Source organism: Mixophyes fleayi, chromosome 1 (genome assembly GCF_038048845.1).
Source record: "Mixophyes fleayi isolate aMixFle1 chromosome 1, aMixFle1.hap1, whole genome shotgun sequence".
Taxonomy (NCBI): Eukaryota; Metazoa; Chordata; class Amphibia; order Anura; family Limnodynastidae; genus Mixophyes; species Mixophyes fleayi.
The window spans coordinates 341,481,776-341,553,864 of NC_134402.1; the positions used below are offsets into that span (position 1 = coordinate 341,481,776).

General features: G+C 38.5%; 1 protein-coding gene across 1 annotated transcript; it reads left to right on the forward strand.

Moving 5' to 3' along the window:
- The first annotated feature begins 20,681 nt into the window (after positions 1-20,681).
- On the forward strand, positions 20,682-42,133 carry TBX1 (T-box transcription factor 1). The gene is made up of 7 exons (XM_075216519.1): positions 20,682-21,740; positions 25,820-25,921; positions 27,301-27,472; positions 27,991-28,146; positions 32,843-32,910; positions 33,748-33,845; positions 40,385-42,133. Exons 1-7 carry the CDS (start codon positions 21,325-21,327, stop codon positions 40,768-40,770), a joined length of 1,398 nt encoding a protein of 465 aa, XP_075072620.1. The 5' UTR covers positions 20,682-21,324; the 3' UTR covers positions 40,771-42,133.
- The last annotated feature ends 29,956 nt before the right edge of the window (positions 42,134-72,089 follow it).

Below are 72,089 nucleotides of genomic sequence, written 5' to 3' on the forward strand. Positions count from 1 at the left end.
CAACAAAGTGCCCTCTATTGATAAATCCTTCCCCAATCCCAATCCCAAATGCAAGCGCTTGTTAACCACCGTATGGCAAAAACAATCGTGTTTGACATGCTGTTTCAATTGTGTTCAGTAAAATACCAGTGTATAAAAGAACTAAGTGCATCTAAACAGCTGTAAAATGCAGCAGAAAAAGACACATTCTGCGTAGTATGCTGTGTAGAGTCGGACACATCTCAGGTAATCGCCATTATTATCAGTTTGTATCTTACACCAGGGCTAGACCACCCACAATAGACACCTTTCCTGACAGGCATGTCGGCGTTCAGCTCTACATTCAGGGCGTGATTAAGGATTCAGGCAACGCTAGGCTACTATGATTGGATTGCCCTCTGGCCTATCACGCCAGGATAATACTCGTCTTTAATTTAGAATCCGTCTCTCTTCACACCCCTCCCTCCAGTGTTTAGGTTAATCTATTTTCTAAACTTTGTTTCACATAGCTTTTTAAAAGGGTCATGATAAACTTTGTCTCATTTTGTATTCATTAAAATCTGTATAGCAGAACGGAGGTGTGAGCGACCGCTACTGAGAGTGAAAATGTGGAGAGGGAGGGGCTGTCACTCCTACACCAATCGCCATCCTTGTCTCTGCTACTCGCTTATACTCAAGAGCCCGCCCAAGGATGACTCAACACCTATAGTCTTTACCATGGGAATACGTCAAGATTAAAACCTCACATTTATCTTTCATGTTTTCTTTTTACTTTGGAGAACAACTACTCTCTTATATTTTAAAATTTATTTCGGCTTGTACCTCACCTGTCACAATTTTGCAGGCCTAAAAATTTTGTGCACCCTTCCCAAAAGCCTAACGCCATCAGCTGCAGCCTAGCCAGCTTATTATTGGATTATTAAATAATCATACCCTGTCTACAATGCTCACATTTAAGTGAACACACCCTTACTCTAGATGACCTGTGCGCGTCTCCCCCAATGCGCCTCTATAAGCATATGGAATTGTATATGCAGATGCGACTGACTCTACATACAGACACAAGCATGTCTTTTTTATACGCATGCACAATAGTCAAATTCGAATTTTGCACTGAACAAATGGGCTTGCATCCAACCAGGGCTGGCGGAACATGGTAAGCATGAACTGAGCAGGGATCAGAATACGCACAGCGGTATGGGGGCTGAAGAATGCACAGTGAAGCGCCAAGGGGGCAGAGGGCCACTGGAGATACCTGCTCCGGCCCTGCATACAACTCTAAATAAGGCCCTAAATGTACAATAAGACTATACTGAACTCCTTTAACACAGATGCTTTCACATCTGCACTCAACTAATCCCCTGTAAGCACAAGGGTAGTTCAGATGGATGTTGTTCTCTTTTTAAAAGCTCCATAAACTTTTCCCCCCTCAAGCTATGCCCAAGAATTTGAAAAAGGAGGCAGCCTGTACTTGGTGACTTTTATAAATGCTCTCACCATTCATTTGATTGTAGGGGCATTTGGGAGCGTATTTGAAGTGTCATATCACTTTATTTACACTAAAAACCAAACCTTCCGCCTGGACCCAGCCTGACACTGCCCTGTATGTTTACGCTCACAAAGTATATACATGTTTATGCTTTGACCGTGCTCCTATACCACCAGGATTTATAAATAATGAAGCACAATCAAAGGAGCACCTTTGATTAAAAGGTTGTAAAGAAAATATGGTGACACTAAATAAATTTATACATATTTAGCTATTAATTTTTACTTTCTGGTGATCATTGAATATATATATATATATATATATATATAAATAGATATATATGTGTGTGTGTGTGTGTGTATATATATATATATATATATATATATATATATATATATATATATATATATATATGGTGATTCAAAAGTCGCAGTACACCCTTTTATTTCAAAAACTCTACAGGAATTGGGCCGATTGGCCGATTTCAAGATGGCGCCCATGTTTGGTACATACCATAAAAGATAGACCACGTCACCTATACCTTACTGGAGTATTCAGGTTTCCCAATTTCCTGTAGAGTTTTTGAAATAAAAGGGTGTACTGCGACTTTTTTATACTTTTTATACTTTTTTATATATATGTGTGTGTGTATATATATATATATATACCTTTGTCTATGCTTGAATATATGTGTTCAAAGAGTCCAATATATGTATATTTAATACCTCTATATTTTATGCTTCTGTTTACTTCAATGAGGTGGCTACATGCTGTTAACATCAGAAATGTGTTTTTGTCTTAAATACATTATTAATCACGGCGTATATATTTCACATTGCATTAGCGGCCGCTGTAGCCACACTACAGTAAATCTATCATTACTAGGTTCCATATTAAATACAGCGATTAAAAGAGGGAAAGCCACCCTGGAACAGTATGTACTAAATCTGCTAGTAAATTACAGTCATAATCATACAGTAATATCCCCATCGTTATAATGAATCATTGCTCTCTTCATCGTCATCTTCCAGGGCTATCTGGTTACCTTATTTTCCACTGAACCTTGATAGACAACTTTCATCATTAACTCTTTAATAGTTTTGGGAATTCCCTTCCTAATACATTGCCAGGCTTCTCAGACTGCCAAGGGAACAGACGACTTCACAGAACAGAGAGCTTGCAATCTAATAGGATGTGCTCTGTCCTACAAGTCCCCGTTGTGAGGATACGGATCTATAAGAGCACATGAACCTCAGTCAGTGTGGGTCCTTGAACCTTGACAGCTTGGAGAACATTATTGCTTCTTAATCGAGAAAGCTTCAAAAAGCGGCGGGATGTTATCTCTGCCTGTGTTTAAACTGAGCCACTGCTGGGGCCAGGGGTGAGGAGGTTAATGTAATTCTTCCAATTTCTAGAGAGGTGTTTGCTAGATGTAGATTCATTGTGACACTTCGGGTAGTCACAGATCTCAGGCGCACAGCGATTACAGGTCTCTGATCTAATTAGCATTATATGTATTAGCGTTATATACAAGAGATAATTTGTTACATTGTTAAATTGGCAGCTCTGATTATTGAACATTAATATCAGCCATGCAACAGAATGAAACTCCATCTTGTATCAAGGTATTAACAATTAAAATCCTTTGTATCTTCAGGTGCCCTAGAACTACAAATCCCAGCAGGCCCTATATCAGCCTCTGTCAGGACATCCTTAATTTCGTGCCGACACTAGTTGTCTACATTGACTGTGGATCCTCTATTTCCAAGAACTTGCAAATATTAAAAATGTATTATTGTAAGGTCGAGCTGTCTAGCATTATACAATACATTATACAATACAACGAGTTGTTTATTTAGTCTGTGATGCTGTTACATAGAAGTAACTGTGCTTATGCTTTCCATCACGTTCCACAGCCAAATCTCACAAAAAGCACAATATATGACTAAAATAAATGACTGTTTTGTGTTTATGGTGACATTTTTTCTGCCAATCCCACAAAATAAACAATGTATATATTCTGCCAATCTATAGGATATACATAAGAAAAATTCCTCAGATCTGGCTATATTTACTTTTCCCGGATTAATTATTGCCGACAAGGTGTCACCCTATCAGATGTGGATGTGATAAGCCATGAAGTCATATATATGTACACAGCACCGGCTGTAGAGGATACGTTCCTACTGTTCATACCGTGTTCTACTATTCCCCGTGTACTGTTGTGGTACTACAACAACCAGCATGTCCTGTCAGCCTCTGGGGCTCAGCCTTTGCAAACTACAGGTCAAATTTACACACAACAGTTTGAGATAAATAGATTGTAAGATGACTAGCGGGGTCCTCTCACCTCTTTGTCTGTTTTACCCAGTATTGTTTTATTTCTGTCTTTGTCCCCAGTTGCGCTACGGAATATGATGGCGATATATAAATACATGTTGATGATGTTGATTAGATAATCTCCCACAAACTTAATAGAGCAGCAGCAGCGAAAGTGTTAAGAGAAAGCTACAAATGGATTTATTTTTGTCTGGATAATGTAACAATTCAAATAATAATTAAACCCTCTAATTATTCATAGTCAGGTCTCAGGGCCTCAGCTGGGTGAATTTATCACTATGTTTAATGCTTGTCTGTGTATCAGAAATGATTGATTCCAGCGAAACACAATACTGTTATGTGTATTCTGCCTGCAAGCAGAAATGTCATTTATAAAATGTATATGTATATAAGGAGGGGGAGACTATAGATCAAGCAATGTCTAATAACGATCTGCCTAATAAAATGTGTTACCTGCTGGTGTATTTATTGTGTGTAAGCCTGGTGCTGAATGACTTATGTATTCGTCCTGCAATTCGCCATGCAGTATCTATATTGGGTGCATATCGCCTTAAGGCAGATGTATCTGTGTCCTATGTATGACACCTATATGCACAATCTCTAGCTTGGGTTATACAGCAAGAAGACAGAGTACACGTCTCTGATAGATAAGGGGCCTGTGTGCTGTATAACAAGCCCACCTATACAGCGAGCAGGGTCCTGAGTGCAGGGCATGTGCGTGTGTTTGGAGAGCAGATTTACCCTCTCCCAGCTCCCACAGGATCAGCTTTCAGTGTTCCTCGTTTCTTTTGGCTCCTGGTGCTGTCTGGCCATGGAGACAGGGCCTGAATGCTGAGCCATGAATTGACTTGTGTGTATTAGGTTCTTGCTGCAAGGCTGTAACATACTCATACACCGGGTACACGGGGAATAACATGAAATGTATTTTTATGGATGACATAACCAATTATTGTAGACTGGAGAGTGGGTGTTAAAATTACCGATATAATATGATAGAACATTTCTGATAAAGGCATTAGACAGGTAAATAGATAATCAATGGCAATGGGTGGTTTATAGTAAATTAGAAGATAGACAGACAGACAGGGTATATGGAGCGCAGCTTTCCAAAGTGAGCTGAGAGGTAATTGCAATATTTATTGTTGTGCCTTCTGGACCCAGCACAAGAGGAGATACACCAAACATATACACTGCGGGGTCTTGTTTTACTATTAAAAGAGCACAATCGGTGTTGTATTTCCAGCTCGATAAAGTGCTGTGTTTCCTAGTGAAATCTGTGTAAGGAAAATACAATTTGTTAAAATTAGAGGACATTTGTCTCTATGAACATTCTATAGTTAAATTAAATAAAACCATAGCAAATAGATAATTAGGTGGAAAAACATATAAATCGGCGAATATAATTATAATAACATAAACTCCTTACAGGAATGTATTATAAATATGATTAGATAGATAGATAGATAGATAGATAGATAGATAGATAGATAGATAAGGGATACATAGATAGATAGATAGATAGATAGATAGATAGATAGGTATGGGATAAACAGATAAATATATAAGATAGATATATAAGATAGATAGATAGATAGATAGATAGATAGATAGATAAGGGATACATAGATAGATAGATAGATAGATAGATAGATAGATAGATAGATATTAGATAGATAGATAGATAGATAGATAGATAGATAGATATGGGATAGATAGATATATAGATAGATAGATAGATAGATAGATAGATAGATAGATAGATAGATAGATAGATATTAGATAGATTAGATAGATAGACAGATAGATAGATAGATAGATAGATAGATAGATAGATAGATAGATTACATCACTCATGCCTACAAACAAGAAAAATACACAAACTTCGTTAAGGTAAAAGGCTGCAGACATAGGAACTAGCTCCCAGTTAGAGCTTCCCCTTAGATGATGAGAGACATAGGCCTTGGATGCAGCAGATATACCTAGCAGGCTATATAGAAAGGAGTTGATGATAGAGAGGCTGAAGTGTGACACTTACCTCTGCAAATTAGGTCTGTACATTTATATAACCTGATGGTATTAAGTTCTGGCACCGGACGTCTTGTTTTTCCTTCACATATACAGCATATAAAATAGTGAGCTTTTGTTGCTACAGATGTCTATGTCTTGTAAGTTGACGTACTGGCAACTGCACACCACGTATTGTCTACTAAAATAAAACGGCGGAAGAGTTCTAGAACGAAGTTTAACGTTTTCGTGCATAGCAAACTACTCATTGGGACGAAGGCCGTTTAGGTCATGAAGAACAACGTTTAGGATTCATGCAAACACAGAAGTTGATGCTATATAACCGTCACTCCTGGAATGTGCCACATCTCTGAGTCCTGACACTCATACCATATATTTACTGACCATAATCTGTGCACTATATTTCACAACTTGTAATTTAGTTAATTATTTTGCGTGCAACTCTTGTGCGTGTTACTTAATGATGTTTCAAAACAGAATAAGCATCATGCATCTTTCCAGGAAAAGGGCAAATTCCCAATTATTATTTTATACAACGGTATGCTCTAATGATATTCTTCTGGTAATTTAAATTGTATTTTTAGTACTTAAGTATCACCATAATTAAATTGACAACGCTATTTTAATAACAGGGACCTAAACGATAACTCACATATTAGTTTGCAGACAGTAGAAAACTACTTGTTAATCAACTATTTAGCCATATATATATATATATATATATATATATATATATATATATATATATATACATGTGTGCGTGTGTGTGTGTGTTATAAAAATAATTTGTATGATATAAAAATATGTCTTGGAAGTCCAAGCCACGCCAAAGTTTTCCATTGTATGTTCTTCTCAATAAATATTTCATTTATAATGGCTGATATATAAAGATGGCTGTCTATGGTGCTGGGTGCTCTGCTTACATGTAAGCCCCCCTATCCCTAATTGTGTCGCCTCTATCTCAATATACTCCGTTTATTAGCTCATGTAATCAATATAAATTCGCTAGGCTGCAGGATTTTAATTTTAGTGTACACCGACCAAACCATATGGACTAGATTTAACACAGGAAAATAAACGCTTACTTTGTAATATAGATGGCCACGGTCATTTCCACATATGCATATACACAAAGTTATGAATATATATATGAATATATAATTGACATTATAATGTCCAGAATTTATGTCAGTTTTGGGGTTGTTGATTTGTATTTGCTTTTTGCAACAATGGTTTTCATTGCATTTTTTTCACAAATTAAGAGGAACAGAACAATGGAGAGTGAGGGAGGAAACAACGTGGAAAAGGAAGGGGTATAAGGGGTGGATGGACACATGTCTAAGTCATACAAGATATCATAAAACACAGCATTCTAACTGATGTCAGTTTTATATATGATAAAAGTGTATTTTTTCATCAGGCTAAATATGTATAAACAATAAATAAATGTCAGCTCTTGGAATGATTTCTTTAGAAATTTACACAAAGAACTTTATGATGTAAGGTTTGCAGGATACTATAATTGTGTGGACAGGTAAGGGTCATAGCCAATGGGCTCTAATAATAATGGTTGTATAGCCCATTCATTATAAATATATAGAGGCAGGAAAGCTGGGATTTGTATTTCCACAATGACTGGGAGACACATGTCCAGGCGTTTTCTATTGGATCATGGCATTTGGTAAATATGTATTACATTTAACGTTTTGCTATATGACTTCTGTATATATTATACAGAGATGGTCATATGGGCAGCAATCTAGCAGCTCCCAGAATTAATGTCCAATGTACTTGACATACCTTCCGCTCTTGTGTTACTGTTTCTATTATTATAATATGTCAATATTTGCCCCGTGTTGCCGTAAGGAATGCCCTTCCCTGTCCCTATGGAGTTTCCCTTTCTAAATCATATTTGTGTTTTTCTTTTTTTTCTTTCTTCTGTAAGGGAAAACGCTAATTTCTGTTCTGATAGTTAATAAAGGTTTCTTAGAGCACACGATGGTTTTCTTTCTGAAAGCTGAGAAATATGCAAACAGCCAGAACTCAGCCTTTCAAGTTCCTTTCATTAGCTGAAGGAATTCAGCCCTGTGTATTGTGTTGGCTCCTCCAATTAATGAGTTATTGATGGAGAAAGCATTAACTGGAAAAGGAGGCCTTTTCCCCTGCTTTTAGAAATATGCAAATAGTGGTCTGATGAGAGGAGTTCCGAAAATATACACTGTTATGGGACACGTGATGAGTGAAATTTAGCTTTAATGTGTCATCAAAACACCTTTTTTACAGCACAAACGCCACACAAACCCAGCAGAATATTCATGTTCACACGATCCCCCTGGAGAAGAGTTAAATCCACCTATGACGCAAAATACATATTATATTATTTTATTATAGCCATCAAGCATCTAACACTGCATTTCACGTTATTTATTGTTATAGTGGCCGTTCACATTTACAATGACATGCCGCCTACCTTACAAACCAATACAGACAGGATTATAACGGTACCATCATCGACATAATTTGACAGTATTAACGAATATGAATGTATTTATTCTGGTGTTCTATAGATTTATTTAATGTTTCCATTAATTGGACCGTTGTCTGTGACTTACAGGGCTGTCCTGGATGCCACTAAATGCCACACAAGTGGCATATTTAGCATTCTCCTCCCACCAAGAACCAGGTGTGAGCTGTGTTTTCAACACAATATAGATAACAAGGGTATATGGAGCGCAGCCTTCCCAAGTGAGCTGAGAGGTATGTGCAATATTTATTGTTGTGCCTTCTGGACCCAGCACAAGAATATACCAAACATATACACTGCGAGTTTTTGTTTTACAATTAAAATAGCACAACGGGTGTTGTATTTCCAGATAGATAAAGTGATGTGCTTCCTAGTGTAATCCCTGAGGTAAACATAATTTATTAAAAAAACGGTTTTATAAATCGTCTATAGGTAAAGTACATACAACCAAGAGATAGAGATAAATGAGGTAGAAAAACATATAATACAACAAACACAAACATAATAACACATACCTTTAAATTTAGATATTATGAGATTATGATAGAGATATTATATAGATGGATATGAGAAAGATAGATAGATATATATGGGATGGACAGATATATATATATATATATATATATATATATATATATATATATATATATATATATATATATATATAGATAAATAGATAGATAGATAGATATGGGATAGACAGATAGATAGATAGATAGATAGATAGATAGATAGATAGATAGATAGCTAAATAGATATTGCCAATAGATAAATACGTTTTGGTGGCTGTACTGGTTAATTTTGTGCTCATTTGCTACCAGCAGAGATCATTTTATAATCCAGAAGTTGTTTGTCTTGTTCATGCGAAACATAACTTTCAATGAGTCGGTGTCTGCCAGGAACCTGTTATCTGGTTGGAATAATCAGGGATCTCCCGGGAAATCCTCCATTGATCACACTACAGCACAGCCGTACAACAGCAGAGGATGGGTACTTGTGATGAGCTAAATCAGAAAACATCCATAATAACGACAACATAATCTTCATTGGACCTGCTATGTAGTGGCACCTTCATTCACATTAAAAAGACAATGATTGTTCATATATTGGGCTTTACAATATATTTTTGAGTTCTAAATGCGACTTCTAAAAGTAGAATGCTGTTTTTACTTCATCTAGCAACACGAAATGCAAGTTATCCTTTTCTATAGAAGGTTTTCATTTGTCTATATTGTATTTTTTACACGTATCATCTTAAACCTGCTTAATCGTTCTAAAAAACAAGTCACCATAATTTTTCACATGGCATTATATTATTTTAAATTTTTGTTAGAAGCAAATCGTGTTAGTCACCTAAATTTAATGAATAAAACTACTATGGGTATAGTATTTCAATAGTATTTTAAAACCTAAGTTATTAATTACTTTACCATAGATATGTGCGAGATCAGTTTTTAAATAAACATGTTTTTTATCCCATCACTGAAACAAATTTATTCAAATATAGCTAATAAAATTATAGTATAAAGATAATGTAGGTAATCATGTTTTTACTACTATCCGACTACAAAATTTGGCATATTAGGTATTAGACAAATTAGTAATTTTGTAAAATATGTACTTTGTCGTGAGATTGACTAGAATTTAGAGATTGTAAAAGTTTGTTCTAAAATAAAAATAAAGTGATCAGCACCTAGACAAGAGATGTGTAATGTTTATCCCAATTACATTATATTGGATGAGATAAATTCGACTTTCTAAATGTACTCAACTGTCCTGGGTCTGACATATAATTCAAACCAATTTTAGTGTGTAAATTGGTCAATTAGTTTTCACTACAGCCATGCAAGGTCAAAATCTCCGTATGACCTTCTGTAATGTAATTTAATAAATGTTGACTGTGGTAATATCTAGAACAATCTAAATCCTGTAAATGGCTCATACAGTAAATCTAACATTATTCATATACGTCTTTGGACAAACTACATGTGAGGCATCTGGTGTATATAAAATAGATGCACTTTTATTGCTTCTAAACCAAGCTGTGTCTATTAAACAGTGTTGTAGCTAAAATGTTGTTATATAAATGGTTCAGTGATACTTTACAGATAATGCTGTAGATACATGTAAATTGCTATTACGATTCATGTATCTAGATAATGATCTATATGTACGGTTCAAATGATCCGCAGTCTGACTCCATAAAGATAACGGGTCAATTCAAGTGAGGCGTGTACAGACAAACACATGTTTCTGTACGCACAATACAGGCGGACTAGACACAGCTTCTCTAACTGAGGTGTCACTGGCTCTACAAAGTATTCGCAATATTTACAGAAAAATCATATCTCCGGCCACTAATGTATATACAAGAGGCAATCCAGCGAACTCTGCGAGAGCCATGACGAATATTCTATATACGAAATAGGAGAAAATATATATTTTATGTAGCGATGTAATACCACATATTGTACCACACTCTCTCTAGTGTCAGCCTTAATACACATCTCTCATTCCTATTGTGTCACAGCACTGCTTTAAATGTTAGATATAATTATAATTCTTATACTCAGTACAGCACCATGGAAGATATTCGCGCTTCATTAAATAATAATAAGCACCTCATTATTACTAATTGCAGAGTAATAGTGTTACATGTTTGTAAAATGTACTCATGAAAGATATGTATACCTTCTTGTATTCATTATTGTGCACACTTAAACTACCTATATATCTTATACCTATCTATCTCAAATGTATCTGTTTACCTGGCTATCTCTCTCATATCTATCTATCTATCTATCTATCTATCTATCTATCTATCTATCTATCTATCTATCCATCTATCCATCTATCTATCTATCTATCACCATCCGCATTCGCCTCCCAGATTAAAGACAACCTCAAATTATTAGGCATACACACAGGTACATGCTGGCGTTTTATTATACCTGGTACTATGCCATATAGAGCGTTTAGTGCAATACATGTATTGGCCCAGCAGTGTTAAAATATATAACCAAAAATAAATATATATATATATATATATATATATATATATATATATATATATATATATGTGTGTGTGTGTATGTGTGTGTGTGTGTGTGTGTGTGTGTGTATACATTAATGGACACATATATTTTATAGCAACAGTATCTATATATCCATTGCTCATTACAATATATATATATATATATATATATATATATATATCACTCGATGTACGTGCTATTATGGGTCATTGAAGACTTCCCACCAAGTGTGTCTGTCCAGTGACAGATTTATCATATGCAATGCAGAAGTGAGGGAAAGGGAATAACAGGCTATTGAAACATATCTATCCCCTGTGGTATATAACGAGAAGGAAAAGGTAAGAAAAGCGTTAACATAAAGTGATGCAGGGTTGTTAACTACTTCATTGCGGAAACGTGAGGGCGATTAATGTCTGTGTATCTCTATATTTAGATATAGTTTCACGCAGCTATTGCTCACATCATTTCGCTAAAAAGATTATTATTGCGCTCAGGACACGTCCATTTGATGACAATTGTTACCCAGACAGCTTGCAAGGTGAATATGGAGGCAATGTGTTATAACTGTAGTTCTGCTTTCTCACAAGTGTCTGATGAACCCTCATTATACTAACGACTGGAAAGTGGGACCAAGTGATCTGCAGCACATTATGGAGGAGTATTGAGATCAGGGTATTCACCTGCATCCAGACAGAAGAGGCGCTAGAGCGGTGATAAACAAGCCCAATTCTGTACCTAAGGTTGCAATTCAGTACTCAGGGATATTACTATCCGCTGTTTCCATCCTTGGAGGAGGTGTTCCTATATTATCCAATATAAACCTCCATTAATTAACCTGCCATCTCAGGCACTGTAAAGGACACTACATATATCAGAATAATCTATGTTATAAAGACAGATCAGAGGCTGAGGACGTGCAAGTAGATGACGATTGCTCTGGATTCACTTGTTCTGCTCAACTGTTTAATCAATTCATAGAGGAAGAAAAAAAGAACTTAAATTCCAGCCTTGGTGGTTGGTCAATGAAGTCTGTCTTAAGAAATCCTGCGTTGGATTTATAGGGCAAGGGAAAAAGGAGCCAGGACTGCATGCTGTGATGGGAGCAGTATAAATATATCCGTGGCTACTGGTGTCTGATCCAACCGCCAAGGTCTGCTGTTAGGACAAGTGAATGTTTTCACCCTGGGACTTATCATGTAAGTAGATGACTCCTTCCAGGACAAGGGCTTCTATGAAGGGGGTACAGACTTGAGTTGGGGGAAGACTTGTTGCGGGAATTAATGAATACAGTTTTGAGTAGTATCACTCATATGGTAGTGACATTATTTATTATGGATCTGTTCAGCTCCAAAAGTATAATTAGACAAATCCCGATTTTGATTAGAAAAAACTCTATCATCTTTCAGGAAAGGACAGACATAGACAACATAACCAAACAAACACATAAATAAAGAACATATCATAAAATATATTGCAAGAATTCTAATACTGAAATCCTCACCTATGTAACAGATAGCAACCTTGCTGCAACCTCCATGTTAACCCAGTACATTTACATCTTTTATATATACTTATTATTTCATGTTCACAGCTAATTTCATTAGTTTAACAATCCATATGTTCTGCTATGGATGGTATTAGCACCATCTACAAAACAGTCCTCAGTGTCTTTGTAGTTTATAGAAAGACATACAGACAGAAACAACTTATTATTATCACTGGAAGTGTAGCCGATATAACTGTATTTACAGCTGGGGAGATCATCTCTGTTGCATATATGTTGTATCTCGTTTGTAAGCTGTGCTTATTGGAATAATAATAATAATAATAATAATAATAATAATAATAATAGTAATAATAATAATAATAATAATAATAATAATAATAATAATAATAATAATAATATAACTGTAAAAAATAACACTGTAAAACGAATGCCATGGCATATGGAGTAAACCTTTTTTTTTAATAACTGAAAGAAAATTAAAATTGATAATCACCTTATAGTAAACAGCACGTTTAATCCTTCTGAATAAAAGTAATGCAGATAGAAATAAGCCTGAAATACGGCTGTGTAGGAGTTAACTCTATCTGGGGTTTTCCCCCAGTGAAGAGCAAGTGGCAGTGAAGAGTCTGCAGAGGGAGGATGAATTGCATTGGGCACATTCCTACAGAGCTCTCTGAGGTAAAACAGCCTGATCTGCTTCTGTCTGCCGCTCTCCCCGGCTCCATGACCTTGTCATTTGCCCTGTACGTTTTTGGGAGATGTGTCTCCAACATTAGACATCTCTTGTTTGCTGAGGCGATGTAATCATAATATTTTAAGGTATTTTCCAGCTACGCCGTCACGATCTCTTGTTTCATGCAATGTAATAAGTGTCAGCAAATATGTTAATATGTCTGTTTTCCATCCACGGAAGAAAATAAGGAATACATTGAGAAAAGTGGATGGTTGTAGCAAATAGGTCATTTGATATGTTGATATGAGGATTAAGTGATGGTTAAACAACAATATCTTAACTGGGACTGTTCAGGAAATTTGCTTAGTGCTCAGGATCTCATTACTGCAGAATAATAAACAAACGGATGGATGTCTCCTGTAGAGTGTGCAGGGACTGTATAGTGAACTGCTAGGCTAACCATGCACAGGGCTGGTCTCTGTTGTTTATGTTCCTTATAATGTACAGACTCGTATTCCTGTGCACTGTACACATTGCATGTCCCAATACCTTGTACATGGACATCTATGTACTATAATAAACCTATTATATCCTTGTACAAACATGGGTCTCCCACTGCCACTATGCACGTTGCAATAAAAAGTGGTAACAAAAAAACAAAGGTTTGCTTGAGCTGATGCTTGATAGAATTGTATCATTCGATCTGACTTGAATTTCCTGACATAGTTGTTCATTTCAGTAGAAAAGCAACAGGAAAAAATAACAAAAGACACAAAGGTGGGTGTTGACGTTTCTAAGAGTGATAAATTAAGTGCCCTTTAACCCCTTTAAAGCCACGGGGATGGGCCCCTGTCTGTTGTGAAAACGCTTGTACATGATGGCATAGGATAGGAGGAACAGGGGTCTTTTCCTGAATCTACAAGCAGAGCATCCTTATAACAGTGGTCACAGTCAGGGAGGTGTCCTGTCTGTATCTGGGGAACGCCTCGGAGTTCATTTCTTCCATATCATGTATTCTGGGAACAGGTAGAGACAGGAAGAGTATACACTGACAATATTTATCTCAACATCCTTAGTAGTATGTGGGAGACCAGAAATAAAATATTATTATTATTATTATTATTATTATTATTATTAATAATAATAATAATAATAATAATAATAATAATTAATAATAATACATAATCTCATTAATGATTTGTAAGGTGTGTAAGCATTTCCTTTTTGTGTAGTGATGGTTTCCTTACTAGTCTTATGCATCTATGTATAACGATCTGGTATTTCTTCAGATACATTGTATCACCACTTACTATACTTAGCGCGGGCTGTGTGAATGGAATATACAGAATAGGCTGATTTAATTGAAAGCTATGATTGTACAAAGGATTCACTGCTTTGGTGCTTTTATTCACTGGATCCCAGGCCTGAGCCTGCGCATAACATTGAGAAAGTTTCAAGGGCTATAACTGAAGTCAGCAGAAAGTCAGGTAATATTGACTTACCTCCGTCTACCTGTCAGACACTTGCGGAAAATCAACTGTCACAACACAGTACAAAGTAACTGACAAGACCTGTTTACCAGCTAGAACCAAAAATGCACATTCTTGCCCCAGACACTCTACAGACATAGAAACTGTCTGTATCTCACGGTGCGGGCTCAGAATTATCACTCTTCAAAGATCATATCCAATAATATTCACACGTATTGTGTTCTGCAAATTGTACACAATAAGACTGAGTATCATACATAGTCCAATGCAAAGGTATTTACTGAGTATTATACATAGTGCAGGACATACTTTACTTAAAAAATACTGTTTGCTATACAATCACGATGTACTCTGTAAAACAGAGTACACCGTGAAGAGTGATAATTCTGAGCCCGCACCGTGAGATACAGACAGTTTCTATGTCTATTTATATACAATCACGATGTACTCTGTAAAACAGAGTACATCGTGATTGTATATATATAGCGCAGAACAGTGAATTATTATACAAGCTTCATCGTTTTCATCGTGCTACTGATGAGAACGATAGTACTCAAGAATATTTTAGATACTGCTAAACTCTACAGTACTCTCCATTATTAATCAGTCTGCAGAACAATAATAATCTTAGTAAATAATATGCTTACCGCAGAACACTTTAGTTCTACTGAGGAGCTCAATAGTACTCCTGAATATTATACATACTGCACAAACGGCAGTACTCCTGAATATTATACATACTGCACAAACGGCAGTACTCCTGAATACTACACATAATGCACAAACGGCAGTACTCCTGAATATTATACATACTGCACAAACGGCAGTATTCCTGAATATTATACATACTGCACAAACGGCAGTACTCCTGAATATTATACATGCTGCACAAACGGCAGTACTCCTGAATATTATAAATACTGCACAAACGGCAGTACTTCTGAATATTATACATATATTTGAACAATATAGTTTTCTGGAATATTAAAAATAATTGCAGCTAACGACAGCACTCCTGAATGTTGTACATCGTGCTATTATACATGCTACAGAACACTTTAATGCTCCTATATTATATATTTTGCAGAACGGCATATTACAACTATTACTGCTAAATATTATACATTCTACAGAGCCTACAGCACCTCAGTCCTAATTATACACACAGCAGAACTTATAGTACTCCTATATATTTTGCCCATTGCAGAATATATAATATTATGCATAAAGCACCCCTGAATATTATACTCTGCAGAATATAGAGCACCCCTCAAACTGTCAAACACCTAGCAACATAGTAGTAATGCTCAACTTTATTCACTATGCAAAGCAGTACTTCTGCTTAGTTTATACTTAAGAAACCTATAGTAACCCTGGATGTTGTATATAGTACAGCACATATATGATATATAACTATCTTTTTATCCCTATCTTTACGGTGTTAAGTGATTATACAATATGAAACTAGATGCAAGTGATAAGTTAGAGGAAAGCTGTGGCTGGTGACTCTGATCTGATCAAGTGATTTATTGGTTCCAGCAGTAATTGTAAATCTGTGAGGAAAGTGGTCCACGGGTAAGAAGTGTATCTCCAGTGTATTACTAAACATAGCAACATGACTCTTCTGTGCATTCCTGATAGGGGGATGCAAGCACGAGCTGGAATAGAACTCTCTGATTTCTACCTTAGCCACCAAGTAAATGCCCACAGGGGTTTAGCTACAAATGCAAATTATACCCTGCTTAAATTGACGTGCCTAAAATATGGCCTATGTAAGTTATTAAAAGAAAACCAGTTCAACACCATGACATGTACGATATTATATTTACATTAATTTATTGCATTATTGCAATAAAAAATGTCCTTACTCGTTCTATTCCACGACTCAAATTAAAATAATTACAGTTTCAGAGCATTTTATTTTCACGGTTCACAACAAATTATTTTTCAAATTCACAGCTTAATTGTATAGTGTAAGTTTATTGTGTGATCTTCATATCCTCAGCGCATTATTTGACGTAATCTTGTGTAATAATACCGAATATTACAATATTTTGAGAACTTCACCAAGATCCGTTCAATTATTTGCATAACGCACGCGCGCAAATAAATAAATAAATATATATATATATATACAAACACACACACACACACACACACACACACACACACACACACACACACAGTGCCTTTATAAGCTGTGAAATTTCTAATTCTATTACAAAATGTATTATTTTGGCCAAAGTGGAGGGTAGCGTGTTATATCTTTTAATGTGTTAATGTGGAAAGTGAATTTACTCAGTGATCCATTCGATTCCCTGATCCCCATTTTTCTTATTCGATAATGTGGAGAGAAGTCCAACCCCTAGTTCTCTTTATTTAGCTCTACCCAGGTTACTCCACCAACTACACAGGATGTACTTTTGTAATTGTATGTTATTAAAGACTTCAAATTAAGAAATATTTGCTTTTGCATTAATTCATTAGTAGACAGACTGGCCAGAAATGATTATTTTCTGAATGAATAGCCTATTTCTCTTTAATCAGAAATGTTAGCCTAATAATGCCCACCTCACAGACAACTGAAAAACACATATCAGAGTGCAACTTCAACTTAATTGTTCGGAGTAGCCTGGGCTAAAGATACTATTAATATAGTATTTATTTTACCTGCAATTGTCTTATACACTGCATGTGTGAAAGCAGAGAATATGTGTCTCCAAATGTGGCATTTCCCCAGAACAGTCAGGAGAGCATCATTTGTGTAAGAGAGCCCGTGAAAGGCCCATTACAGCAGGTAATGTGAGGAGGATGCAGCAGAGTTTTAATCCCCTGTTAATAAGATCTGCAAGTATTTCAGAGCGGATTCTGCACAAAGGCCTCTTTTCCCACAGTAATATCTGGACATTTCAACCACAGCCCCATTGTGTATTCCAATCAAATCTATCTACAAAGCATCCTGCTCTGAGTGAGGAGATTACACCTGATATTTTACAGTCCCTATACTTCATATCAGTACCATTAGCGTACAGTGTACATGGACGCACGTATATTATGTATACCATATGTGCACCATACATATGTATGTATATATATATATATATATATATATATATATATATATATATATATATACTTTATATATACTATATATATATATTATATATATATATATATATAGCAGATGGTGATGTGTGGAGTCGTGCAACATCCTTGCTGTGACGTTCAGTGTATTTTCCAGTTCGCACTTGGGCTTGTGATTGACGGGACTCTATTTAAATCACCCATTAGAACGTGCAGTCACATCAAGCTGCTCCGGGAGGCGGGGAGCTCCCTGTACTCACACTGTGCGGCAGGATAAACCGTGACATCACCCAGCTACTGACTTCAGGAGGGAGACTGGGGACAGATAAGGGCTGCTGGTGAGGGAGAAACAAATCACACTGATACATCAGTAAAAGAGGGGGCTCCATAGTATCCATAGAGCTGCGCTGTTTTCATTTAGCGTTCAAAAAGCAGACAATGGAATATTCTAATCTACAGGACAACAACATTCGATAAAGTTCATCTGAAATTGTTAGCTTGCTGTAGCTTTTGAATGGGGAATTTCTTTGTCGTTGGCCGGTAATTTTTTTGGTCTTGAATGGTGTGACAGAGAGACAATCTGTAAGGTGCTGTTGTTTGTGTTCCCATATGGAAGAGAGCAGCCCTCTCTCCCCAAAAGCCAATGCTTTCAGTATCGCCTGTCTGATTTCAGCCTCAGAACAAGTGGACACAGAGGAGCAAAGCGCTGCCCTGGAGAAGCTCTGCAGGTTCGAGTCCCACCCCATGAGAATGCACTTCAGTGCTGTTACCAGGGATATGGAGGGTAAGTGTCCTCATCAACACCCTACTGTGTCCCTGTCACTAATCAACCCAACATGTATCTTTCATCATCACAATATCTCCTTGGCATCGTTCAAAAAAGTATTCTTAGTCACTTCCCAGTGTCCCCTCTGTCTCTGCCAACACCACAAACATTTCCCGAAGAGCTTGCAACAGTTCCCTCACAGTCCTGCAGCAATGTGCAACACCGGTCCTCCTGCCCTTATAATAAACTCATTTAAATGCCTTAAATCACTCATGTCCTTATGTTACCCTTGCTGGACCCCTGCTAAGGCTGTGACAATGTACGGGAGAGCAGACCACACTACAGAGACACACACACCACAGAGCGGTGCTAATTTGTTACAATCAATCTAATAAACGCCCAAACAAAATCCACAGCATCCGCTGAAGTCAAGTGTATTGCATCTGAGTTCAGCAATTAATCATATCATGTAATGTCACGTCTACTAGACTTAAATAAATTAATAAAAGTATCTTCAATATTTTGGATAATGTAACTGACAAATATTTGGATATGCTCGGTGCATTGTAGAAAGCGTAAATAAATCCCTACCGAAAACAAAATAAAGACTCTAGAATAATAACAAGAAACATGTATACATAACAACTATACATACCTGCTCATTCTACGCACAGAATATGTGTAGCAAAGCGTGTGCTGAAGCACTTTACACGGATATGCCCTAGCATGTTTGTGAAATAATCTGAAACAAGTTCATACTTTCAGCATTTTTATTTCACATTCAGAAGTTATGTTCATATAAAATGCGCCTTGTTTTCCTTATGTCCGTTATAATGTGTATATGTATATATATAATGTGTATATGTATATATATATATATATATATATATATATAAAACAAAACAGTCCACGCAGTGAGCTTCGTTAAATGATAAATACTACAATAATTCCAGACGTCGCATTTGGATTACAGTGTACCATGCATTGATATCAAGTCACTCGATTAATTTACCTAGCAGAATAAATGTACTTTACTATTATTACTGTATTATTACTATATATATATATTTTGAAGATTATAAAATAACGTATTGGTCCGTTAGTCTTATGAGTACGACAGTACTCATACAAATCAAGACCCACTGGAGTGATAATCACATTATTATTATTATTATTATTATTATTTGTATTTTATTATTATTAATTATTAGTACTACTACTACTAGTAGTAACAGAAGCAGTAATATTAATTATAATAATATTCGAGCTACAATGAAAATCCATACATAAGACGACGATGGCAGGCGTCAAACCATAGATTACCAGAGCCAATCGTGCATCCCAATAACTAAATAATGAATAACCCTAGTAGTGGTTGTATAGGTTGGGATATAAACTATACCACTCCAGTTGGCTTCTTTTTCCAAACTGCTTATCATAGTCATTATCAGCAACATGCCACCTATATGTATAACATACCCAGGAAGGAACAGGCTCCATTAATTGTAAGTTCAGTGACATGTCCATAAAGCAATCCCTGTTCTACACGCAAGATAAAGGGAAGGCATACAGCCAGGACTATGGCACCTCATTGGTGCTTGTTGTTTGCTTTTAGTTAAAGAAAAATGCCCTGTTTGTTTTGTTGTGGATGGAGGTCCACACAAGTGTGTATGTCTATTGTTTAAACAATAGGAAGGGGAGGGCTATAGTGAGAGAGGAGGGGGTGTACCGAGGGTGACGCCTTATATAACTGCAGTGAAAAGTGGGTGTCATGAAGAGGAAGCTCTGTTAAGAAGAGGCACTTCTGTGTCAATCATCCCATCAGGGTCCCATAGGCGAGGAAAAGGCGCATTACCTGCAAGTTTCACCGTTTGCTTATCTAAATAGAAATAGGAACCGGTTCTCTAGCAATAGGGGAGGCCCTGCCTTCCTGAGCAAGGAAGGAGATAAGACACACGACTCTAGCTTTGGGCTGTTGCACAGAGCTGCAGCACAGCTCACAAGAGGGAGCTGCTATATCTTGGGCCACAGACCCCAGATCCAGAGGCATTTAAGCAGGGACAGAAAGGATATTTACTGGCAAACAGTTGGCTGTGCGTACAAACCACCCTATCTAGGAATGCTGCCCACATACTTTTTATTCCAGACAGCTCAAAGACTTTAGCTGCTCGCAGATCAGGCGAGATCCTCTCTGTGTAACTTACTGGGCTGAGCAAACACCAGGAAGGGGAGCAGCCGTGAGCTCGGAGCACAGAACAACAATTTTATTCTCCCAAATTCCTGCAGCAAGAAGTGTTAGACGGGACTCAGGTAGCTGCACCACTGCTTGGATACCCCCGAGAGGAATAGTGCACTAACCCACTTCTGTGTTCACCTTTGTTTTACTCTATTTGTTCTTTTTATTTCTTTGGAATGATTTCAGCAATTTCCAGTCCATGGCTCACCCAGCTGTCCCATTTTTGCGATGTTGCAGCTTTCACAGCCAACAGTTTAAGTAGCCTAAATGCATCGGGGGGCTACCACCTCTCCCCTTCACCGGGCGACCCCTACAGTCAGCACGAACCCCACTATGAACCCTGTTCTGCGGCACAGCACACATACAGTTTCGGCCCTGGCTCCAGCCATGCCTGCCCGGAGCCCGAGAGTGGAGCCTCGTCTTCTAGCTGCTCCTCTTCTTCCACTCCAGGGAGCAACAGCAGTAACAGCAGCAAAGCTCCGGTGAAGAAGAACCCAAAGGTGGCCAACATCACTGTACAGCTGGAGATGAAGGCGCTGTGGGATGAGTTCAACCAACTGGGCACAGAGATGATTGTTACCAAGGCTGGGAGGTAAGACGAGTCCTCGGTGCTTTAAGTAGTTATTATAAAGCGCCATCTTTCTTTTATGTCCTTGTATCACTGGTCCAGTGTCTGCCACCGATCCTCTCCTGCAATCTGTTGTGTCTGGTGACATCGTGATCCAACCCAGGCGCGATGTTGCCAGAGCTCAGGCCTGAGACGAGCGGGGGAAGACTGGGAGCTGGCACTGGAAAATGTGACTATTATAGAAAGATGATTTCACAGTGGGAATATTTGGTGCTGTAATTACAATACAAGTAGCGAAGGGAAGCCTGAATAATTTACAGCAATCTGTTTTCACAACATTTTCTAACAGCACATACACCACCTGCTAGACTGGCTTTAGTGAATTTCCTAAGAGCAACAGAGTAAGAGACACGCACATACAAATAAAGAGATATTATAGTATTATCGCCATTAGAAGAAGATTTATAAAAGTGAAAAGTTGATCCGACGATGTATATTTACTAACACCAATGCTTTCATTTCATTAATTCCTTTCCAAATCTTTGCCACCACCCACCACACCAGGATAAAGACCCCGAGGATTATTAGAAAAATGTGGAGATTTCTGCATTGAGAAAGCCTAGGCTGTAGAGTGCTGACTGCACAAGTGAGAGAGGACAGGCTAATCTGGAGTTAAAACATTATAAGAATTCCCACGTCAGGAAAGCTTTCAGCACAATGAGGAAGATCAAGACATGTTGTGGATTTCTTCCCTAAATGATTAATTCCTTCTTTTGTAATGTTTAAATTCCTGCTGGGTGTCCATTATATTTACTGCATCGCAAAGTGTCTCTAATCTTATTGGATTCTCAAGCAATTACAAGTAATGTATACAAGTATATATTATGTATAATATATACATATGTGGTACTTATATATACATTTATATATCTAGGCCACTCCAGATAATCATACACTTATTGCATGCTCCCTGTAATATCACTACATTTCCTAAATACTAATTACAAACACTAGAGAACAACAATTTTATATATATATATATATATATATATATATATATATATATATATATATTTATTTATTTATTTAGTATAGAAGTATTATTACACTTCTATACTAAATATATATACTATTGTATATTTCCACATTGGCTTAATTTTTGTTCATAGAAATAAACACTGGTGTTCAAGTATCCGACCTAAATGTTTTTCTGAATAGAGAGGATTAAGGTGCTCTGGACTGATAATAGTTAGCCTATTGTTTTATATTTAAATTGTGTATTTATATAGCCAGTACTAGTAATAAACTAATAAGCACAAGGATACATATGTGTTTACCATTTAGAGGCCTATGTGTAAGGCGAACAAAGTTTACCATTTGACATAGCATGAGACACCTATCCCACTTACGTGTAATATATTTGTGTTTTATCTTATAACTTAATAGACTTTTATTTTTACACCAATCGCTCCCCAGATGTAGCTCCAGAAAATGAGATCTGTTATTTATTCGGTTTTGTAAGTAATGGAATCACAGAATACAAGTAATAGAGCTATAAATCCACATGAATAAGCCTAGTGTCTAGCCACAGTGTAGTACGCTGTTTATAAGGATTTAGGTCTGGGAGATATTAATATGGATTTCAACACCCGGCCCAATACAGTGGTTCCCGGGTCAAGTCACTGCCCCCACGCACAAGGCTTGCTCCCCATCTGACCTGCGGTACGCAGGGTATTTGGCTGCTCTGTTTGCTCCATTCCTCCTCAAAGCTCAGAGTAAATATTATTCCAAGTTACTGAATCCAATTAGTTCACAACAGGTGATTGAGCAGAATGGGTCATTTTAGGCAAGGGAGATAGGAAGAGTTTTTAGGGAAGCAGAAAAAAAATGCATGACATGGGAGTTGAAAAATGCTCTCTTAATTTCACACAACAAGCTTGGATTTCATAGCGTGCCCCATTAACCCCTCCAGCGTTTTCATTTTCGCTTTCCCCAAAGATTCCTCTTGCATCTAAGTGACTGCACAGCAGGATACCCCAAATTCACACACACATCCATCCGCACATAAATTGTAATGCACACAGTTCCACACCATTAAGTGCAAGTGTTAGGGCCTTCACACCGTTGTTGTTGCTGGATATCATGAGCACTGTGTGTAAATCTACTTAAATAAATCTGAAGAACAAATAAATATCATTAGTGTCACACGGAAGGGGCGATTTCTCTTTAAAATTCTGAGACCCTCGCACATCTGCAACACTTTAAGATGCTAGATGCCATTATATAACCCTGGCAGTCTATAGTCACCTGTTTTTATAGCTGCTTATTGTGACTTGGCCTTTACGTTTCTGCTGAGTTGCATTATAATTTGAGATATAAATATTAAATAATTCATTACCTCCTACGGTGTTGTTTTGCTTTTCCTGCAGACAATAACTAATTTCCAAGTCTTGTTAGGATAGTCAAACCGGAGACACGTCATTTTATTTCAAATATTAATCTGCGATATAAGTAAAATAATAAATATAAATAATGAACTTTCTGATACATAAAAAAATCTAGCCCACACCTTTCATTGAGAAGAGAAAAATAAATAAATCTAAATTTACAAATAAAAATACGCAAACTAAATTATTAATATACCCCCACAACAAAAATACCACATTTTTTATGCTAAATAAATAAGAAAGGTTCCTTTAAATAGCTCCAATAGCAAATAGTATGAACAATAATAATACATTTATAGGGGTAAATTAAAATTAAGAGAATATAAATATTTATATTTTAATATTTTTAACAAATGTAAGAATTGAATTTACTATTATATATATATTATCCCTTATCGATCTCCTTGGATAAGAAATGACAATTAATTAACCCGGTACAAAATGTAATAATAAGATTCTAGTTATGCTAAACAACACGTATTTTAATCTAAATTTAAAAGGGCTTCATTAGTTGCTCGTTGTTCCTGGGTTTACAAAGCAGGTAGACAGATCCTTCACTATCAAATACTTTTCCATTGTGGGGAAATAAAACGGACTATAATTTGAGAAAGTCTTTAATAATTCAAGCGAGGACTGGGTCAGGGGCATTGATATCTCCAATTACCAGCCAGCAAATCCAGGGCGACTAGGGGGAGACTGGGACGAAGGGATCCTTGGCTTTGTTTGAGGATAGTGTGAAAAGAATGTAAGAAATGACATCTTGTTACATTCAGAGCCCACTGAAACCTGTTTAAGGACTAAATTAGTTAAAAGCGCTTTTCAGAAGTTGAAGAGAGCAGAAAATGTTAGCTGAGTGCGGCAGGTCTGTGTGTTTTACCTGTCTCTCTGAGTATTGTTGTCCTGACACTTCAGCCATCAATAACAGCAGTCTCTCACTCCTCTAGCTCACCCTGCAGAAAGGGGAACTGGCAAATTAAAGTGACTGGAAAGGTATCGCCACATTCCTGATGTGTTTTCACTTTGTTTATTATGAAGTTAACATTTCAGGGACTGGATTTCCGCTATGGTTCCTGCCGCTAAACAAGATTTGATCAGAAATAATGTACTAAAACCAGAGCTAGAAATGACCCCGTAAAATAAAACAGAAAACAATAAATATTGTTATCGTATTGTTTCGCAAGCAGATCTCTCTTGGTAAATCAGACGAAATCGCCATTGAAACACGGGACACATATAAATATTTCAAATCCATAAAATAATATTGCAAATAAGTGAAATCGGGGTATATGCAATCCCAGTAAGTAACACTTGCTAGTGCATACGAAATAAAAACAAAACTAGTATTGTGCCATGCATAAAAAAAGATTGCTATTATCGGGGCTATACATACAATGTAGCCTGAAGTTAGTTACTTTACAGAGGCTTTGAAATAGATACCAAATACTCGTGCAAGTTACAATTAAACCTTTTTTTAAGGGTCATCAATCTAGAGCAATGTCAGAAACGGAGATGAACGATAAACCTTGGTTGCTTGTTTTAAATAATCCTAAAACTATTATCATTTTCTAAATCATGAATTATCCCATGCAGTCCTTGTCCTCTGGTCTGTAACAGCTACCCCTGTATTTACTGGCGCTGCTCTCTTTTCTTTGCCAGGCGAATGTTTCCCACTTTTCAAGTGAAGATTTTTGGGATGGATCCTATGGCTGATTATATGTTATTAATGGACTTTGTGCCAGTGGACGATAAACGATATCGGTAAGTAAAATAAACGCTGTGTGGAGGGAAAGCTAATCATATACTCATAACACGTAGCTAATCATTGCTGTTATCCTTATGTCTGATACATAAATAATTAGTGATAACAGATACATGATAAAAAATACATATTGCAGCCCATATACCAGTATGTGTGTAAAATATGTGTGCATGGTTGTATATGTAGAAATCACAGGGGATCTTCCTCTTATCTCGGGTAAATGCCATAAATGAATAAAATGTATGTTTCTCATCTGGAAAGAGAGTATACTTATTTAGCATATATCGTCTGATGCTATGGAATCCCTTAGTTGTCTCCCTAAATATTTCCACATTTAGTTGATCATGGGTAGGTCCTCACAAACAAATGAATGTAGTTAACTCAATTGTACATATAACCTAATCACATTAATAATAATAATAATAATAATAATAATAATAATAATATATATTACATGCCTTGTTTTATCATATAGCATTGTACTAGTTCTGCTATATATACTCAAAGCAACAAGCTTATGTGTCGTCGACAATTGCTACTACAAGCAAAATGTGTTTTAATTGTTTTGTAACATGTTGTCTTAAAACCCATACTGCATTTTCAAGTGTGGTATAGATTTTTAAAAGCGAGGTGGTAATGATAAGATGTAAAGTAAAATTAGGGGCTATCAAAGCAACATAATATGCATCCTGCAAGATATAAATAGATAGATAGATAGATAGTATCTATCTATCTATCTATTTATCTATCTATCTATCTATCTATCTATCTATCTATCTATCTATCACACACAGGGTTACTTGAAGCTTATGTTCTGTTAGAATTTTTTTGTCATTTGGAAGACATAGAGGGAAAAGTTTGGCTGTGTATTTCTTGGGGGATGTTGATGATGTAATTACAGATAAGACTAGGGTGATGTCACATAAAACTCAGATCATGTAATGAAATAAACATGTTGAGTTCTCCAGATAACTTTCTCATTCTTGCTAGTAAGACATCATTATTGGAAAGTGGTACTATCGCAAAATATCTTTATTGTATAATGATTCCATTAGAGGCTAAAGCATATTTATTTTAATGCCCGGGCTATTATGTTCTGATAAACCGCATTCGACTCTAATTTAAATATAACATCTACAGTGGATCGCCTGCTTTTACTCCTGTGTAGCAGTAAACACAAGCATGTACACCTTTTAGACATAAATACAGTTATGTATCTACATAGCTGTATAGGAAACAAAATATATACATAGGTGATGTTAATCTTTAGGATATTGGAACATATTATTTAAATGTAAACACTTTCCCTCACAATGTGTAAAGTCCTCACGCAGCAGATGTAGAGTAATGAGATGGGCCTTTTCCCTCTGTATTGTAGGTATGCCTTTCACAGCTCCTCCTGGCTAGTGGCGGGCAAAGCTGACCCAGCCACACCCGGGAGAGTACATTATCACCCGGACTCACCCGCAAAAGGCGCCCAGTGGATGAAGCAAATCGTCTCCTTTGACAAATTGAAATTGACCAATAATTTACTGGACGACAATGGTCATGTGAGTGTGAAATGGGAACAGACAGGGCTGGGACGGACGATTCATATCTATATTAATCTGCGCATCCATCACAAACAGTTGGGGAATTGATAAACGGAAACATCTGCGTATAGTTTAGCCGGTTAATCCCAGAAAATCACTGCAAGGTTAATACTTGTGAACCTAAATTATGATTGTTGCACAACTAGACACAAATCGCAGTATGTATTAATGGGTGTTAGAATTGGGTTTCATTCAGGGATCTGCAAGAGCTTCACACTTTTTAACTCGGATTATAATCTGTATTTATTTTTATTGTGATATAAACAATCACAATATTTTACGAATTAAGTTTCTTTATTAAACAATATATATACCAATATATCAATATATATATATATATATATATATATATATATATATATATATATATATATATATATATATATATGTGTGTGTGTGTGTGTGTCTAATCTATGTTAGTCCTAATTGATATTTATTGGAGAATATAGATAAACGTGGGAATATTCTGTCTTCAGATCATCCTGAATTCCATGCACAGATACCAGCCCCGTTTCCATGTGGTCTATGTGGATCCTAGGAAGGACAGTGAGAAATATGCAGAGGAAAACTTTAAAACGTTTGTGTTTGAGGAAACCCGCTTCACCGCAGTGACTGCCTATCAGAACCACAGAGTGAGTATTTCTGGAGTTTATTACCGCTTCCAATGCATCATATATCAGACCTTTCTCAATGATGGATGATAGGCCGGAAAAGTAAGAAAAGAAAAAACCTTTAACAATAATGCAGAGCAGTCAGTACTAGGAAAACGTAGTTCTGAATCAAGAAGAAAGGAAAGTTGCTCGGTTTACAAATAAACAGACATTTCCTTTTACTGTTTTCATTTTTTAGGTAAATAAGTATAGTTAAAAAATGTTAAATTCATTTAAGAAAACGATTGTATGAAGGAGGCAGAGACCATTCGAAATTCTTGTCTAGCACGTCAGGGTTTAGCTACTAAATAAATAGTAGAAAATAGTTTGCATTTCATAGAATACATCATTTTGTACGTGTTGTGAAATCACGATGTTTGCACAAACGTTTTAGAATATATATTAAACTGCAATATATTTAGAAACACGTCGTTGCATTGATTTTTTTTTTTTTTGAATGATTAAATATAAAAACAGTTTTTTTCTAAAATTCAGATTTTATATCTACACTTAAAAAGATTTTTTTTCAATGTAAGCTTACTTACATTACTAGTTATTGAAGTGGAAATGCACGTTTACCCTCTCCTAAAAAGGCGATAGGATGCCATATTAAGATAAGATAATTTGTAGAGAGGGGGGCTGCTTTTTTCAAAGTATACAAAACATTGTTATCACAAAATATTAAATGTATGAGGGTCAGGCTGGGTAATCACCAGGCAAAATATTGTTCATTAGTCGTACTTTAGCTATATTATGTATGCAGCGGTACATACTCTTTGCAGACTTATGTGCTGTTTCAGGGCAGGCTGGGAAGTAGCAGGCCTAATATTGTTGACTTCTGTCCATCTGCTAAATCATTTGCCCAGCTAGTCCAGGAAATGGAGAGCAGAGGGCGGCTCAGCCCAGCTATGCAAGTGATGGACATCGTGAAACTAAACATTTGCAAATTTAAGTCACTAGGAAAAAAAACAACCTGAAACCCAGAGGGATATCATTACCAATGTAAACTCGAGACCCACTCTACTTTGACTATATATTGCTTTCCCGCTGTGAAATGTCAATCAAATTGTGTTTGGACAAATCTGCTTTTCTATTTATCTAGATGTGCCAATCCTGATGTACTAACCAATCACAAAGGAAGTAACCATCACTGGTTAATTTCCAGCAATATTTTAATGTAAACATAGGGTAAATACAGGAAAAGAAGTCTGTAGTTTCATCGAAGCCTATAATCTAGTATCAGGCCTAGATTTCTATTATAGGGTCATGAAGACCTTATTTTGTCATATTTAAATTATTGATGTTAGTAAGAATTCGCAGGCAGAACATTCTGAGGCTTGTACTTAAGTGTTATAGAAATGGTGGCTAATATATGTAAAATGAAATAACATTGCATGGTGCAGATTTATATATTGTGGTAGCTGAATGATCTGAGTGTTCTGGAATACTGGTGAAGGCTGGTAAATCAACTAACTGCAAGTACGAACCTGTAATATCACACTGCACACCGTGAAACTGTGTGTGTGTGTGTGTGTGTGTGTGTGTGTGTATGTTTGTGTGTTAGTTGCTCATATGTAAGGACATTATAAAGCCTTAAACAGAACATTTCAGATTTAAAAAGAGGAGCTCTTGTGAGCTTGGCACTTTCCTGATGACCCGGGACAGCTGCTCTCCTTCTCTCTCCCCCTCTCGCTGCCCCTCTCCTGGTTTCTATCAGTTTGACCTCTAAGTCTGAAACTGTCACTGAAAGGGCTTAAAGATTGTTTTTCAACCCATTCCGGAAACTCACAATCACATACTTTATCCACGGATTTACTTAAATATAGAAAATGCCCTGCCTTGTCCCAGATGAATTAAATAAATACACACGTATGATTTATCCAGTGATTTGTCTTAGCTGTTCTGCTGGTGACCCATCTATGTAATGTGGCATTTTCTTACAAGTGCATACTCACACCCTCCCATTCTCTCAGTCACCTCAATGTGCTCGAACCGGTGTTTGATAGCTCACTGTTTTTTTAGCCATAGAGAAGAACCATATGTTCCTCCGCAGATCACCACTATAATTATTCTTTTACGTTTCAAACTACTGTGTTCTATTGTGAATTAGGATATGGGAATTTTCTCCGTCTATGGCTGCCCCGTCAACCGCAGCACTCTGCTTAGAGAAAAAATATATAGCTCCCTAAAATGAGTAACCTGGACATTGACCCTATAGATTGTAAGCTTGCGAGCAGGGTTCTCTTACCTCTCTGTCTGTATGTATTATCCAGTATTGTCTTATTAATGTTTGTTCCCAATTGTAAATTTGCTGGCTTATATAAATAAATGTTGTTGATGATGATGATTGACCCCCAAACATTACACCCTACACAGGCCCAAGCACTGTATGATTGCCAAGTAAATGCATTTACTTAGATATTGCTTCATGACGTTACAACATCCCCTTATGTGTACATTGCCTAAGTAAACATTAATTCACATGAAGACGTTTATTGACATTCCATTTAGTACATGTACTTATTAAACTTTAAATATGCTTATAAAGCTAGATAAATATATCAATCTCTTTCAATCTCTAGTTATCTGTATCTATTTATGTCTATGTATTTCTATGTATGTTCATGTCTGTACACAAATATATACATCACAAGAAAGACACTCAGGTTTGTAGATATCTCTCCAGCCTGTTGGAACCATCCACAAGTAAAGTAATATAATTAGGAAGCACTTAATTCTCCAAATTGTAAAAGGCTTTCATCATCATCATCATCATTTATTTATACAACACCACTAATTCAGCGGCGCTGTACAGAGAATATTTGTCAATCACTTCAGTCCCTGCACCAATGGTGCTTACAGTCTAAATTACCTAACAACAACACAGACTAGGGTTAATTTTTGCCTATTAACCTACTGATATGTTTTTGACAAGATACAACTGAAGCACTGGAGGAAACCCACACAAACACAGCGAGAACACACAAACCCCACACAGATAAGGCCTTGTTAGTTGGGTGGGCAGAAATATGTTGTGCTGGTAGTCTTCATACAGGGCTCCGTGGAGCCCTAAACATCGACCTCTTATATATATATATATATATATATATATATATATATATATATATATATATATATATATATATATATATATATATATATATATATATTATAGGTTAGGTGTATCTTTCAGTACATGTAATCAACCTTTAAATTTACTACTTTCGCGTTTGTTCACGTGATATGCTACTAAAGTCTTGCTTACTTCCTTACTTCTAAATATAAATTAAATGCTAACCGTTAGGGATGTTCCCAAATTGAAAGTAGATAATTACATGTGTAAAGCAGACAGCAAGCTTGAATAATACATAAACATGAGCCTTACGCACGTAGGTGCCTCTGGAAGTAGACATATGCATTTGCTCAATTCACAGTGCTGTTAGTCGCTCTGCTTAAGCAAACTCATCTGTTGTGGCAACTTTCACTTCAAGCTAGAATAAACTCAAATAACTATTATGAAAAAGACAGATATTAGTTGGTGTTGTTTAACAAACACGTAAAAAGAGTATCTTAAATTATGCCTTCAAATTGAGCAATAATATTTTTAACAACAATACTATTTCATATAGAAAAGTATTAATTCAATAAGAGCTATTAATGAAGTATAGAATTGGGCTTTTACTTAAACTTCTCCAAACGTTCATTTTGCTTACTTCTCAAGTGACTAAAGTGGTGAATATTACAGGTCATTAAATTTAGGTTTCTGTCTTGTTTTCTTCCTCAAGACTATTACAAATGTTGAATGCGCTAAATTCACCCGAAAATAAATTAATGAATAAATCCTTAAATATCACAAGAACCTTCTTTGTAACAATGAATTTGCCCAGGCCAGAGTGACAGATAGTTCCCGTCTGCTAAATAAATATGTCTTTGTTTTCACTTTATTTCTTACTGGCATTTTAATTTGTGAAGGTTAATGACAGGTAGCCGATGGGCATTACCACTTACACCCCCCCCCCCCACGCTAAATTTGTGAATGAATATTCCAAGTACAGCAATGCTGAGTGCAGAAATTATCACCAAGGTGTCAATTAAAGAAACGTAAATGTCATAAAATATACAGACTTGCATGTTTAATATTGTCCTTCCTATTAATCCTTGTCTGGTAACATCATCATGCGTATAAATACTGGTGGCTTTATTTGTATAGCGAGTAATGTAAAAATCACGATTATATGAATCTGAGATTGGACGTATCCTGTCCACTTTTGCCACAACGCATAGAGACAAACTGACACAAGTTTGGTGTCAAAACTTCCTTCCTTACAATGGTTACATAGGGGTGAACATCACAATTACAGCTTGAGGTTTTGCATCTTTTGTTGCTGCACATGAGCCCTTAGTGGGTGGATTATTAAGCTCTATCAGTCTCCCCCGATTTGTCAGATGAACCAAAATATAAAGCAATATTTGTTTTGGGACCCAATGGTTAGAAACTAATGAGAGACTGACAATACTTCACTTGGTTTTATTGCATTTTAAGTACCATCATTACAGACCACATAACATTCATATGCTCACACAGTACTTATGGGCTTGTTTAAAACTAAGTTACTTGTACCACACATGGGGTTGTGAAGTTTGCTCATTTTAGCAACATGTTTTTTGTTTGTCCTAGATTACACAACTGAAAATCGCTAGCAACCCATTTGCCAAGGGCTTCAGGGACTGTGATCCAGAAGATTGGTAAGTATTAGACCATAAGCTTAAAATAATTGTAAAAAAAACAGTTGATGTCATGCTTCGATCATTCTTTCAATAGATTAATACTACTCTTCTTTTTAATGCTCACCTCACCTTTTCAATAGAGCTGTGCCTGACTATGAAGTTTATTAGCCAATTAGAAACGTTATTATATAATTCAAAGCACTCACTAGTCAGTTAAATAACACTTGTAATTTTATTAGCTACAATAACAAAATCTTTACAAAACAGCCACATGCATGGTATTGTCTTAGTTTAAGTGCAAGCACCAGCTTGCCTCAGACCTCAATGCAATGTGTTTGCACAGGGATATTAAGAATTCACCAACACAGAAGATGCATAGGAGTGAAATGAGGGTAAATGGCTACCATAGTCATATATTGTTTATAAAAGTGCTCTGTTTATGACTATACAGCTTTCTGAAGGTCACAGACTTATATCTACCACTAACTGAGGTATAGTTGAGCAAAACAACATTTAACAATAGAGTTTCTCTGAGTTCCCTTTTATAGGAAATCCTGGTGTTTTCTCCAATTGTCATATATAACCTGGAGAGGTGTTTATGTTGGAATAAAAATATAATCCAGTGTCCTAGGTTAATGCCTGAAATTTGGGGAGCAACTACAATGCAGGATATAGCGGGAATGTGACAGCTCAGCAAGAAAATATTGGGAATGCATAGGGATAGCTTTACTGGGAAGAGCTGTGGGAGAGGAACGTGCTATGCGCAGGTGTGCAGGAGTTGGGTGCTTTGTGAGTCTGCTTTGCCTGTGGTATACTGCGATCCCAGTAATGAGTAATATTTATGTGACCCTGCAGGCCCAGAAATCATAGACCAGGATCGCTCCCACTCATGAGTGCTTTTGCAAGGTCCAGGAATCCAGTGTCATCCCCTCCACAGAATGGAAATGATAAAGGTAAGTAAAATACTCACTGTCCCTATGCCAGTTAACCATCTGCTTCTGCTATTTAGGGGTGTGCCTATAATGAGGTAACCTGGGGCAGTTGTCTAAGGCCGCAGGGTTTTGGTGGCAGCATAGTGTATAGAATTAATTAATTTCAATTATCCTTGCTGTCATAGGGCCTCATTTAGATTCGGACGCAATTTACACTGAAATCGTAAGTATAAATTGCATCCCGTAATTTACACAGTATTTAAAGTGACTTAGAATACTGTGCAAATTGCAGAAATACGCCTCATATATTTGCCTTATGGGCTGGCATGCAAGGGTATCATATTTTAAAAAACTAAAATAAATACTGTCCCCCCCCCCCACCCCATCCCCGAAAACAGCACAAGGGATGGTTATGGTGTTTGGGAGGGGGTGCACACTTTTTTTTTATTTAATAATTTTTTATTTTAGTTTTTAATACATCAAGGTATCTTGCACCAGCTGAAAGCACCCGCAAAAGATACATCTCCTAGAGACCTATCTACGGCTGCTTTCATCTCAGCATAGCATGTAAAGAGCGTGAACATTGCTAGACTCGCCCACTAACCTCCCCCATTCCAACTCTCTAAGCGCAGAGAGGTGCAACAGGGAGATCCGTCTCAGTCAGAGGGCAAACTGGGACAGATCTTTGGCCAAATGTGTTTTTTGCACTGAACAAATGGACTTGCGTCCAACTCTAAATGAGGCCCATAGTCTATAGTGCTGATAGGTGTATTAATGATTAAAGTGACAATATTTATCTTTCATAGTTTATACTATTTTTAGACAAATGTTTCTATTATTCTTTTTAGCTTTTATTTATAGGGTGCCACAAAGATCCCCAGCACCGTAGTATTTGTTTTAGGTGTAAGAAGGTTTCATTTCACTTGCAGTAAGCAGAATGATGATGTATACCCTGCTACTAGTTGGATATAATACGCAAATATAATATAGAAAAGCTCTTTTCATTTTCAGTGTGATGTTCTTACCACAAATATTAATGACGCTTGTAGTATATTGCTACCTGATACAAATTGTTTTCATATTTTATTGTGGAATCCTAATGAAAAGTAATGACATGTGATAAATATAAATGGCAAGACGTGAGATATAAATTATAGTATGATAAATATGATATATGAATCCACATTATGCACTTTAGCTAGATGGTTATCCATAAAATAACCATATTTTCCCCCCAGTCATACTGTGTATGACCACTACAGAAGTGTTATAATTTTGTTAATTACAAACAGTTGGAGTAAATAGACAATAGCTATTGCACTCTTCATCTTCAAACAAATCATATAGTTTGCCATGCTGTGTAGACTACTTTTGTGTTTGTCATGCTGTAATAGTCATTTATATTTTAGTAGGTAAGAGGTATACTACACTTTTCAGGTTTAGCCGTATATATGTGTTTCTATCTCTCATAACAGGACAATTATTTTTTTTATACTTCTTAGATAGAGGTTCTAACAGAGTAAAATGTTTTGTTTTGGAGTGGATGGACATGCAGTGTTTATATGGCCAAGTGGTATTGTTGCAACAACGGTCCTTGAAGAGATTGCGGGGTTCAAACACAACAAGCATTGGGTTAGAAACATCTTAACATGAGCCCTTGTATTGACACTGATATGTCTTATGCCTATCATGGCAGCTTCCTCCCAAATATACAAATATACTGTAAATGTGCACACTTGCAATCAATTAGAGTAAAAAATGTTTTGTGCAAAATAAAACCATATGCCATATGTTTTCCTGCTACTTTAAGGTGAACTATTATTAATGTACATTTTCTCTCCTAAATTGTAGTTATTTTATATTGTGACGTTGGCCCTTCTATTCAGATTGGCCTAGTAGTTACATCACAGCAGTTAATATTCATTACTACAAAACATGTATTCAGTATCTACATTTTACATCACTGGTCTTCTTGCAACCCCTTGATTTCCTTACTGATCTCAATGCTATAAAAATGTGTATTGCAGAATATTCATATGCAAAATACAATTGGTACCAAATGTGTTAAAGATAGATGTACACTGTAATTTGACACAATATACACTGTCTGATATTGCCATTATAACCACCACAAAGTCACAGGCTGTACTATATTATTAACACATTTTCTGTCAGCCAGAAACATTTGGGAGCCAGAGAAAAAGTCTATCTATAAAACTACATACATCAGGGGTTTGGGGTCAATGAGAGGGATATTAGGGAGGTATGACAGTATGCAGCTCCTAACCTCAAAGGCCAGGATAGAAAACATAAAATACATGTATTATATACACATGGCTACGGGAGGTGCCATATAACTGCTAATGTCTAGATATTTATGGATGATTCTCTCACATTTAGATGATCCTCATTTAGATTGAGGAGTAAATCTCACTGGAAGATGCAGTCTTGCTACTTGGCAAAACCATGTGGTGGGTGGGTGCTGTGAATTTAAAATGTACAGACAGATTTAGAGTTGCGTGTCCGATCTCAACATTAAATCACGGTGTAAAAATAAAGCTGCCCAGTATATGTATGCAACACGTAAAATCGAGCAGTATTCTCATACATGAAAAAAATGCTTCCGTGAACCTCTTGCATTGCAATATGGTTTGCCAGGTGCAAATCTGCACATTTTATCTCTGTATTACTTTGTATCACGTTTGTCAGGAGTTCTTAAAAACTGCCCTACCACCGAGGTAAAAGATGCTCCACTCCTTGCTGAAGCCTAGGTAAATCAATTAAGCTCACCAACTTTAAATGGTGACAAAAAGGGGGGAAGGAGGGACTGGTGAGAGCGGGTGACCAATCACACGCTGCAGGCTCTTGATTGTGGCGTGTGATTGGTCATCCTGCCCACCACCCATGTTTTTGGTCAGGGCTGTAAAATGAACAGGCGGGCCTCTAGAAAAACAAATGCAGCCCCTGGGGCTCCAGTTTGGGGAGGGGTACCTTACAAAAATATTTTTTCTAGGTGGTAGTGTGGATTTAAGGTCAGGTTCACATGGACTTTCTTTTAGTTGTGTAGGAGTAAACGGGAGCATGTGAGAGAGTGAAAATAATGTTTGCATAATGCCGCCAGCATGCTGGGTAAACCTGTATGAGGTCATAGCTTGATTTTTATGCTTTTGTCCATTAACGTTCAATTAAGCCTGCCGCGGTGTACGTAATTAAGCGCTTCATAACTCAAGTCCTGTAAACGCTGCGAGGGTATTGACCCTTTCAAACCCAGTTGGTAGAAGTCTGCTTTAGATTGCCAGCTCTCAAAAGTTGACTATAGCAGTCTAACAAGGCAAATGATCCTACACCAGCAACATTTAAAAATGTATTTTCGCATAACTTTTGTGCATAACTATGTAGAGAGCACTTTGGCTATACTGTTTTACTTGAGAAATATTTAAAAACCAAAGAAATATATAACTTCCACCTAAGTACGGTGCGATTTGCTAAGGGAAAATTTTCCATGAGTTTGGCAAATCCAACCAGGTGTGGAGAAGTTTGTAATATCATCTATTGGTTGATCAAAGTCAACACAACTCTGTCAGGCTTACTCCAGTGGTATATTACCCGGTTTCCTCTCCTTTCACCAGCAGCCTACTTACTACAGAAGTGTACAACCTACAATTTGCTGCTCATTAATTTTTTTGGGCCTGGTGCTGAGTTTTGAGCAAAGCAAAAAAAAAAAAAAAAAGAGTAAATTTGCACCTTGCCAAAACCATGTTGCATTGAAGGGGAGGGGGGGGGGGGGTAAGTTTAAAATGTGGGGACAGACTTATAGTTGGGATAAAGCATGTCCTAGATCAACTTTAAATTTCAGTGTAAAAATAAAGCAAGTATTTGTGTGCTTGTGAAAAAACAGCCAGTATTTACTTTTGTGTGCAAAAAATTTGCACCACTTGCATCATAACATGGTTTGTCCAGGAGTAAATTTACTCCTGTTTTTTACTTTGCACCTAACTCAGCACTGGGCCCTTTATGTGGATATTCCCTATGCTGGTACAATTCTGCAGATTCTGAGAGTTCTACCGCACACACTGCAAGAGCTTTCCTCCCTATTTACTCTCCAGATTTCAAAAGTGTCAAACACCGGTACATTTTGCATGTATTTATTTTCCATTATGCAGAGCAAACAGTGGTAGAGACACCATGGGGCCCATCCTCAACAGCACACTTTGGGTCTGGTCAAATAAATGCCGTCTGTGTTTGTTTAGGGTTACACAACTTTAAGAAATTTCATGCGTGCACATACTTGTCAGTCATTTCTTTCAGATTTCATCCCTATAAGAATGTCTTGTCAGGAGGACACAGGTTTCCATTGAGTACAATTATATGGATTGGAGGGTTGTTCCTCACAACGGTTTAGTGGCTTTTCTTCTCCTCCCTGCACTCAGACTACGGACTGCTGGAAAATACAGATAGATCTTCTGGCATTGTTGGCAGCTTCTGCTTAGAACAACTGCAAAGCCCCCTGTTTATTTTACTAACAGGGTGAAAGAACATCTGACCCATTGAATACAAAATAGCAATAATAACAAATATAGCTCTCTATTATTTCCCTCCTCTCCTTTTCCTCCACTTTGAGCTCTGTATTTTCCTGTTCTGTGTCTCTTACCAGTTTGTCAGGTTTAGGATAAACTGTACTACTTACTCAGAGGAATAATTATTTGGTAGTAATATTAACTTTGAGTGGACCAAATAAATAGTGCTAATGCGCCCTCCTGCTATCTCTGACTTAAATAAACTAAACCATGCACTCATAAATATGTGGGTGATTTACTAATTATACAGTATTCCACCAGGTTGGAGGATCCAAGGTCAACTCCATCCTGTCAAATCAGATGTCTAAAAACACCATACATCCCTAAACTGAGTGTTTTTGCAAATCACTGCCTCAAATATTATTTTTGTGTGGTTATCCCTAAGCCTGTGTAGAGAAACCCCAGCCAGGGTACTCTTGGTTCAACCAGATATGCTGTGAAATTCAGATGTAGAGAGAGTATATTTACATTAATTAGGTCTATCTATCTTTTATATATATATATATATATATATATATATACAATCTGAAAGTCTTATTACTAAAGGATAAAAGCAGGGCCAAGAATCAACACTTAGCAAGTCTATAGTGTTATCAATTTTCAGACACTAGTTCTCTGAAGCAATTTTCCATAATAAATATTGAGCAAACACATTGTCCATTAATAGACCACGCTTTGGCTTCAAAAATAGCTCTGCAATGTCTGCGGACAAGATTAACATACTGATTTTATACACATGACCCAAAGCTGAAATGAAGAGAAAGCTTGCATACTGGCCCAGATAACACGTATCATCATCATCATCATCATCATTTATTTATATAGCGCCAACATATTCCGTAGCGCATTTACAATTGGGGACAAACATAGTAAACTAATAAACAAACTGGGTAAAACAGACAAAGAGGCGAGAAGGCCCTGCTCGCAAGCTTACAATCTATGGGACAATGGGAGTTTGACACTTGAGGTTAAGTCTACATTTTGCATTTCGGCCCAGCCCGACTGCAAAGGTAAAAGTGACGCATAAGCTAAATGATCCTGTCACACAACAATGTTGGTCAAAGGGTAGTTGTCTTGTGTGAAATTGTGTAACGGGTGGTAATAGGGTATTGTAGTGAGGTTAAGAGGGTGGTTGAGGAATATTATAAGCTTGTCTGAAGAAGTGGGTTTTCAGAGAAGGCTTGAAAGTTTGTAGACCAGAGGAGAGTCTTATTGTGCGAGGGAGAGAATTCCATAGAGTGGGTGCCAGTTTTGTGATTCCGTGTGTGATTATGGGCTGTGCTATGAGTCGTGATGAAGGTCAAACAGGGCTAGATATTGAGGTATGATCTCTATGCACATAAGGCCTGATTTAAAGTCGGACGCAAGTCCTTCTTTTCAGCGCAAAAAGCACTTTTGGCCAAAGATCATCTCCCTCTTGCACCCCCTCTGCGCTTAGAGAGGTGGAAGGACGGAAGGTAGTGGGCGCACCTAGCAATGTAAAGGCGTGTTCATACTCTTTACATGTTATTTTGAGTTGAAAGGAACGTCTCTAGGAGACGTATCTTTTGCGGGTGCTTTCAGCTGTTGCAACACTCCTTTATGTACAACATTTTTTTTTTAATGTAGTTATCTGCTTTACAGGGCGCTGTGCATGATACACTTGCACGCCGGCCCATATGGCAGAATACTGTGCAAATTGCACAAACACACCTCTTTATCTAAGTGGCACGGATCCGTGCCACTCTAAGTACTGTGTAAATTACTGGATGCAATTTACACTGAAGATTTCAGTATAAATTGTGTCGGACTATAAATGAGGCCCATTGTTTTTCCATGTATAATAATTTCATATAGACCAATGTTGTACTATTATCACTTCCAGGGTGTAGAGACCTTCAGATTGCTTTTCAGGTTGTTTCAGCTGTTTTGAACTTCTAGAAAATGAAAGAGAGAAATTATAACTGGACTTTACTTTAATCTTAATGATATATTGTTTTGCAGATGGAGACAGCAGGAGAGATTACGAGAGGGATCCCAGTGGCACTCCATTACATGGGGATGCAGCCCACCAACAACTCATGTCCAGAGTTCTCAGCCCTTCACTTCCTGTACCTGGAGGACTTGTTCCCCTTACCACTGGCAGACCCAGCCCTCCCCATGAACTGCGTCTGGACCCCCATTCTCAGGGTTCAGAACCTCTTCATCACCATCCATACAAGTACCCAACAAGCTATGATCACTATCTAGGAGCAAAAACCAGACCGACCCCCTATCCCTTGCCAAGCATCAGAGGACACGGCTACCACCATCACCATATGAACCCTGCAGCAGCTAATATGTATTCCGCAGCCGGTGCACCTAGCAGTTATGAATATGGGCCAAGATAACATCTAGTGGAAGAGAAAGATCTTATTGAACAACTATTTAAAGTTATTAGACAATGGATGTTTTATGCATGATTTTAATTATTCAGTAGTGTATGCTTTGGATATTACATTACTGCTGAAATTAAACTTGCCCTCTCCCTAAACTCATTAGGGCAGACCTTCAGTTTCCATTGTGATTGTGACAGCAACCAACAAGCAAGCTGGATCCTCTACCTAATCCTGTCAGCAGAAAGGACAGGCTCTGCCAACAAAGGCACTTGATGTGTGTCATTGACTTGCTGTGATGCTGTGCCGGGGGGGAGGGTAATGGGCACAGAGACTTAGGAGGAGCTTAATAAAATGGAATTCTGTACAAGTTCAATTTTACCGAAGCTACTGGAGGAGAAAATGCCGTATGAGCCAAGTGCTCTGGTAGACAAGTGAGCAATTCAGACCTATTCACAAAGGGCATTGACTTCTGCAGGGTCAGGTGCACTATTCTTGCTTACAGGAAGCCATATGCTTTTGTTGTTGTGTTGTTTTCTTGTATTTCCTGAAAATAAATGTACAGTATGGTGGGCTCAGTGGCAGAGGAGCTCCGAGGTATTAAAATAAGAAGCATCTTTTTTATTTTTGGAGAGTGAAGTTTTGGCTGCACTATTTGTGGATTGAACTGCACATTCTGTGCTATTAAACTGCAATAATGCAAAAGTATTTCTGTGTAGCCTAAGTTCCTTCACAAAATCAACCACCGCTTTAATAAAACTGCTTTACAAATAGTAGCGTAATTAAGCAGTTACAATCAATGTAATGCATGTGTTACCTATTGTCACAATTTATTGTTCTAAAAAGCCATTTTAAAACAGACACCTACTTGCAGTATTGTAATGTCACTAGGAATTGTGTGTTGTGTAAATGGAAATGTTACATATTTGCAGTGCATTTTTGAAATGTAAGTTTCATTACCTTGCAAGTAGTCATTTTAATATTATGGCGCCTTAAATACTTATTTATCGGTTAGTAACTATTATTTCTATATTCGTTAGTTCTGCAGCAATTTGGTTCTGCTCCTAGGTTTGTGCCAAAGCTTCCGATCAACCAACAGGTTTATGAAAAGCCAGACCTGATGTGCCCATGAAGTTCTATTTATTTCCCTAAACAGATTTAAGCAGCTCTTCTATTTATTTCCCTGCAGATTATCCCTAATAACATGCCTAACAATTTAATGACGAGATGCTCTTGCGCAACTAACGATTAATCTCTGCAAGCACTGTAGACAGACGTGTAGATACATTTGTAGATATGTATGTAGATATACTAAATCTGTTAAACTGAAAAAACCCAGAATGGTTTCTTCTATAAATGTTTCCCTTTTCTTTTGGAATGAAGCCTTGTGTTCTTTTATTTTGGTGTAATGGGAGTTAGTAACAACAAAAAATTCACTAACACGCAAATTTATGAAAAGCTGATGTAATTGTTACATGAAATAACACAATCATTTACAAAGGTACAAAATGCACACTGCAGCGCTTGTGCTGTGTTGTGACATCAAGCCCTAATCTCTTGGCATATGCTCCCATTTTTATGGCAAACACTTGGATCTGTGCGTCAAGATGAAATAGAAACTATGGGTCTGGAAACATTGGAGTCATATGATGGCAGGAGCTGGGAGTATCAGAGCGTTCCTAGCTAAATGCAGGCTAAACGCACTCATGTGCCTTTTATAAAAACATTATGTGAGACTCAACTGCCGGCGATGTGGCACGTGGACATAGCGCTACACACATTGTAATTACGGTAGGAATCTCCGCTCATTTATTCTCGTACCTCTATTAGAAAAATGAGCGGAGACTGCAGACAGAACATCGGTGCAAAATTCAATTTGATTCCAGAGACAACTTGTGCCGAATTGAATCTCCCCCTATATTTTGTTTTGCAGAGACATGTTAAGGGACATATTAAGGGATTCAAATATTAAAGAGCACACTTGGTTAGTGGATATCCAGAAAGACTCTTTAATTCCGCAAAAGAACAGACTCTTTACTAGTGCTCAGGAGGAGCTGGTAGTTGGGAGTTAGTCTATATTTCAATGGTATGGATTTGGAACTGTCTAGGAACATTTCATGTGGGTAAGTGAATTTCTATTAGAGATGCTCTGAAAACCGAGCCCATCCTAATTTAGGGGATCCGAGCCGGCTCGGTATCTTTGCACGTCACTGGATCTGAATCGAGGCAAAATGTCATTGTTGCGTTGTCGGATCTCACAGGTTTTGGATTCCATAAGTACCTCAGTCCCCAGGAGATCCGGCGCCATTGCTCACTCTGACACAGGGGTAGCAGTGTTCTTGTCACTCTCCATTCTCCAGTGCCATTGCTCAGTGCCATTGCTCATACAGAAACAGGAGGGGTAACAGTGTTCTTGTCATTCTCCATTCTCCAGTGACATTGCTCACACAGAAACAGGGGTAGCAGTGTTCTTGTCACTCTCCAGTCTCCAGTGTCATTGCTCAGTGCCATTGCTCATACAGAAACAGGAGGGGTAGCAGTGTTCTTGTCACTTGACAAAAATTGACTGGAAATGATTGGAAATTAATGTTATTGAGATTAATAATAATGTAGGGATAAAAAAAGAGCCAAATTATATGATTTTAGCAAAAAAAAATTGGAATTTTAGAAAAAATCAGGATCCAAAACCTAAACCAAAATCAAAGCACGTGAGGGTGGTTTTGCCAAAACCAAAACATGAAGTTAATCCAGATCCAAAACCAAAACACGGGGGTCAGTGAACATCTTTAATTTCTATACACACATATACACACAAAAGTGACTGATAATCTAAGCAATATTTTTGGTGAAAAATAAAAATAATTTATGAATGACAATAAAGTGGTAGTAGGCAGGACTTTGAAGTACTATTTTTACTGTTTCTTCCATGTTTTTTTGCGTGGAATTGCAAGCCCACAAAAGCAGATGCATCCCTATTTTATGGAACCTGTAAAAAAAACCATGCAGAATGTGTGCGCGATAATAATTATATGCAAGGTAAAAATTAGGCGCATTTGTGGAAAACTAAAACCGCTGCATGACCACATTGCTTGCTGCTAGCAAATGAACTTTAGTGAATTTAGAATTACGGCAATGCCAATGGAAGCATCACAGAACATATTGTGACAATGAGTCCATTTGCACTTAAAGTATTATCTACAATAATATTGACAATAGAGTTGATGAATAGATAAGAAATAAGGAAATGATTGGAACAATTTTAACCATTCAAATGGCTTCAATTTCTCTAGCTCGCTCCTATGACATTTTAAAATGCACTGCTTATGAGAATATGCATACTTGAAGTTAACCTTTTGCTGTTGAAGGAGACATGACACTTTTTCATGTCACAGAGCTGAAAATAACACAACACTAGCTTGGCGCACTACAGTATTCTTAAATTTAAACTAATTACTTTTTTCCTTTATAGTGAAAATCCTCATTATTTATTGCTGATAGAAACGGAGACCTTGAAACAGATGTGAGCTAAGAAATTCATATAGGACTTCCACTATACTACACACATGGAGCTGACAAGCAATTCACTAGCAGCCTAATAAGACATATTGGTTTGATACATTTTGTTTTAATACTAATGCCAATATGACTCTTCTCTGAGCAATTAGTGGTAAAAACACCTTAAACAAAAGTTATTTAATTCCCTTCAGTTTAATTCAATTGAGAAAATGATGGTAAAAATGGGAGTAGACCAAGGTCCAAATTGATCATGCTTATCGCAAAGCAGTATGGAGATTTAGAGACTTTGTCAGTGTCTGTGCACGCTTTCAGTATTGAGAGTACCCCTTCTTATGCACACTTTATACAGAGCCAACTAATAGATTCTGCCGTTGCATCTCTATTTATATTTTGCCTTTTTTTTATATATCTGTATATATATGTAGATGTAGATGTCGGGTCCAATTTAAACAATAACTTGCGAGTCAAAGACAAATGATATTTATTTGCACTTTGTTTCTAATTTAACAGACAACTGAAGAGCAATACTAATTATCCACTGAAACACTAAGGGGTATATTTACTAAACTACAGGTTTAAAAAAGTGAAGATGTTGCCTATAGAAGCCAATCAGATTATAGCTATCATTTTGCAGAATGTACTAAATACATGATAGCTAGAATCTGACTGGTTGCTATAGGCTCCCTCTCCACCTTTTTTAAACCCGCAGTATAGTAAATATACCCCCAACTCTGTTAAACAGTTAAAAGACCACAAAAGCCAACAGTTTTTTTTTAGATATCAACCAAAATGGTAAAATATATTTTTCAGTTTTAACCTGACGTCACAAGACAGCTCTAAAACAAAATTTATTAGCCCACTCCCACATCTTTAAAACAGTGTCCTAATGGCATCTGATATATATATACACACACACACACACACACACACACACACACACACACACACACACACACACACACACACTAATGGCTTTTCTCTCTCTTAAGAGTTGATAATAAGTTAAAGGTGTAACCTCAAGTTTTACATGTCCCTCTCCTAAGTGCACCTCCTCCATTTGCATACATTAATATGTATTAATTAATCTGTGCTCACTTTTTAACACATTAATATGTACTAATAAATCTGTGCTCACTTTTTAAATTTACCCCCCTTACAGTACAATATGTGCCTGCCAATGCACTAACTTGTACTTTCTAGCTGGATTTACTCTTTATGTCTTACTTTATTAAGTTAGATTATTTTCAACAAAATATAGAGTGTAGAGTAAATAAACCACACCTACTATGATATCTATTTGAATCTAAAAGAAGTGTTTTAGATGACAGAGATGTTTAAGTTACAATGAATATAAAGTCCGAGTGAACTAAATGACAAATTTGTGTCCCAAAAATGTAATATGTCACAGTTAGCACTGGTTCACATGTGGCGTAGCTATGGTTGATATGCACTGAATTAATATTCACATGCATGTAGAAACTCCATTGATATGAACAGGTTATTGAAATGAAAGGAAGAAGCTCCACTAATAAAAAGAATAAGAATAATAATTAAAAAGTGCCCCTCCCTAAAATCCATTAGCAGCAACAGCACTCTAGAGCAGGCCTGTCCAACCTGCGGCCCTCCAGATGTTGTGAAACTACAAGTCCCAGCATGCCCTTCCAGCTATCAACAGGTTGTCTACTGGCAAAGCATACTGGGGTTTGTAGTTTCACAACACCTGGAGGGCCGCAGGTTGGACAGGCCTGCTCTAGAGCTTGGGCTGGTTCCCATTAACACAGGGAGACATGCAGTGTTGAGTCCGCCTGCCAGAATGGAAACCTGCTCTGGGCTAGGCAAGTTGGGTCACTCACACTACAACAGTAAATGCGGCAGTGTGGCTTCCCCCTCCCAGTCATCTGGAGCCTCTATGGTGGGGGAGGAAGTGCAAAAATAATGAGTGCCCCTTCCTAAAGGCTACCATCCGCATGCTGGAAAGCACTGGGGCTTTCATTAGGTACCCACAGTACAGTGTTAAGGGGCCCCCCCAAACCTATGCCCAAAACACATAAACATTTTTAAAAATAATTAATTAAATTAGACACTCCCTGATAGCCTAGCACACTGTTTAATTACACCACACTTTCAAATGGCATTCTTGAATTTTTAATCCAAAAGGAAATGTCTTTAATTTGCAATCCAAAAGGGAAAGTCAAAACAGATATTCTTATTTTAATCCAATGGGAATGGTCCTTATTTTGTAATACAAAGGCAAAGACAATTGACTGGACTGCCACTCAGTCAATCACAAGCAGTTTTCCACTCCACTTGTGATGTGATTGGCTGGTGGTGAAGGGTTGACCATGTTCTGATTACACATCAATAGAGATTAATTGAATTTCTATTGATTTAAGGAAAAAAATAGTTACCAGTGCAGTGCAGCTAGCTCCATTGATGTTTATTAATTTCTATAGCCCTTTCATTTTGATGGAGTTTTTATATGAAATGAATGTGCTATATAAATAAATGAATGGGACATAAAAGCAAATGTAGAACATTTGGTACAATGCTAGTTATACAGTTGTTTACTCCCATAGTGGATATGTAGCCAATGGGACTCATGTAGATTTGGAATCAAGATGACACAGGAAAAGACGCATGCAAGAAAAAGTGCATTTAAGTGCATATGTTCAGTTGGAAGCATCATTAAGATGAGTCTGGTTCTACAACACTAGCATATGCACCAGGTTTATGTCAAGCATCCATCAGGCATACCTATGCCCAACTCAAGCTATAGTTTACATGTGTGGCTAGCATAAAGTGAAGCAGTTTTAAAATGTAGAGTGGGACTTATGTATTTCTCAATAAACACAGCTCATAGTGAATAAACTATTCTTTACAATATATTGTTTACAAATAGAGTATAGCTACATTAACAGTGTATGTCTTGTGTCCTGCGACTGAACTACATCTGCATCATTAACAAAGAATAAACTTTTGCTTTCCTTCTGAATTAACAACTTATTTTCTGTTTTCTGACCCAAGACTGCACCATTAATATCTGTCACAAAACTTACCTGCTCCACACTCCTGTGCTGCTGATTCCTCTGCCTCTGTTTAGAGGTCAGCAAATCCTGGTTTAGACAGTCACATGATCGTGGCTGGGAGGCAGTATATTTAAACCTGCAGAGTATATAAGCTCACTCTGATATTGCAGCTGTGTCAGAGCAACAGGTATTCATACACAGACTGACTCCGTTATGCTGTATTTCTGCTGACCTTGGCTTTCCTTGTGATTCCTTCTTGGATAGTGCTTCTGCCTGTTAACCCTCGTGTACCAGTCTTTACTTGTTTTGACCACTCTCACTGGGATCCTCATTTTGTACTGCACTATTTCTTGTGTACCAGATCCCGGCCTGTTATTAGACTTCCCATCTGCGTACTGATTTTGTACCTCACTACCTCTAGTGTACAGTCCTCAGCTAGCTGACATGTTTTCGGATTTCCCTTTCTCTTTACTTTGTTATGCCTAGTGGCTGATCAGAAGGCTGCAACCCCTGTTTTCCCAGCTGCAAAAGTCCATCCTGCCTGGCGGCGGTTCCTGGTGAAGACCAGGGGACCCGTTAGATTTCGCGCCTCTGTTTGGCCAGTGCTAAACCAGGCTAACATGTGTAGCCATCACCCCAGGGCTCTCTTCATTACAAATAACGAGACAATCGTTACCGTTTGCTCTGACTGTACTGCAATGGATCCTAAAGACCATCCCTCTCCCAGAGACCTCCTGCTACACTTGGCCTGGAGAATTGAAAAGCAGAAAGCTAATCCGGAACATTTAATTAAGTTTTTCCAAGGATTCTCCACTCGTCTGGATTCACTTCAGAACACATTGGTGGCACCTAGGCAGTCCGCCACACCAGTGGATACAGTCCCGCCTGTGTCTGCAGCTTCTCAGCTACGTATTCCTAACCCTCCTAAATTCTACGTGGATCCCAAGTCCTGCAGAGGATTTCTTAATCAATGTGTCATAAAATTTGAGCTCCTTCACAGGAACTTTCTCAGCAAAAAGGAGAAAGTTGTCTTTAGTATTTCACTTCTGTCTGGCCAAACATGGGCATCTCCTTTATGGGAGTGAAATGATCCTCTACTCCACAACTGTGCTACCTTTCTATTCACATTTAAGAGGATCTTTGATGAGCCTGGCAGAGTCTCTAATGCAGCAGCTGCAATTCTGTGTTTACGTCAGGGCTCACACTCTGTAGGCCAGTATGCTATTCAATTTAGAACTTTGGCTTCTGAACTGTTCTGGAATGACGAAACTTTGATTGCGACGTTCTGGCAATGTCAATCTGACCAGATTAAACATGAATTGGTCTCCCGGGAACTTCCCTCTTCCCTCAATAGATTTATTTCCTTGTGTAACAAGGTTGAACTTCCCTTCCAAGAGTGAATATAGGAGATAACTGTACCTCATTGGTCCAACTTCCGTCTTGTGCCCAACTTCCAGACTCCCATCTTTATCTTGTATAAAGGTACAAAAAACATACGATACATTACATTCAAGTGTACTGCCTCGCAGCACAGCTGTAAGCACAATACACAATGATACATAATCATTCATAATTTTTAGTACAATACATGACATAAGGTACAAGATTTTCAGATATCCTATATCATACATCAATTACTACACTAACCATGCAAACCTTAAACAACATGAGTTTTAAATAAGCAATGGTTGTAAGGGGGTTGTAGGTGACAGCGGTGTTGGGGGGTCACAAGCCTGAAGATTTATTGAAAAAACATACACATGGAGGGAGAAGAAAAAAAGAGAGACAACAATCAATCATCTTCCACTTCCTCAGGACTGTCAATGGTATTATAGAATCTTAGCAGGGTGTGGATCAGCCTGCGACAGTCCTGGAAGGTCATCTTCTCCCTTTTCAAGATGAGGCAATTCCTGGCAAGCCATAAAGCATCCTTAAAGCAGTTCATAAGGTGCCAGGCCTCCTGGATTTCCCCAAAGTGTGGGTCCCAGGATATAATCCATAAAATACTGAATGGTGTGAAAGGCAGGTCATGTGCACACTGTCCTTAGGTTCGTGTTCCAAGGCATCCTACAATGCCTGTGCAATGGGGCAGTCCCAAGAAATATGCTGTGATGTTTCCCTTCTGGTTATGAAAAAGAGGTAGTGGGCATATCTACACAGGTTCCGGGAGTGCATGAATATCCTGAGAGGCAGACCCCCCCACATAGCCATCCATGCAATGTCTTTATGTCTATTAGCCAGCATCTTAGAGGCCACATTCTCCCACACGTGTTTAGCTGTAGCAGCGGGGAACCCTGGAACAGACTCTATAACGTCTTTAGCTCTGATGGTTTTTGGCTTCCACAAGACTGATTTAAGTCCTTCCAGATGTTGTTTCCTCCCTCACAAATTGTCCAAAATCCAGGTAAAACCAAGGTGTAGTCCAGTTGTAAGTAAAGGAGCTGTCTGTCCCAACCAAGGGCCCTCCAAAGAGGCAGGAGGAAAAATCGAGACATGGACTTCCCAGCAGAGCCATTGTTCTTTTCAATCAAAGTCCATGCAGTTACAAACAAAAAAGGCTCAAAGCATGGTGAAGATATCAGATATCCCTTTCCCACCTTTGAGGGGCTCCTTGTACATAATCACCCGCTTCACTCTGTCCAATTTGGAGCCCCAGATAAAGTTGAAGACTGTCCTCGTGATGGTCTTGCAGACAGCAACAAGAGGTGGCCAAGCTTGGGCCCATGTACTGCAGAACGGGAAGGATCTTGTTGCGCAGCACCAGTGCTTTCCAGTTGATGGTGAGGTCTCTGACACTCCACAAATCGACTTTCTGTCTGACTGTCACCAGTCTTTCTTCCCAACACTTCAGGACCACCACCTCTACACCAAACCGAACTCCAATAATCTTGATGAAGTCTGACTTGATTGTGAATGGGAATGCATCGGGAGATGACAGGTGCCACTGCCCGAAGAGCATCACCTTTGACTTTCCGCAGTTGACCTTTGCCCCACAAGCTCGGCCAAAGTTCTCGTAGGTCTGGACAAGTGCTGTCACTGAGTGCAGAAGACAGTGACGTCATCCATGTGGAGCGAGCACTTGGCTTCTAGACAGTCTGGACTCGGTGCGGTGATGCCTCTGGATTCTGTCTGATACACAATGCGAAGAGCTCTATACAACAAACAAAAAAGGGGAGGTGAAAGAGGGCAACTTTGTCTAACCCCTGGCATAACAGAAAAAGGGTCAGTTTTCCAGCCATTCACCAACTCTTAACTGTAAATGTCAAGGTACATCAGGTTAAAATATGAACAAAACATTTCTCCCAAGCCAAACCTGCGCAAAACCCTACAATAAAACCATGAGAAACACAATCAAAGGCCTTCTCCTGATCAAGACCAACCAGGGCCTCATGTGCATGGTGATCTTTAATGTAGTTGACCATGTCGCTCAGCAGTGCAAGGCAGTGGCTGAACAATCTGCCCAATGATACCAATGGCGAGGATCTTGTAGTCCCCGTTCAAGACAGAGATGGGGTGCCAATTTTTTTTAAGGTCACATCTCTCACCCTTGTGCTTATACAGGATCGTGATCAGTCCTTCCCTCAGCATAGGCGGCATTCTGCCCTCCACCACCATCTCCTCATACAGCTCTTGCAGGTCCAGACTAATGAGGTTCCACAAGCGCACACAATAGTTTACTGTAATAATAACAATATACCACCTAAGACATCTACGAGAAGCTATACATCCAGTGTTACAATAAAAAGACAAGATAATTTTTTTTAAAGTATTTTATAAATGTTTCACTGTGTACTGAACGTCTTTTTAGAAACGAATGTGTGCGTAAGTCCCAAAATACTTTTTTTTTAATTAGTTACTTGTGTTTTCTTAGTATTTTACTGCTGAATGTAAGATCCAAATATAACCGACTAGAGCAGGGAGATAGTAATAAGGTTCTATATTAATGAGCAGTCATTACATTACAAGGCAGTTATTTTTTTAAAATTAAGATGCTCTTTGTTTCCAGCTGTTTTTGTAAACATGGTAGCACTGTTATTATGATTGTTTTTGCCAAAATTTGTTTGTGTGGCTTTAATGAGCCAACACAGTTCCCTGTATAGAAGCTCTTACTGAGGAGAAACACATATAGTGACTAGTTGCATGCACACAGACTATACCTATGTAAAGAATGTGGTCAAATGATAAAGATGTTATTTCCTACGGAATGTACAGTAAATGCACACAGTGGAAACATGCAATCAATTAGAGAAACAATAATATCGGTCCATATAGGGAGTAATGAATCAAATTGCAAGTAGGAAACCAAGAAAAACTCCCAACAAAATCTAAAAATACAATACTTTGAATTTTTCCCCTAGTTTAGCCGGGTATAATATTTCTCTTACAGTTGCTCAAGCCAGGAGAGAGATTTATTACTTACATGCATGCATTTTGTCTAGGACGTTCTATAATACTCTGTAGCTGTAGATCTGCTTTCTGTTTAAAGCGGAAAAGTTCCTTTTTTGTTTGCGCTCTAACGGTATCAGAAGTAAATAATACCTTAATCTCTTTTATTTCAAAGAGGGTTTTGCATGCACTGTATTAATATATGTTAGTTGAGTACTGATAAATTAATATTCGCACCTACCTCAAGGTAGTAATATTTGGAAATAGAATAAGAAGTAGAATAAGAAGCCAATAAAAAAGACATTTGATCAAAGACTACAGTATGTTTTTACTTTGAGAACAGAAAGAAACATGCTAACAACTGAATAAAATCATATATAGCCAAATAACCTACATCACATTAAGGGGGCTACTTATCTGAAACAATACTCATACCTTTTACACTTTTGAGGCACATTAATATTTCAAAACATTTTAATTTGACTCAACCTAATTATAAAATCAAGAACCCAAACCTGCCAATTCAATTAGTAAATTTAGAGCGAGTATTATCACATAAAGTTGTTTGTTTATAAATAGGAGAAAACCCCTAAATATTTTAATTATAATTATTAGAATTATTGTCAGATTTAAGGATTTTTCCTATTTACCAAATCCCCCTGTCCGGTGAAGACTATTGCTGGTGGTAGCCTTCGGAGCCTCCGGTGAACCTTCCCCATGTAAAGCATGGAATGCCTGTTTCACAACAACAGTGATGATAGAAGTACTGCCACTGTCCTCCGTTTGCTATCACCACGTCAGGATGGCGTTACCCAGGGGGAGTGGACAGAACAAGAAAAATGCTTTATTATTAAAATAAAGCATTTTCTTTTCTTTAAAGTTATTTTTTCGATTATTTACATTTTTTTCGTTAGATTTTCATTATGCTTTTTTTTTTATTTTACTGAAACTGGAACTGGGAGCCCAAATCCGGGCTTTCTGTTATAGGGTGCAGACTGACAACAGACTGGTCTGGCGAGCAGTAATGCTCATCCTACCAGGATGGTTGGCGACACTAGTGCTGCCACACACTAGTGGCAGCACAGGTGTCGCCAACCATCGGTCAGCTGCTCTGGTCACATTTGTTTTCATGAATTTTCTTTACGGAGGGTCTTGATAAACAAACCATAAAGTGTTAATGAGGTCATGGTGTTAAACCCAATCATGCCTCTCATAGGGACATTTGAATAGGACTGATCCTGCTACAGTACAAGACCATTTTTTCTTCTATTTCTAACTGTAACCATGGTTTGCTTACTGTATCTCTGTCATAATGGAAATAATTAGACAGGCAGATCCTTTGGCAACCCCTGGGGACCTGACACAACAAGAGCTGATGGGAGACAATATAAAAGCCCATGTGGAGCGGTCATCTTTATTTTTCAGGCAGGACAGCTATAGCATTAGGAAAACCTGGGAGTGAACTCTGTGAAAGAGCTCAAGGCAAAGCACAGGTAGTGATATTGAACATAGCAGCAACCTATATTGGAGAGTCTTGGCATCCTAGGACCGCAAAGTGGAAACTAACTGAACTGTAGGAGGGATCATCATGGGAGGCACTCAGTACACAGGTAGAATAATTTAATGCCATTGAATTGAGAAAACTTTAGAATCTTCAACAAATTACTACTATCTGCCCATGAGCCCCTCTGCACTGTACATCATTGCTTCATGGGCACAATGGTGCTTAATGTGCAGGAATTTATAGATTAGACAGATTACAGGGCCCCCAAAGAATTATTATATTTTGTTATTATTGTACTTTGATATATATATATATAGTGCTTTAAAGTGAGAATTATAAACAATATACCATTTAAATTGTTACACAAGCATGTTGTTATCTCTCAGTGACAATATTTACCTATATTGCAGGTTGTACCTATACTAGTGAATTTAAAGAGAAGGGATTCAGTAATTCATTTAATAGCACAGACCCTTTATTATTTCTTACCTATACCTAACTGCATCCACTTTCTCACATTGCTAATAAATGCCCCATTTTGGTTTGCCCCTATACAATTTGTGTCACATAAACCAAGAGTGTGTGGCTCTAATCTTAAAACTAGCTATGTATAAGGGCTTTATAAGATCCATTTTCCATTAATCAAAAATAAAGTAAAGGCAAAGTAAACAAACACACAAAAGTTAAAGTAGACCTTAATTTGCAGAAAGTGCACATGCTTCCCACCCACTCTTGTTACAAAACAATTGTATGAGAGCCATGCTCTCTGTCCTTGTATTTTTATATTATTATACTTGAAAAAGAACTCACCCTATATGTAACAATTTCCATATATTGATAACCTCTGAATGTGCACTCTACCTTCAAACTTCTGTCATCTTGGGAAAAATGCTGGGATTCACAAAAAGAAATATTCACTGTGATAAATAAACCTATTCCCTAAAAGACATCTACAATAATTCATTAAAGCTGGTCTAAAATGATTACTATAATACAATATTCTACAATTAATAAGAAATATTACCATTTAATATTGAACTATAATTTGCATTTGTACGGCATGCTCCTGAGATGCATGGGTTTCTTCCCACACGTCAAAAACATACTAGTAGGTTAATTAGCTGCTATTAAATTGAGTACAAATTTCTAGGAGCGCTGATATAAATTGGTATGATTCTATTGATAATTAAAAATATATATGTATATATGTATAAAATATCTATATAAAACATTCAATACTTAAAACATTCAGTATTCCAGTATAAGTTAATTGCTAATTGAGTTTTCCATTAATAGAAGCAAGCCTTCAAACATCACATATGCATAGCGACAACAATCTAAGGTCCAAATTGAATCCTCCTGTTAAATAACAGATATATGACAGCCCTTTCCAAAGCAGTTATATAATGAATACAGCGCCTTTATGATCTCCTCAAAGATATTGATTGTTTCACGGAGATAGGCTCAAGTCTCACATCGCAGCAACAGAATTTAATTGCAGTATGTCAAATATCAGGAAAGTCATATGAATTCCACTTAAGTGAATGATCACAGATGTACTTATCTATGTTGAGCCTTCCCAGCTCAAGGTATTCTCATGGCTGTATCTGCTTCCCAAACTCCTTTACTGGAGATTTTAATTGTCCATATTTAACGCTATTAAATTGACCTTAGTCTCTCTCAGTCTGTGTGTGCGTGGTAGGAAATTTAGACTGTAAGCTGCAATGGGGCAGGGACTGATGTCAGTGAGTTCTCTGTACAGCGCTGCGGAATTAGTGGCGCTATATAAATAGCTGAAGATGATCATGCATCAATGAGATAAATATGCACTTCAATCCTATACTGTCCTTCTAATTGCTGACTTGAACCATTATAGACTGTCACATGGTTACCAGAGCAAGGTTTCCTCAGTGGTCAGGAGCTTATCAAACTGTCCCCAGATGTTTATTGGGTACTGAAGTCTATTTAGTTTTGTGAGCATACTGCTGTTGTACAGTATATTAATGCGAGCATTGAATCACCCCATGGAGTGCCACTCTATATTATACTAAATCAACTTGTCAGACTTTTCTAAAAATATCCTGATTCATTTTACAGAATATCACCAAGTGTTTATTTTTTGTTTTGCAAACACATAATTGAAATTATTTAAACATCCAATGTGAAGGAGAGAATTATTTATACAGCATGATCTCATAGAGAATATTTTTGTCAGCCTGCAAGACTCAAAAAACTGGTTGTCCATTAACACATCTTTTAAATAATCTTTTGCCAGCATTTGAGTTGATCGCAGTTATTAGTATATTTTAAAATACACAAGGTCAATATCTAAAGGTGTTTAGGAGACGGGCATCTATGTCATAATAACCACATCCACTTCAGCTAGCTAAAATCAGAATATATTACTGCATTTTATTGAAAGTTAGACCAAATTAACAACACACTTATGTGAGCATTGCAATAAGGAACATAAATGAAAATGAGAAGGCCACAAATCTAAAATTGAATGTATAATTCAATAAATGCACATAAACTGAAAGATTATCAGTATACTAGATATAAATGTTATTTTCAGTAAAGTAAATTTGTAATATGTGATATGATTTGATATTGGTAACAGAAGTGTTAAATAATCACAGATTTTGATGTATGACAACATAAGTACACTACAATACATATTGCTGTATTGGGCCAGATTCATCCTCTCATATTACATAATATGGATGGATGAAATTAACCTGATGACATTTCCTGCCCATTCCTACCACCTCACATAAGTGGGCAGGTAACATCAAGTAGAGAAATGAAAGATTTACTGACAAATGCTTCTATATAAAGACAAATCACTCCGATTTTTGAGGTTTACTTTATACACAAAAAAAATTGTTAAGAGGTACACTCCCAGTAATGCCAAGTATGAGTTGAAACTAACTTTTGAACAAGATGTAAAGAAATAGGCAAAACATATGTATTATTTAATATATTTAGCCGGGTGCTAAACTCTGTTAGAATTACAACAGATATTGATTATTCCCTTAGACTTGACATGTTAATAGTTAATATGACTGATTAATTAAGAGGAAATGGTTTGTAGACAACATGAGTGAGGCCATGTTTTATCTGTGACTGTGTAACTGTGTAGAATCTTCCTGTTCCTGGGTTATGCTTTCTTGCTGTTTCTCTGTTTGGTTGTGTTACAGAGAATGTATGCTGTTGTGTTTAGCTGGTGTACACTGAATACAGTTGAATTCTTAATGAACAAGTACATTTATCTCACCTAATTTACAAAGAATCAGAAATTACAGATCAGTATTATAATAAGCTATATATAAGAAGGGGACCACCGGGTAAAATGGCTGCCATTAAAGACTTTAAATCAGGCATAGCAAAGCTGAACAACAGTAACTTCTAACTATAGAAGCTCAAAGTGGAAATGGTACAGTGTAAATATGACCTAGAGGAAGTACTCAGTACACAGCAATCCTGAAAAATGGTCTAAAATAAATGGAATGCTTGAGTAGTAATAAATGTACTAATGAAATATACACATCAGGAAAAAAAAACACAGCAAAAAAATAGTCTGCTAGCAGCAGCAGAACATGGCAGGCCTGAGCTTCATAGGAAATTTCAGAGGTGGGCCTGGCGATGCTAAGAAGGCCCCCACTCTATTTTTCCATTTGAGACTTAATTGTACATGCTCAGTGTAGTGAAAAGGTAAAAATTACAGTTATAGGGATTACGCCATTGTAAATACTGCATATCAAATTAATCCATTTATAATTTGTGTTTCTCTGTAAGCTAGGGTGTAATACAAATGACTTCAAAGCAAAGCTGATCTCACAGTTTTACTGACCTAACTCAATGTGGCCCTGCAGACCCAAGAAATACAAGATAACATTGTCTCCCTTACAGTGAATTGATCAGCTTCAAAACCTCATGGGGCGAGTTATATCCTGGCATAGGAGTGGTTTTTGGAACCTAAAGAGATTTTAGGGAACTGTCTCAGCAGGGAGTGTCTTACACAAAGAGACATGGACTCTGTGACTATGGCTTGCTATATCTTATATAGGCAAATATAATTCCATTTTCAAAATACCACTTACAATGAATATAATTATTGGTTAACCACATATTCATGAGTAGTATTATGAAGGGCAACCCATAAGTCGAAAAAAGCTGTCTGTCATGCAGTGAATGAGAGGAAATGAGTATAAACTAAACTAATCCACATGACCTATGCCTGTTTGGTATTTGTAGATTGGTAAATTTACATTGGATTTATTACTGATAAACTTGGGTCTGTGTGACACTTCCCAGAAAAAATATGTTACATTTTAGATTGAGGATTAAGCAGGGAATATGTAAATTGTGGTTAAAAAATAGTGTCACATGCCTCCCCTGGAGGCCAACTCCTGTAGGAGGGGAAAGGTGACAAAGTGTCTTTAAAGATGAGCCCACTTAGACGAATCACTCCTGCTCAACCAATCTACCTGTCTTGACATTAAAGTAGCCTCCATTACTAATTACTTTCTGGATAACTCAAGCCCTGACGTAGCCCCCGGAATTATCTGGGAGGCCCATAAAGCTACTATTTGAGGTCAATTGATTGGCCAGGCATCGGCCACCAAGAATAAAGCATTGGAGGAGGTGTCCTCTCTGGAACGCATCACTTCTCACCCAGCACCAAACCTACCATGAGCCAGCCCTGCTCTGTCAGAAAGACTTGCTGAAAGGTCAACTAAACACCCTCCTTTCCAGTAGGGTGGCCACCACTATGCAGAAACTCCAACTGTATTATGATAAAGAAGACTCCATGCTGGCTAGTAATCTCCAAAAAAGATTAGCCCTAAATCATATTGATAAAATTTGACAGTCCCCTTCAGACGATATCACATATGACCCATCAGCGATAGTTAGAGAATTTAGGGATGTCTATTTTTATCTCTACAATTTTCCTGTGCCCCCCTCCTCGTGGGGACCCCCTGGTTCCTTCCCTGACTGACTATCTCTCATTCACTCCTCTTCCTAAAATTACCTTAACACAGCAGTCCTCACTGAATGCAGATATCACCCTGCCTGAGGTCCTGGTGGCCATTAAATCCTTGAAGGCCTCATCGGCTCTGGGTCCTGATGGCCTTACCCCTCAGTATTACAAAAAGTTTGCCGGGGTCCTGGGTCCCCACCTAACAAAATTCTTTAATGAAGTGCTTGAGGGGGCTTTCTTTAATTCCGCCACCACTAGAGCTAACATAACTGTTATCCCGAAACCGGGCAAAGACCACTCTCTTTGCACCAGCTACAGGTATATTTCGTTACTCAACGTTGATCTGAAACTATATGCAAAGATTTTGGCCTCCAGGTTGAACCCGCTCCTCCCTGCCCTCATCCATCCTGACCAGGTGGGTTTTATCCCAGGGTATCAAGCCCCCTGATAATACTAGAAGGGTCATCGATTTGATACATGCGATTCATAACGATAACCTCCTATCCTTTCTCATGGCGCTCGATGCTGAAAAGTGTTCAACCGCATATCCTGGTCGTTCTTGGAGGGGGTAATTGGAGCAATGGGATTCACAAGCAGATTCTTGAAGGGCATCTCGTCCCTCTATCTCTCTCCCTCAGCTACTGTCTCTGCAAATGGTCTGACCTCAACGCCTTTCCCTATTGTGAATGGCACACGTCAGGGTTGCCCCCTGCCCCCACTTATATTCGCTATCATTATTGAGCCTTCGGCAGTCAGGATCCGGATCAACCAGGAGATAGTAGGTATACATGTGAGCCCCTCTTCCCATAAAATCATGCTCTATGCCAACGACATTCTACTATCCATCACCCATCCTACCACTTCTATACCTCCCCTCTTGGCTGAACTGGACCTATATAGCTATTTTTCGAGTTACAAGATCAACCCTGATAAGACTGAGGTTTTGGACTTTAATGTTCTTAACTCTGACAAGATACTCCTGGAGCGTTCTTTCCCATTCCAGTGGCGCCTCCAAAAAATCAAGTATCTGGGTGTCTTTATTACTAAACATTACCGGCACCGTTTTCAAGCAAAGTTTCCCTGTCTTCTTGACCAAATAAAGCTAGATCTCAATGCCTGGTCACACCTTTATATATCTTGGATTGGCTGCATCAATGCCGTTAAAACTAATATCCTCCCCAGATTGCTTTATTATTTCCAGACCCTCCGCATTCGTATCCCACCCTATGTGTTTAAATTCCTACAATCTCACGTCACTAAATTCATTTGGTCGGGAAAACAGCCCTAGATCTGGCTCAAAGTTTTTCAGAGGTCCCCGTGTGAAGGAATCCTGGGGATTCTTGATTTCCACCGATACTACCTTTCCACTCAACTCGCTCAATGTGTTCTATGGTGTTGTTCGACAGATCTCAGAGTGTGGTCTAAACTTGAGGCTGAGGGTCTGAGACTGCAATCGTTCTCTTCTCTCTTGTGGCTCCCGAGGACCCCAAAAACGCTTTTTACTCCACCCAGTCATCTCGCACTGCCTATCCATTTGGGATTCCTCTTCTCAAAAATACGGACTGTCGCTATTTCATTTCCCCAGATTTTTCCCTGGGACTGTTCCCTAACTCATTTCATGCCACTCACCGGGAGTTAGATTTCTTAATCACCTAACGTCTTCCACGATTTTTCCTCAATTTTCTGTGATCCAATCTCGCTTTCAAATCTCCTCAAATCACTTCTATCAATACCTGCAACTGCGCCATTTCCATAATGCAGTCAAAGGCCGCCTCTCCTCCCGTTCTCTCTACCTTTGAATTTCTCATCTCTCATCTCTACACGTCACTATGAGCCTGCACCCTCTACTTTGGACCTTCGGGAACTCCACGAACTAGCGTTGGCCTGGTGAGGCGTTATTAGATGAGAAATGGTCTGAGATCCATGAGAATGCTGCCTCCAGTTCTATTTGTGTTAGAGTTAAGAAGAATATCTATAAGGTACTATACCAATAGTATTATGTGCCTTCGTGACTTCGTAGAAACCTCCTTGACTCTTTTGCTCGGGGCTGACGGGAATGCTCCCACGAAGGTACTTACCTTCATCTTCGGTGGACGTGCCGAAAACTGACAAGTTTCTGGACTGAGATCAAACACATGATTCAATAAATTATTCAGGTGGATATTCCCCTAGAGCCCAAATTTTTCTTCTTCCTCTGGGAGTCCCCTCGGAAACCCGCCATGAGAACAACCTAATTAGACACATTCTCTCGGCAGCTACCTGCCAGATAACAGCGGACTGGCGGAAACAATCCTCTCATCTCTACAGACCACAATTAATAGAGTCTGGCAGAGCATATGACCAGCATCATCCGCAACTCCTCGAGAGCTTTCACCAAGGTTTGGGACCCGTGGCTCTTCTTTTTCTAGGCTCACTCACTGTCACGGACACTAGGAGTTTATACCCGAGTTTCACCTGATGTTTTAACTGACAGAGGGGCGGTGTTGACCACAGACCTCAGGGCAGTTAGGTGAATGATTGGAATGAAGATAACAGCAGGAAAGTAGAGAATGTCTTATGAAGTCAATGACTTGCAGCTGTTGATGGTGGAAGGTCAGCGACTTGGAACTGTAGAGAAGAAGCGATATAGCTTCAGACGAGATGAGAGGACGTGACTAGGTGAAGGTAGCTCGTGGAGGAGTCAGTGGTCTGCGTACAGCAAGTTGTACCACTGTAATGATGAGGAGGTTGTCCTAGTACAGGTAGGTAGTAGGGTAGTCGGTGGTCTGCGTATAGCAAGTTGTACCACCGCTGTGATGGGAAGAGTTGTACTGGTGCAAGTAGGTAGCGGGGTAGTCGGTGGTCTGCGTATAGCAAGTTGTACCACAGCTGTGATGAGGAATGTCCAGGTGTAGGTAGGTAGCAGGAGAGTCAGTGGTCTGCGTATAGCAAGTTGTACCACTGCTGTAATAGGAGGACTTGTCCAGGTGCTGGTAGGTAGCAGGGAAGTCAGTGGTCTGCGTGTAGCAAGTTGTACCACTGCTGTGAGGAGGAATGAGTACTTGTCCAGGTGCAGGAGAGTGGTGAGGAAACGGCAAACTGTAGCTGTGTGGAAACAGCGCGAGTAGAAAGGAGTTTTGTACAACACACATAGGTAAGTACAATGAATAGTCTGTCAATATAGTAGCTGGCTCTGCAGCGTGGAGAAGCGGGTCAGCGCGGATATGCAAGTAACAACAAAGTCAATATGATGAGAGCATACCGCAGCTGAGTGAGAAGCTTGTCCGGGTAAACAGGCAATGTAGCATAGACAGTCTATCAAAGGTAACTGTACCTTAGTGCAGTAGTCACGTATAGTTCAATAGGTATGCAAGTAAACAATAATAGTCAATAGTGGTTATGCATACCAAGTAGAGCAGGAATCAGCTGGGAAGCTGAAGAAGCGATCAGCGGAGTAGACACGGTGTAGCGGGTATGGGAACCGCCGTTGAGTAGAGCAGGGAACAGCTTGGAAACTGTAGACGATCAGCTGAGTAGACACGCTGTAGCGGGTATGGGAACCGCCGGTGAGTAGAGCAAGAAGCAGCTTGGAAACTGCAGACGATCAGCTGAGTAGACACGCTGTAGCGGGTATGGAAACCGCCGGTGAGTAGAGCAGGAAGCAGCTTAGAAACTGCAGACGATCAGCTGAGTAGTAATGCTGTAGCGGGTATGGGAACCGCCGATGAGTAGAGCTGGAAGCAGCTTGGAAACTGCAGACACGAGTAGAGCTGGAAGCAGCTTGGAAACTGCAAACACGAGTAGAGCTGGAAGCAGCTTGGAAACTACAGACACGAGTAGCTCACAGGAACAGCTATAGAGAATCACTGGGAATGAGACTCCAAGATCAGGCAACTACCTAAGGCTGCAGGTGCCTTAAGTAGGGTGAGGTGATTGATCCATCAATCACCTTAATGGTCAGGTGTAGTTGTTAACGGGACCTGCGCATGCGCAGTGCGACAGGATGGCGGACGGCCGCGGTTCAACACAGGTGTAAGCGGGAAAGATGGAGAACCACGTACCAGAGTGGAGGCACTCACACTCCGGTGAGTGACACTCACCTTTCATGTAACTAAGTAATGCTAACTCTTTTCCCTCCCTAGCCCTTTACACCCTTCATTTTGGTTATAGCCACTTCTCTTCTTTACCCCTACCCTTTCTCTCTTTTCTCTCTATATCTCTTTTGTTCTCTCCCTTTTTTCTTCTTCTCTCGCCTCTGTAAGAAAAACACTTGGTCACTTTCTCTTCCCATTTATAACTTGATTGTTGATAGGTTGAGTACTACCTTTAATCTGGTCATAGACTTTGTTTGCTTATATTGTTAATTTCAAATTGTGAACTCGTATTGTCAGCTGTAAAAAAAAACGTTTTTTCTCTTGTGACCTTGCAAAAATAAAATATATATATATAAAAAAAAAGATGAGACCAGTTACAAGATATTGTCAGACTTTTGGGAAATCAATCAATATTGATAATCTGTCCATCTTCCAAGCTAACCTCCCTTGGCGCAGATTATACAACACATATGTAAGTTATAGTCTGAAACTTTCTGTTTATTTTATTTGTTTTGTGGTAGGTTATGTCATCATTTGTTAATTGTTTTTGAAACCTGCAAGCATTCAACTTTTTTGTGTACATTAAGTATAAAGTGTAATAAATGTTGTCCTTATTTCTCTAACCAAATGCACTACCTGTTTAGAAGAGGTTAATTGCTTGGCTGTGTTAATCCTTTAAATACCAGTGCGGGAAGTGCTAACTCATTTAGCTATCACAGCGCACAGTGTGTGCAACTGGGTAATTATGTCATAGGTTTTCTACAGGCCTTATATGTAGATGGTAGCAGAGTAGAGGTGTGGACGTGGGTGCCTGTGTTGGGGAAGGGACCAGTTAAATCTGTAACCTTAGAGATAGGAGAGTGCAAGGCTAAATTGCTGGAATACTGTGTGTCCCCTTACAGTAAACTTCCAAGTCACGAATGCGCAGAGTGCGGTGTGTGACAGGTAAAGGTGGTCAGGAGAAGTTTCCTGACAAAATAGAGGTGATACATGGTTTGACTGTTGGATTATTTGATAAGTTATCAGATCACGGAGCTGGCAGAGGTGGGCCTCCGTGACACTCAGTAGAATAGAACAGGATGACCTGGCAGTGCCCAGTCCCCTTCATCTCTGGGCCCCGCAGTAGCCACACCTCTTTCAGTGGTCACTGGCTTTTAGTAAATTGTATCGGCTATGCAAATTACACAACATGAGGCAAATTTAAAAGCATCAGAAAGCTGTGAGAGGAATTAACTGAACATTAAATATAGCTATATAGCAGTTTTAATACTGTGCAACACAATATCAGGAAAAGTGTCTGCATGAACTGAAGTCTACAAGAGAATAACAGGAAAAAGAGCTTGGAGATATGCTCGATAAGTGTGTAAAAGCCTGCAGTTGGTGCAAACATTAATTTTGTTTGGTCATAGATATTGTCGGGCGCACTTAAATACATATGCACACACCAAATACCACAACTCCTTTGCCATCTTAAGAATAGTTTGTGACTGCCACGCTTGTGCCGGACAAAAGTACTTCCAGGACCTGACTGCCACAGAGGGATGCCCAGACTAAGACAGACTTGTGGCAGCTATTGGTAAGAGGCCTAACAATTTTCCCCTCCTCAAGATGCGACAAGTGGATTTGTAACATGACAAGAGGAGATCAGGCCAATAACATGAACATAAGAAGCTGAACATTCTTCCCAGCCATAATTGTTCCATTGAAGTAGGTATTGCATGTAAATTTTGGAATCTAGTTTTTCCTCCTCTATATACTCTCAGAATTTTATAGGATGGGATGTAGAACATCACAAAGATGCATGTAAAGCAAGCTTCCGCAAAGAAACTTTGAAGTTGGGATGAGCAGCTGAAGTCAGAAAGTTAGTGGGGAAGTTTGTAACACGGTTCAAAAGGGAAACCACAAAATACTCTGCTAGCTTCTGAGAGGGACTTTATCACCTGGACATTTGTAAAAAATACTTGTGAGGGATTCTGAAAGACAGAAAGGCACTAAGGCACTAATAAATATTGGAAATGGAAAGAAGGGAGCAACCCAACCATCTTGGCCAAAATTAATTTGCCATAAATAATGTTGACCTGCCATTTGGTCTGGGGATAGTATGCTGTAGGGGAGCAGGGGTACATAACCATCTTTTCCCTCTTGCCATGGGATAGCATGGCTCTTACAGCTTTGTCATGAAGAAAGGGCAGGTGGGGTGGTGCATGAAAACAGGACCTGTGGAGAATGTTGTTTTTGAGGTGGAGAAGGCTTGTGTGTGGGTACTGTTTGTGTGTGGGTATCAGTTGTGGATACACAAGAAAATAGGTATCTCAGAAGGTGTGGTGGATATTCATCACATATTTCATCTCTATGTTCCTGTACAGTACTAAATTGAGGTTCCAAGAGGGAAAAGATCTGATCAAATGGAATTGGTGCTCCTGGCATCAAATCAATGATGCAGTCATAGGACCTATGAGACGGAATTTGTTCTTCTGGCATTTTGTTGAACACATCTTTGAAATTTATGCTTCTGGAATATTGAAGGTCTTAGTTTTGGGTCCATGGTGATAATTCTAAAAAACTAGTAACAGGACTGGTGCAGAAACTCAACAATTATGGGAACAATGAGAGTTGCAAAATATTATACCATTGGTAAACCCCATTAAACACTTGGGTAATGTAATACAAGCCATGAAAAACCACCGATAACTGGGATAGCTGGATAGGATCTTGACCCTCAGAGGTCAAGTATCAGTAGTCATAGGACCTGAAGCAATAGAGGCTCAAGCAATAGTCCCTAAGTGTCTAGGGAACATATTAGCAACAGTCAGAATAAACAATTGAGAAGCAAAGGTGGTATCACTGAGAATAGAGCTGAAGTCAATTAGAGCATTGATATTCACTGTTCATTAAGGGAGGAGGATCTGCAGTGAAGCAGAAATATAACACATTGCTAAATGTTAAAAGGGAATCACACTTTTAATCTGTCTAGGTCAGAGCTTTTATTGCTGGTTTTTCAACTTCCTCCATACTTAACCCACCTTTTTCTTAAAGCCTTCCAGTATCCCACTTAATTTCCTACCTTTTCTTCTGCCTCTTCCCCTCTTTCCCCTTCCCTTATCCTTATCCTCCATCTCCCCCCGTGTCTCTCTGTCTGTCTACCCCACCCCTTAGATTGTACGCTCCTTTGAGCAGGGTCACCTCTCCTCCTGTCTTCACCACTGTTAACTCTGCTCTCCAGCTACTTAGCCCTCCTCCTTGAGGACCCTCTTCCCCCCGTCCCCTCTCGCTCCCTCCTCTCCCCTTGGGGGTCTCCCTGTCATCCGTGCCTTCGCTCTTGGACTCTGTCGTTGGCAGACCTTCCCCTCTCCCCTCCCTCTCTAGCTGTGCTTTGAGTTCACTGAGTTACTGTGCTTATTGTTTACTGTACTGTGCTGTCTCACCTCGTATTGTAATTTCGTTTGTCCCTGTATGGCGCTACGGACACCTAGTGGCGCCCTATAAATAAAAATTAATAATAATAATAATAATAATAATAATAATACTGGACAATTTTGTTTAAAGTAGCTTGGACTAACACAGAATGTACATAAATGGCCTTGTCTCTAGCATTTCGATCCTCATTCTGTCAAAGGAGCCAGGATACCTCCTATTGGGATGGATTCTGATTCTTCAAGAGAAGAACTGTCCCCTTGAAGATGCTGAGCTGAATGGAAGTTATTAGCCCTTGAAGGAGTGAAATGATGGTCCCTTTGTTTCTCCAGTTATTGCTCCATTAGATGTGAATCAATAGCAATGTATCTGGCAATAAATTCCTCCAGATCATCCAGGTTAGTTCATTCTTGATGTCATTGTTTAACCCCTTCCAACAATGTCTGACAGCAGCATTCAAATCATAATCATCTACCCACCAATGGAATTTAGTAGTGTAGTCCAGAGCTGACCTCGGCCTCTGAAGTAAATTGGACAGTGCTCTTCATACATAGAGTGTCAATAGGAGTCATTAAAAGTAGCTACGAAATATTGTAAGAAGTAGATTAAAGAGTTCAAAACTGTATCGCCTCTCTCTAAATAGGGGGTATTCCCAGGCAACAGCATCTCCCCTTAGCAGAGTGAGGGGCATACAGATCTTAAGAAGATCAGTGAACTGAAAAATTAAGCCACATTGGGCAATCAGGCATCAATATATTTCCTTATAGCCAACACACTTTTATTGTGACCTCAAGGTCATGGTCAGACTGTGATGGTAGGAATATCACACCAGATGGTTGAGGATCAGCCACCTTAAATAGTGCATGTAAGCTCACCAATTTGAGGGCAGAATTTCCAACACAAGTCCTGTTTAATTATGGGTACCATTAAGCACATATGCGTGCACAGACCCGACATCACAACTCCCATGCCATCTTAAGAAAAGTTTGTGATTGTTACATGCATGCCAGTCAATGGTACCTCCAGGACTTTGCCGGATATGTCACCGAGGAAGGCCCAGATGAGGCCAGATTTGTGGCACTTATTGGTAAGAAGCCTGACACCACAATGATCCAGGTTTAGACGGGAGCCTTCTATCTGTGAAAAGCTTAGTAAATGCTCTGTTCATTTTAAGGCAAACGTATGCAGAACTGAGCATGATTCAATATTCATATCTGAGGGAACAGTCACCTGTGTGAGGTCATAAGTAGAGACAATAAAGATAAAGTCTCCCCTCATCAGAAGTGCATCCAAATGCAAAAATTAACTGCTCAACAAAAAAACAACTTCTGATTTAGCTATATCACTATTACATAAACGTATAAAATGCATCTGCAGTATAATAGCAAAAGTAACAAGGGTGCCATGATCTATAACAAGTCTCAGCAAGCCATCCATTAGAGTTGATCCACAGTGATGTGTAGTTCAACGAGGACAGAAACCCCAGCTGGAAACAAGTATTTTGTGAATTTCATAGATGACTACTCCAAATACACAAAATATATGTAATGGAGCACAAAAGTGGGATGGTAGAGTGCACAGCAGCTTCATTTAACAAATTCCAGTACAAGCCTACAATACTGTGGACTGACAATTGAATATATGAGCAGAGAGCTCAAGCACAAGGAGCAAGGTATTGAAAAGCAAACATCTGCTTCTTACACTCCAATAAGAATTTGAAATGACCAGCATCACCTATGACAAAGTTAACTACATATGTAGATGCAGAATTAGCCATTGCCATAAAACACTACAAGACGAAAAATAAATATATGTTTTAACTTTTAACTAAGGAATAGCAATTTATGCTAGATCAGTAGAAAACAAAGAATAGTATCACTTCATCACATGAAGTTGAATATATTGCCAGAGCTTAAAAAGCAATCCGTTTACAGTTGGTATTGAAATCATGTCCCCAGCTCTGTGAGCCAGCAATGTGAACCACTGTGCCACTGTGCCGCCCAAGTTGCCATAAACAGAGACGATTAACCCAGGTACTAAACACACAGCGGTGAAGCACCACCTTCCAAGACAAAGGTATTATTGAAATGCAAAACTGTGCAACTGGGACTATGATAGCAGATGCATTAATCAAGCCACTTCTCAGATCGCTTCATGTGGAACTCATGCAGATAATGGATTTTTTGGAATAATCCTTATACTGTTGAGAGGGAGTGTTATAGTTACAACTGACAGTGATTATTCCACAGCACCTAAAGTGTTCATAGTTATAAATAACTGATTTCTGCAGTGAGGAAAAACTAGTTTGATAGGCAATGTAAGCTCATATGTTAGAGTAAGATTAATTGGGGGAAGCACTCCTGGATAGAATATTGGAGGGGATTGGAAGCTGCCAAAATTTTGAAAACAGGGCTGTCTGAACCCTTATTTTTAGTCAAATAGATAAATATATAATAGGAAATCACTAAAGGAAGGGGATCGAACAGGTAGGAAAAATGTTTTAAATGAGATAATGTCTCTTTTATGAGTATGTAACCTTAATTAACACAAAATGTACCGCTATGCAGCATCACAAATGGATATAAGAATACTATTGTTAAGAAATCTTATCACATTATCAACAGTATAGAGATAGTGGGGGAAAAAAACCATCAAGAAAGTAAAAAAATAATAAGAAAACAAAACCAGAAGAATAAAATTACGTGAAGAAAGAAGGAAAAAGACCTCTGAATGAATTCCCTGTTCAGATGGGAAATCTCTCCCAGAGAATAATAAAAGGTCAATGTCTTAGTATTTTTGATCTAGCATGCCATGAATAACTACAATTTATTTATGCAGCGATTATTCAAATACTCCCTGCTTCTACCCGTCTGGAAGTGTGACTGAGATCCTAAAATTCTCGAACGACTTGTCTTCAGTCGTCTGACCCACTTTCTCTCTTCTTGACCCTCGCCAGTCTGGCTTCCATCCCTTTCACTCAACTAAAACTGCCTTCACTAATGTAACAGACGACTTACACTCAGCTAAGTCTAAAGGTTACTTCTCCCTTCTAGTACTTCTCGACCTCTCTGCTGCTTTTGACACCGTTGATTGTTCTCTTCTCCATAGCACCCTTCGTTTCCTAGGTCTTTGCAAAACAGCTCTCTCCTGGTTTCAGCTCTCCTCCTACCTCTCTGGCCACTCCTTTAGTGTCTCTGCTTCTGACTCTTCCTCACCCTTTTGCTCTTTTTATTAGAGTCCCCCAAGGCTCTGTCCTTGGACCTCTGCTCTACTCTTTGTACACCACCTCTCTCAGTGAACATACTCAATTATTTGACCTCCATTACCACCTCTATGTTGATGACATGCATCTCTATTCTTCCCACCCCTGACATCTATCCTGCCTTCCTATCCAAAGTATCTAGCTGTTTCTCAGCTGTCACTACCTGGATGTTTCAGCGCTTCCTCAACATCCCCAAATCCGAGCTCCTCATCTTTCCTTTTGACAATGTTGTTATCCCTCCAAATATTACCCTCTTGGTTGATAACATAATGCTCTCTTCTGTCACCCAAGCCTACTGCCTTGGCATCACCATTGACTCTGCCTCAGTTTTAACCCTCATATCCAGTCCCTCACCAAATCCTGGCATTTCCTCCTCCATAACATCACTAAAATCCGTTCCTTTCTCTCTCAAGTAGCATCCAAAATCCTGGTCCATTCACTAATCGTCAGACTGTTGCAACTTCCTTCTCACTGGCCTTCCTGTCTCTCACCTTTCTGACCTTCAATCTATCCAGAATGCTGCGGCTAGACTCATCTTCCTCTCCTGTCACTCATCTTCTGCGCAAATCCCTTCATTGGCCCCTTATCCATTTTAGAATTTAGTTCAGGCTCCTTATCCTTACTTACAAAGCCCTTATCAACTCTTCTCCTCCATACATCTTTAACCTTGTCTCGAGGTTCATACCCACCCAGCCACTTCGTCGTGCCTCTGACTTCCACCTTAATTCACCTCTCATTACCTCCCCCCATGCTCACCTTCAAGACTTCTGTCGTGCTGGCCCCAATCTTTGGAGCTTCCTACCCCACCTCACTTGACTCTCCCTCAACCTACAATCCTTCAATCGCTCACTCAAAACTCACCTTTTCAAGCTCGCCTATCCAACCACTTCCTGATCAATTTATCTATCATCTCCTCTTCCTTCCCCCACCATCTCCATTTTATCCCATTTGGTCCTACTGTCTCTCACCACCCCTCCCTCTAGAATGTAAGCTCTCACGGGCAGGGTCCTCTGTACCTACTGTCTCATGTCTGTATACTGTCTGACTCCCTCGTGCATCTTGTCATATCTTTTGCTACACTCTGTGAGTCACCATAGCATTACTCACACACATCTGTACTACTTATGTGTATTTCCTCATCTATTTGTGACATGCTAACTGTATCTGGCGCTACAGAATCTGTGATGCCTTATAATTAATTATTATTAATAATAATAATAATAATAATAATAATAATGTAACAAAATGGAAAATAATAATATCTCTGAGTGTTGAGCAAGTATCATTAAGGTTCCTCGTCCTTTAATTAGATTGTTTAACATATGAAGGAAGGAGATTAAGAAAAATTCAGCAGTCCAACCTTATGAAGTAGTGTTTAGTGTATTGTTACTTGATTAATCCTTCGAGCTGTGCAGTTCAATTGTCAGAAGGTTATAATCCCCTGACTAAGTCATTATGACAAAACGCGTAGCTGTGTTAAAGCTTTTTACTCCAATGCTGAGGGGGTAATCGCTGCAGATATGCTTCTATGAGGCATATTTGGTGTGTCTGCTTTCCCCCTGGTGTAAGATGCACACTAATGATGATTGTATGCATTTTAGTTACTATTCCAAGTCACACGTATATTAGGAGTAGAGATGGGCGGGTCCGGTTCACCGAGAACCGAACCCACCCGAACCTTAGGTATCCGAGTACCGAGCCGAGTAGGCTCGGTACTCTCCCGCCCGCTTGGAATCCAAATTGAGGCCGAACGTCATTGTGACGTCGTCGGATCTCGGGGCTCGGTTCTCGCGATACTTGAAGATTATAAATACACGCCTCCACAGCAATCCATCGCCATTTGACAGAGGGAGAGAGCAGGGTGTAGTCACAGGCTGATTAGAGCAGGGATAGAGAATACAATATTCTTATTCCAATTGAGATACCAAAAATCGCTAGAGAAGAAAGGAGGATAGAGGATTTTTGTTTTTTTCAATATTTGGCACTCCCCAGTGCTTTTGGGGGGTCCCCCATAATTGTGCATAAATATTTCTGGCTGTCAAAATTACTATCTGTCAGCAGTATCTACCAAATAATTTTTAGCACTCCACAGTGCTTTTGGGGTGTCCCCCATAACTGTGCATAAATATTTCTGTCTGTCAAAATTACTATCTGTCAGCAGTATCTTACCAAATAATTTTTAGCACTCCACAGTGCTTTTGGGGTGTCCCCCATAATTGTGCAGAAATATTTCTGGCTGTCAAAAACTACTATCTGTCAGCAGTATCTACCAAATAATTTTTAGCACTCCACAGTGCTTTTGGGGTGTCCCCCATAATGGCGCATAAATATTTCTGGCTGTCAAAATTACTATCTGTCAGCAGTATCTACCAAATAATTTTTAGCACTCCACAGTGCTTTGTGCTCAGAATGGATTCAAAGCAGTCCACATATGATCAGAATGAGCAACCAGGTTCTGTCACCAGTTCCCAGTACATCATCTGGGCAAGGCGATGTCAAACTACACAGTGTTTCGAAATCAGTCCAAAAAACCAAAACAATTTTTTTTTACTGTGTTGAAGTGAAAAAGAAGTGTTACTGAGCAAAAGTTAAGTGCCGATAAAAAACAAATTGCCAACATGCCATTCTACACACGCAGTGACAAAGAGAGAATGAGGCCTTCACCTTTGGCTATTAGTGGCAGATCCCAAAAAGTTACCGAGCCTACAATTGGTGCACAACTACTGTTGCGCGTCAAAGCTGAGCAGCAAGATAACAGTAAGGCATTAGAGGATAATGTTTGCTCTGATTCAAAAACGACACCAATCCCTGTGGAGAGTCCATCCAACAGTGGGATGTCTAATCGTGAACATTCTGCTGATGTGTGCCTTAATAGCCCGAGTGTAGCTGGTGATACACAAATTGAGGATGCCACTTTGGAATTAGAAGAGGATGATGGGGAGATTTGTGTAGGCGACGAGGGCGCTAATGAGGATGTTGATGAGGATGAGGTTGTTAGTGTAAGTCCTGCACCAGTGGCAGCAGTTCTGGCACGTGACAAGAAAAAGGCCATTGTCATGCCTGGGCATAAAACAAAAAAATCCACTTCTTATGTGTGGAATTATTTCTACCCAAATCCAGACAACAGTTATATAGCCATTTGTAGTATATGTCAAGCCACAGTCAGTCG

What these genes read in the sequence shown, in the direction of transcription:
- TBX1 (XM_075216519.1), top strand. Translation starts at nt 21,325, where the DNA reads ATGATTTCAGCAATTTCCAGTCCATGGCTCACCCAGCTGTCCCATTTT. An exon ending in CTGCCTATCAGAACCACAGA is followed by an intron (nt 28,147 to 32,842) that starts GTGAGTATTTCT and finishes TGTTTGTCCTAG; the next exon opens with ATTACACAACTGAAAATCGC. An exon ending in ACAGAATGGAAATGATAAAG is followed by an intron (nt 33,846 to 40,384) that starts GTAAGTAAAATA and finishes ATTGTTTTGCAG; the next exon opens with ATGGAGACAGCAGGAGAGAT.